The sequence below is a fragment of the Thermobia domestica genome, chromosome 4 (assembly GCF_964235325.1).
Source record: "Thermobia domestica chromosome 4, izTheDome1.hap1.1, whole genome shotgun sequence".
Lineage (NCBI taxonomy): Eukaryota > Metazoa > Arthropoda > Insecta > Zygentoma > Lepismatidae > Thermobia > Thermobia domestica.
Genome location: NC_137457.1, coordinates 102660670 through 102732758, shown reverse-complemented (window position 1 = coordinate 102732758; position 72089 = coordinate 102660670).

Here is a 72089-nt window from a genome sequence, read left to right as displayed (position 1 = left end):
GCAGCAATCGTATACAACAATTTAGCGAGGAAATATGTGAGCATTTATGTATTGTAGTATTAAAAATGTTTACAGATGGATATGGTTTTTCAGAAATCATTAGTCAGGTGAATAGAAATAAGGATATCTGGAGAAGTTATATTTATGTTTGTTTTATGAGTTGAATTCATAAAACGATAACTATATTTTCTCTTTATAATAAATATGGATAAAATAGAGTCATATGAATTACAATCTTTTAAACCTAATCAAAAGACAATCTAAAATTTAAATAAACCAGACAGATCTATTGAGTTTGATATAGATGTTGGGGGTGGGTTCGTTCATCCTTATTATGCCGATATTTATGTAACTTTCGAAATTAGAGGTAGAGATGCTAATCGAGAATATACTGCTGGTCAAAATATTAGACTTGTTAATAACTTCTTCCCACATCTGTTTTCTCAAATACAAGTTAGTAAACATGGACAAATATTGTACACCCTGGTTTAACTTCGACAGCTCTAAACACATGTACAATTTCAAAACCAGAAGCAAATCATTATTATAAATGTGGATGGGAAGGAATTACATGGCGAAAAACAGATGAAGAATTAGTATTTTTACTAAGACTTTTACCAGGAGTTTGTTCTGATTATAAAGATATTATGTGGAAAGGGGGATAGAAATATACATTTACAAGAAGTGGTTCTGATGATAATGCATTTGCTATTGGGAAAACTAAAAAGCAGGATGGAACGTATGAGAATGATCAATCATATCCAGGTAAAGTTAAGATTACAAATATGGAGTTGAGAATGCCTATTGCTAATTATGAACCTAATTATGCAACTTTGTTAAGAACTAACATGTTAAAAGAGGGTAAGATTCCTATTTCCTTTAACGCATATCAATGTTTACAAAAATCAGCTACAATTTGGAATTTGATCTAACCACAAAATTTAATTCAAGTGAATTTGATATGCCTAATTTTGTAATTGCATTTCTCCAAACTGATAGGAATGACAATCAGGAAAGAGATTCAAGCTATTTTGATCATTGTAAAGTACAGAATATCCATTTTCGTAATTCTAGAAATGAGTCTTTTCCTTTAGAATCTTTGAATATAAATTTTGAAAAGCATAAATATCCCAAAGCTTACGAAATGCATACGATATACAGGAGAGTTACAATTGGAAACACTGAGATCTTTTATTATCCTAAAAAGTTTTTAGAATATAGACCAATGTTTGTGATTAACACGAGCAAGCATAAATCAGTAACTGTAAATGATAGAACCAATTTCAAATTAACTGTTAATTTTGGAAGCGATGTGCCAGATAAAACGATTTGTTATGTTGTAATGATTCGCAAGAAAAACCTTGAATATGATGTTCAAAAAGAAAAAAATAATCGAGAAGATATAAATCAATTATGTTTAGTTTGTAAGTGTTTTTATGGTAACATCATAAAAACTTATATATAGAGCAAGAAGATAAACAGATTGTGATCCAAACCGTACAAACGGAGCGAAACGGTCCACTTGTGTTTAAGCTAAGATCAATTGTGTTTAATAGGACCGAAACGTTCCACTTGTGCTTAAGCTAATATGAATAGTGTTTATAGGACCGAAACGTTCCACTTTCTTTATTTAATGAAACCGATAATTAAAAAAATGATCATAAAAACTTATTTAATAAAATGATTATTCCAGATAACATTCCACGAGAGAATCTAATCGTATTAATTGAGGATACCATATTAACACTCGAAAACTTACTAGCAAAAAATAAGAGGAAATTTTAGAGTTTAAGATGTATTTATGTTGCTCTTATTGCATTTTCGATACTACTTTCTGCTTCAACGGGGTTTATCAATATATGTATTTCTGTTACAGTCTATTCAATTATTACAACAGCATTTGTATCAGCTTCTGCAGTTATCACTGGTTTATCAACACGATTTGATATAGCTTCGAAGAAAGAGTATTATAAAAATATGGTTATTCAAATTGCTATGTTTAAGGATGAGCTTAATGTTATTAAAGTAATGAATGGAGAATTAACAGACGAACATATAAAATACATTGTTGATAGAATTAACTATATATATAACGAGATAAGATCACTACAAAAATGAACAAATTTTTAAAAGTTTTATACAATAAATGAGAAATGGCCTCACAATTAAACATGAAAAACAATATTAATATTTTAAAGCTTGTTAAATTGCAAGATCTGGAAGAACGAAAATCATTCGAAATAACCTCATGGAAATTGATACAAACAAAATATATTGGGGAAAGGGTATTAGTACATCTAAATGAGAAATACCAAACCTTATTACCACAGAGATATGACGAAGATACTGATCAAGTTTTAAAAGATATGAAAACTAAGAAACTGTTTATGAGGTATGATGGAATGAAAGATTTTTCCAATGGCTACAAAATACATCAAGTGTTCTTTAAAAATGATTCTAACAAGTAACAAAAATGACTAAAAAAATTTTTTGTAAATTAAAAAAATGGAGTGGTTAGTTTGGATCCCCAAAAGAAGTTAATTCTTATTAATAGTTTCAATATAATTGTAAAAATGTGCAAACCGAAACGGAAGTTGTATTTCAAATTAACGGTTGTCTATTCAGCTTGAATCATGACCAGTGGAAAGAGTTTAAGAAACCATTGTTTCCCATAGCGAACGAGGTTAACAGAAGATACTATTGCCAATATCCAAACTTGTAATTTTAAATATGTTTTAAATTGTAGTTAATTGATTTTAAGAGTTTTATGGTTATGAAGCTATAAAACTAAGACATTAGACATACAGAACGCAATGTCATTTGCATTTTAAAGATACATGTATAAATAAGGGAGTTATTTGAGTTTTTGTAATAATATCCTTAGAGTTATGCAACCTACAAGATACTAAAAGGATAGTAAATTAATTTCTCTATTGATTGTCGTTTGAATTTTGAAAATTGATGAATATTTGGCAGTTATAACAAATTCATAAATTTGGGAATTTTTTACGGGTTCGTTTTTGAGTTTTCGGGAAAATGTTATTCTTTAAAAAAGTCTTAGAATTTTATTTAGATTATGCAAATATTTTTGTTTTTCAAATATCTGAATTTTATTTTCTGCAGTGTTGCAAACTCATATTTTTTTCTGAAATTTGCCAATTTTTTATTTGATGAGTTAGCATATTGTAACTATGGAGTGGTAAAACTATCCTCTTAAAATATTTGGAGCAAAAACTATAATATTTGATAAGTGGGTTGGCAACACTGACATTTTTTCTTTTTTGAAAATTAATCCTTAAGCTCAATATGGCGGCAAGGTGACCAAAATGAAGCAGATACTCACGCAATATATGGCGTTGCATATCATTTAGTTTATCACTTTGCTAATAGATGGCGTTGCTTGTTGAAATATTTGTTCACATATAAGGACAGATTTTAACTTGATTTCCTTGAGTACGTGTTAGCCGAGCGTGCTCGCTCATGGTCTGGCCAACTGTGAGTAGTTATCGCCGTAGTCGTCGCAGGTTCGAATCGCCTCCAAAACAGAAGGATTTTCACTCTCTCCTCTACAAGCCAAAGGGACTTGATCAGAGGGAGTTGACGTGAATGGAGACTAGCGCTAGTCGGGAAAGGAAAACGGAGGCACAACAGAAACAGCAACAGAAAGAGAAACAGACAGAAAAAGGAGCCTGAGAAGCAGCCAAAACAAAACCAAACAGACAAATTAGAGAAGGACGTAAGTCCTCGTGCACAGGTTTTAATGCTTTTTACTTTGAAAATTTATTTATGTTACAGAGTTTTTAAATGTAAGTTTTTATGATTTTAAATACTATAAAAGCCAACTCAATCTCACTTTGACATTGTGCTATCCTTCTGTGTAAAATAATATTTGTCAAAAGTACTGGGAGAGGGGGAATGTATACTTAAACGAACACCTGGAGGGAAAACGATAGGCACAAAGTGTGCGTAAACTAGATTTTTTAAAAAAAAATTGAGCTAATTCGTTGGTTAGGGGGTGTGCTAGAATGGGTATATACTCCACTACTGTTATTTTTAATAGTTTATATGCCTACATTCATCTTCCTTACTTCAGGGATTAGCAAGATAAACTATCCTATTTATGCCCCTAACGATACGTATTTCAAAAAACCCTTCCTTACCCCTTTGTTTTCGTCAAAAAAGTATACTTGCTAATTATAGTATTATATCTTGGTCGATAATGAATAACTTATTTATACTGTCTTATATACAGTATAGATTATTATTATTGCTGATGATTTTAGAATACTGCAACTAAAATTACAGAAACGGTCAAAGACATGCGCGAATGCAGTGGGCGTAAAGTATGTATGGTTTAAGAATGTGGGCGCTTGTTAGAAAGGTTGCAACCATTGCCTTAGAGGATCCCAAAACTGTAAATTAGAAAACGCACAGTCTTGTATCATTTCCTACTTTATAACAATACAACGAATAATCTATAAGAACATTTTACTTCTGCTAAATTACCTCGCTGAACAGTACTAAATGATTACCGAAGTCTAACATGAAATGGAGGCTCCACACAACTAGATCCGCTTCTTCATCGTTAACTAAATTATTAAGTATAATACCGAAGTACCATTATAGATTAAGTCAGACTGTAGAAAAAATGAACCTCTCCTCTAACAGTTAAAAGAATAACAGAACATGGATGCAATAATAATAATAATAATAATAATAATAATAATAATAATAATAATAATAATAATAATAATAATAATAATAATAATAATAATAATAATAATAATAATTCAATTTCTTAAAAATAGTATTCAAAAATAGATAGAGGAAATTGCAGTCTGGTAATAATTATAAGGAACCATATTAAAACGTATTAGCCACTTCTCAACCCACTGAAGAAGGGAAAAGTTGAAATTAGGAGAAGAAAAGTAAGAGAGGAATAGTAAGAAGAGAAATACAGTTGGTCGATGATTTGAAAAATGGAATCAAATATTGGGAATTAAAAGAGGATGCTGAAGATCGAGAAATGTGAAAAGAAGATTTTCCAGATCAGATCCTAAGAAAACACACGATCACACTCACATCTCCCAATAGTCCCAGTACTTAATAATAATAATAATAATAATAATAATAATAATAATAATAATAATAATAATAATAATAATAATAATAATACACCACGATAGCTGCTGTGACTAAGTTACTGCGCACGGTAGCCCTTGAGAGGAAGCAATTTTTTAATTTTTTTGCAAAGAATGGCTAGAGTAATTATTTCAGAGGAGCTAGTTAATTGAAATTATCCATAATCCGGAAGTGGTAGAAATCAACCATTTCTAAGTTTTAACGTTGACCACTATAAAACAAAACCGGTTTTCGGGAATCAATTAAGCCCCGAATACATTTCATCTCCTTTCGTTACTAACCAAAAGTGGAAGAAATAAACCATTTCCGCTTTTACGTTCAACACTATAGAGCAAAATCGATAAATAGGGCTTTCTGTAATGGCAAATCCTTTATATTGGATCTGGCAAGAGATTACCGAGAAATAAATTACCACACGCAAATCAAACCAAAAACTTGGCCAACCTCGGCCAGCAAATGTACAGATCTTAATTAGTTTGAGGGATGCCCACCGCCGAATTTTGTTAAGATGCGGTAAATACTTGCAAAGAAAATGCTGCTGGCTAATTAAGTAGTTATCGAGAAATAAGGTATGAAATGCAAACAGTGTCCACCCTTTTTTTGGTCGTGTTTGACCAGAAAATATACTAGTACTTATTCTTAAAGAAATGGGCTAGTGACTCAAAAAATTTAGTAAACATCCGGCTAGTATTTAACTTAAAAATAAACTCAAGTAAAAACCGTAAAGACCGGACGTAATATGTTCTCAATTAATACGGATACCGGAATTTGTATCATATTTCTTTCACTTCTGGTATTAATAGAGATATTACTGTCGAGAAGGAATACACTCTGGGAGTACTTAATGAATTACATAAAATCCTCCAATTTATAAAACTCCATTTATAACGGGAAGTGATTTATATCTTGCACTTCTGCTTTTAGTATAAAGGTTAGAGTTGAGATAGAACATATTCTTGGGACACTAAATGATTATAGAAAAAAGCTTCTTCTTATCTGTTATTTTTTCTAATCTATTGCGATCAACACTAAAACCGGAAGTAGTTGGGTTTTCCTACTTCTGGTTTGGAGTTTAAGATAGATAATAACTTACCTGTTCCCACAACGTTAAATTGATTCCATAAAACTTTTTCTAACTATAGTTTATGCGTTATGTAAATTTAATTGAAAAACAAAAATTATATATGTTATTTCTACACTTCCTTTTTACTAGGGTTTTAATTACGCTATCAATTACCGTTTTTGTTTTACAATGATCAACGTTAAAAATTGAAATAACTCATTTCTAACATTTTGTTTGTCGAATCATCCTCTAATAATGAACTCTCTCGAGAAAATCACACTATCTACTTATTGCAAAAAAAAAAATCGTATCATTTTCAATGTTATCATTCGTAGTAACGGACGGATGTATGTACGTATGTACTAACATTACGATATTACTAATTCCACTACGTGATCCTAATAATAATAAAATCTTAAAGAGGATCATAGTAGGAAAAAAGTGATCGATCTGGCTCAAGATTGGCCATATGAGGCCAACTCACAAGCCCCTGGGAAAATGACCACCGTGCACCGTGAGCCCACGGTCTTTTACGACCTCCATTTTAGGGGTGAATTTATTCCCTTTTATGAGCACTTTTAAGGAGTGTATTCGTTCTCTTTTACGAGCATATTTTAGGGGTGAACTCGTTCCCTTTTACGAGCATATTTTCCAACCCCTATTTGAACATAGCAGAATATGAACATACAACAGAACAGATTCGTTCCCATTTATGAACACTCTTTCAGGGGTGAACTCGTTCTCTTTTATGAGCACATTTTAAGGGGTGAACTCGTTCCCTTTTTCAACCCCTATTTTAACATAGCAGAAATTACATAGCACAGCTAATAAAAGAACATGGTTTATTTCAGAAATTACACTGAGACTACGTAACACACAATATCCTCCATTTTAAGGGAGTGTATTCATTCCCTTTTATGACCACTTTTTATGGGGTGTACTCGTTTTCAACCCCTACGAACACAGAGAAGAGAAGATAACACACAGCAGAACAGATAACAGATAAGAATATGAAACATAGAAGAGGTGTATTCGTTCTCTTTTATGAGCATATTTTCCAACCCCTATTTGAACATAGCAGAATATGAACATACAACAGAACAGATTCGTTTCCATTTATGAACACTCTTTCAGGGGTGAACTCGTTCTCTTTTATGAGCACATTTTAAGGGGTGAACTCGTTCCCTTTTTCAACCCCTATTTTAACATAGCAGAAATTACATAGCACAGCTAATAAAAGAACATGGTTTATTTCAGAAATTACACTGAGACTACGTAACACACAACATCCTCCATTTTAAGGGGGTGTATTCATTCCCTTTTATGACCACTTTTTAGGGGGTGTACTCGTTTTCAACCCCTACGAACACAGAGAAGAGAAGATAACACACAGCAGAACAGATAACAGATAAGAATATGAAACATAGAAGGGTGTACTCGTTTTCCAACCCTTATTTTAACATAGCAGAGAATAGAAGTGTACTCGTTTCCAACCCTTATTTTAATGTAAAATTATTTTCTTTTACGGGGGTAGCAACACCCCCAACCCTCCTCCTTTCTCGTCCAGGGCTTGGGACCGGCAATGGCGGAGTTTAAAAAAATAACATCATCATACTCTCATAAATGAATAAAGCATAATATCATTAGCATCAATAGTAGTGAGTGAGAATTTGTTTAAAAAATCCTGAATCGAATAACCAGATGCACGACATGCTAAATATAGGAAACAGTAATGTCTACAAAATTGAGATAAATCACCTTGAATACGTCTATTATTCCATGTATAATACAGACAGTTTCGTTTTAATAACCTTATATGATGTTGTATATATGGAGGTATACCATAGCTATCGAAATACTCTCCCACACACATATTAGATATATAAACAGCAACCCAATGTTCACCAGGCTTATCACTAGAATCAGTGTTTATAATTATGGCGGCTGGAAATGTATGAATAAACAAAGGTAACTCATCAGCAGCATATACAGCAATAAAATGATCTTTAGGCAAATTTTGTTGTAATGCTTCATAAAGCTCAATTGTATTTAACATTTTTTTTCTTTAATTAATATATATTTTTCTCTGGAAATCAATTTCTAATTCTGAAGAGAATTCACCATAAATAATTGTTGTTACAGGAGATGGCAGTGCTTCTTTAAAATGAACCTCTAAACGTACACTTCCTTGCCGTTGTCGACTAGTATGAAATGCAGCACTTGCGCTTGAATCAGGAGTTAAATCAAACACCAGTAGAGTATAACCATTAGGATATTCAGCGAGTGAAATATTATTACCTTGATTAGAATAATAAATACCTGAACCTGTAAATAACGTAGAATATGCTTGTACCAAATTTCACAGAAGTAAATCCCCACGCTGAGCGGGTTTGCATATCCAGGCTCCTAACTATGAAAATATTTACGATCACTCCAACCCCAATCATTTGACAGATTCAACCTGTTGTATAAAAGTTATTAGGACATAAAATATAATGTAATTTATACGAAAAACCCTTTTATGCATTGCAAGATCTGTAACGTCCAAATATTCACCACAAACTTATAGTTGTATCGACATAAACAAAACAAAAAAGTGTGGAGCAGGAAACCACTTTACAACACAAAAGTCAAAAGAGGTCACTGAAGACATACGAACTGGTCGAGTGGTTTGAGTGACTAGTCTGTCAATCAGAAGTTTATGTGTTCAAACCCTGTAGAAAATATTCGTTTTGTTTTTTTTTCTTAAAAGTGTGTTCCTATTTTCATCAGAGGACTGAGAACATTTCTTTGAATAAATCTTTGGAAATTACTTTTCTCTCAAATTCGATTAGAAGCGAACATTATATGAATTGCTAATCTAAAATCCACAGCTGAGAACAAAATATTAAGTATGTTCAATATGTCATTATTATCATTTGATTTGTAATTAAAAAGTAATTATAAGCATTGACGATTTCAGAAGATTCTCCCCGGTAATGGTCAAGATATGAATGAGAAAAAACTGATAAAACATTATTAGTCTACTTTGAGCATGATCGAAAATAACTTATGGCCACGAAGGGGAAATTTATGTCGACAGGGTCTCAAATTCTCCGACGGGTCATGACCTGAAATTATCATTGTTTGAAAGGTTTCCTTAACAAATAGAATATCATATTTATTTCTCCTTCTACGTTTTGAAATGGAAAAATCATAATTTTAAATAGAATTATAATACGATAAGCATAAAGATTTATACAACTAATGAAGTAAATATCCTTGTGTAAGTTATCGATTTCTATTCGGATTAAAACTCGAATATTCGTTTGCATCACACTTTAAAGTAAATCCTCTCTATATATAGTTCCTACTGGAAAGCATGTTTAACTCCAATTACTTAATCAATATTTTTAATAATATATTTTTATTGTAATACTCTTACTATTCAATGTTGTATGCACTTAATTTCCCAAAGCAAAACCTCACAAATGTATAATTGACTAGTAAATATTATCAAATAAATTATCATTTAGTTTACGTAAACATTGCATCGCCTGATTTGAAACTTCGTATTTTAAATAATAATAATAATAATAATAATAATAATAATAATAATAATAATAATAATAATAATAATAATAATAATAATAGTAATAGTAATAATAATAATAATAATAATAATAATAATAATAATAATAATAATAATAATAATAATAATAATAATAGTAGTAGTAGTAGTAATAAAATCATAGCCATATCTTTATCAGAATTTCAGGCTTAGTCAATAAATGAATTCAACATAGTCTCTATTCGAAGCTCTATTTAATCGAATCAGATAGAAATACGAAGAGGAACTTCGAGAACAGATAAAAGAAAAATGTTACTTTGGTGGGTTTGGATGTAACTTTTAAGAGTTAGTTTTTTTTTTTTTTTGCAAATTACAGACAAATGCCTTGGACACTTTTTTCTTTTCTTTAAGTTAACTGATTCACCGAACGTATCTGACATATGAGTAACTTGTCTCTATATTCTACTCGGTTATACACGTTTTACAATCTTTTCCATTAACCTTGAACGACAAGAACACGAACACAAAAACATCCACATAGGTATGACAGTTAAAATTCCTAACCTCCCCCACGGGGAATCGAACCCGGGACCACATACACCTGAGGCACACGTGTTAGCCACTAGACCAGCGGGAAGAACAAATAAAATGTATTTTGTAGTGTCTGAAGTTTATAGCTATTTCACCCTGTTGTAGTATGTTTATTGATTTTTTAATGTTTACCGTATTCGTTACTTTGAGGAATGATATATATTATTGATATAGGTTTTATTACATATTCGGCCATAAATATTATATAAATTATCAGAATTATTCATGATCTTCCATGGAAATTCACTGGTGCATGCGCAGTAGACAGACAGTGTAATTGGAAGATGAGTTCAACAGAGATTATAGGGCTATATTCCGCCGATTATATTTTATTTAATAACTATTTAGAAGAGATAACGAAAACGAGTCTACATAATGAAGATGGAATTTCCGTAGAAGATAGAATGGTGAGGTGTATACGGTTTGGGGTTGATATGGTTGTTGTTGTAGAATCTAAAAAGAAAATTAATAAGATGTAGAAAACTTGAGAAAGGCTTGTGAAGAATATGGGATGAAAATAAATGTTAGAAAGACAAAATCCATGGTGATTGAAACGAAGCGATCGGTGTGAAATATAGAAGTAGGAGCGGGAAAAAACAACAAGTGATTAGTTTTCGATATCTGAGTACTATTACTAGTGATGATTTGACATGCGAACGTGAAATAAAAGCAAGGATAGAAATGGCGAAAAGAGCCTTTAGGATGGAGGAAATAGTATTTTGAGGGGTATGGTGGCAGGGAAGAGAGGGAGAGGACGAATTAGACTATATAGAAACAGAATTAGGCTATTGGCGATATCAAAACAGAAAAATCGTATGTGAAGATGGAGAGGTTAACAGAAGATCGTGGAGCATGGCAGCTTCTCAGCTGCGGTAAGTGACCCGCTGGTAATGGCGGAATACTTCTGATATAATGATACTGATGATGCACAGTAGGAACAGAAATATCCACTTTACTGTCATTGCTAATACGAATCACAATGCAAATTTCTACAGGTTGTCAAAATACCTCGCTCTAAAAGCTGTAGAAAACTATCTGTTACTATGCGAGGGAAAATCATAGGTCGAGCAACAATTAGACAAATTGCCATTCAGATAGCTAGGGGTATGAGCTGTGACGAGAAAACAGTGAAGAAATTGATTTAGCGGTATGAAGAAGGTAGTGAATATTTCACATCTTGGCCAAGAAGTAGAAGACCAATAATAATAATAATAATAATAATAATAATAATAATAATAATAATAATAATAATAATAATAATAATCATCATCATCATCATCATCATCATCCCAGGAATTTATATTTATTTCCAGCAAAACTTTTGCATACCCTCCTAGTGCAATATGATGTTTTTGTAAAACGGCAATTATAAAATTGTCAAGCTGAATTTGAAAGTCATAATAAGTAGTGCTTTATTTACTTATTGCACAATTCTTTTATGCCAGTAGCTTTCGCCACCTTACTCGCTCTTCATGCTTACTCAGGAGGAAGCTGCAGGAACTACTGCTTTCCACCAAGGAATTCAGACAGCCTGTTAGAAATTTGCGTTCTGACCAACATCAGAAAATTGTGTTCTTCTGTTTCTACTGCGCATGCACCAGTGAATTTCCATGGAAGATCATGAATAATTCTGATAATTTATATAATATTTATGGCCGAATATGTAATAAAACCTATATCAATAATATATATCATTCCTCAAAGTAACGAATACGGTAAACATTAAAAAATCAATAGACATACTACAACAGGGTGAAATAGCTATAAACTTCAGACACTACAAAATACATTTTATTTGTTCTTCCCGCTGGTCTAGTGGCTAGCACGTGTGCCTCAGGTGTATGTGGTTCCGGGTTCGATTCCCCGTGGGGGAAGTTAGGAATTTTAACTGTCATACCTACGTGGATGTTTTTGTGTTCGTGTTCTTGTCGTTCAAGGTTAATGGAAAAGATTGTAAAACGTGTATAACCGAGTAGAAAATAGAGACAAGTTACTCATATGTCAGATACGTTCGGTGAATCAGTTAACTTAAAGAAAAGAAAATAGTGTCCAAGGCATTTGTCTGTAATTGTAAAAAAAAAAAAAAAAACTCTTAAAAGTTACTTTCAAACCCACCAAAGTAACATTTTTCTTTTACCTGTTCTCGAAGTTCCTCTTCGTATTTCTATCTGATTCGATTAAATAGAGCTTCGAATAGAGACTATGTTGAATTCATTTATTGACTAAGCCTGAAATTCTGATAAAGATATGGCTATGATTTTACTACTACTACTACTATTATTATTATTATTATTATTATTATTATTATTATTATTATTATTATTATTATTATTATTATTATTATTATTATTATTTAAAATACGAAGTTTCAAATCAGGCAATGCAATGTTTACGTAAACTAAATGATAATTTATTTGATAATATTTACTAGTCAATTATACATTTGTGAGGTTTTGCTTTGGGAAATTAAGTGCATACAACATTGAATAGTAAGAGTATTACAATAAAAATATATTATTAAAAATATTGATTAAGTAATTGGAGTTAAACATGCTTTCCAGTAGGAACTATATATAGAGAGAATTTACTTTAAAATGTGATGCAAACGAATATTCGAGTTTTAATCCGAATAGAAATCGATAACTTACACAAGGATATTTACTTCATTAGTTGTATAAATCTTTATGCTTATCGTATTATAATTCTATTTAAAATTATGATTTTTCCATTTCAAAACGTAGAAGGAGAAATAAATATAATATTCTATTTGTTAAGGATACCTTTCAAACAGTGAAGATTTCAGGGCATGACCTGTCGGAGAATTTGAGATCCTGTCGACATAAATTTCCCCTTCGTGGCCATAAGTTATCTTCGATCATGCTCAAATGGACTAATAATGTTTTATCAGTTTTTTCTCATTCATATCTTGACCATTACCGGGGGAGAATCTTCTGAAATTGTCAATGCTTATAATTAGTTTTTCACTACAAATCAAAGGATAATAATGACATATTGAACATACTTAATATTTTGTTCTCAGCTGTGGATGTTAGATTTGCAATTCATATAATGTTCGCTTCTAATCGAATTTGAAAGAAAAGTAGTTTCCAAAGATTTATTCAAAGAAATGTTCTCAGTCCTCTGATGAAAATAGGAACACACTTTTAAGAAAAAAAAAAACAAAACGAATATTTTCTACAGGGTTTGAACACATAAACTTCTGATTGACAGACTAGTCACCCAAACCGCTCGACCAATTTTTTTTTTTTTAAATCTTTATTAACAGTTCTATCACATGTACATTAGACAGTTATAAAAGCAATACAAGGGCTAGTTGATTAAAAAAAAGAAAACTGGTTATAAATCTGAAAAGTTTACAGAATTGTTATGGAGCTAAGACAACAAAATAATTTGCGAAGAGTTGTTTATACTGCACATTCATTTGCTGCAAATGGTACCTTAAATAAGACAAATACACATCGACATGATATGGTCGATGTGTGGTAAGCACATAAAGAAGCGTATATGCGGCGAGCCAGACTACGCTGTTATTTTTTGCTTTAGGAAAATAGTTAAAATCTGGATATATCAGAACATCAGTAGCAGTAATATGAGATGGTGAAGAATGACAAATCTTACTTATGAGTGTACTAAATTTGGTCCATATATGTTGAATCTCTGTACAGTATTGGAAGCGATGCTCAAGAGTATCTATATTATGACAGTAGTCGCACAGATTACAAGACACTATACCGAGCTGATATAGTCTGTCTCGCGTTTCGTATTTATTATTAACGATAAAATACCAAAGAGATCGTTGCTGGGTAGTTAAAAAGGGAGCATTAATATTTTGCCAAATATAATTCCAATGAAGTTGTGGTTCTTTCAATTGAATGTGGGGCGTGACGATATGTTGCGTTCTGAGATAATGTCGGTAGAGTGCTTTTACAGGCATTAACTCAATTTGTGCTCGTTCAATTAATGCATAAGCGATATCTAAGACGGGTTCACACAAGTGTGGGAATTTAATTCCCCAAGGAAAAATATGAATCGGAGCTTCAAGGTCGATGCAACCTAAACATGCGGAGAGAACAGATGACGACACACTGACCCTATCGTTCGTAAACAATTCAATGCTTCTTTTCAGCAGTAGTGATTTTGCCTGGAGGGCTATGTTGACATAAGCTACGCCACCCTGAGCTGGTAAAAGCTCAAGCTGATCACGTGCAATTCTCAACAGCTTGTGTTTCCACAGAAAGAACAAAGCGTGACTGTTGAGCAAGTTGTATGTTTTTGTGGGAAGAGGGAAAATCTGACAGAAATACCACAAAAGACTCAATGCTTTTTGTTTGAGAAATGAATTCCTACTGATCATGTTCATATTGCGAGGCTTATGCTGTATTAAAAGACCACGTATTTTGTTTGCAATTATGTCAGAATTGTAGTGAATTGTTTGTTTGGTGTTATTGAACCATTCAATACCTAGGATTTTAACTGAGTCAGCAATCGTATAGTGCGAACTGTATGTAGTCCGGTATTCGGGGTGTATACATAGTAGTTTTGTTTTGTCTTTATTTAAAATCGCTCCAGAAATTTGTTGATACCTGTGTAAAAGGCTCTGAATATCTTCTAAGGTAGAAATACTGTTAACATAGAAATGAACGTCATCAAGATAACTTGCGACAGAAATGGAAGCTTGATAAACTTGTATGCCAGTGAGTCTGGTTTGTGCCGCGTATATGAGAGGTGCAACCGAGAAACTGAATAAAAGGCTCGACATGCTATCACCTTGAAGAATACCATTGCAGAAAGGAATGACACAACTGAGACTACCATTGAGTTTTAATTTAGTTGTCCTGTTATGATATACTCCTTGGAGCATGGACAAAAAGGCGCCATTGAAACCAAATTTTTGTAGAACTTTAAAAAGATACTCGTGTGATACCCTATCAAAAGCTTGCGAGAAATCGGTAGATAAAATAGCAACGGACGTAGGAGAGGCAGTCTCATGATAGGCTAGAAAATCTCTTATGTTAGCTAAGGCTTCATGAATTAAAGCTTGTTGCCCATGTCCATATTGACAGGAACTTAATAACTCTCCCACATATTGTTTCATACGAAGCGCGAGACATCGTGTTAAAATTTTTAAGTCTGCACTTAAAAGGCTGATAGGACGATAATTGTCTATGAAGTTAGAGTTAGGCAGTTTAGGGATTAATACAGTAATACCCGTGGATAGAGATTCCCCTAAGATACAGGTATCTCGATATTCATTGAAGAGATCCGTAAGAAACGGGGCAAGAATATCAATGAAAGTAATATAAAATTCTAATGGTAAAGAGTCAATACCAGTAGATTTACCACGTTTCCCTAATTGAATTGATCTCTTGACTTCATCAAGTGTGAAGGGACTGTTGAGATACTCTTGAGCATTTACATCTAAGTTTAGAGGAATAAAGTCCAAAAGAGATTCATCTTCATTATGTACATTAGGTTTTGTATACAATTGTTTATAATACTGAACAAATTGGGGAAGAACCTGCGAACCTTCATAAAGTTGGCCATCCTTGCCCTTAATAGAAGAAATTAGCTTTTGTTTGCCTCTGAGTCGTTCTTTGTGAATTTGCACGATGTTAGCTTGTTCCGTGTCATCGGCCTGGACAAGTTTGCTTCTAACAAAAAAACCGCGCATGCGTTGTTTATGCAACGACAATAAATGCGCTTTGATTTCTTGAATTTGAGGCCTGACCGGACGGCCTCGTAATTGTTCTTGCATGTATTCTTTAAGAAGACTAGAGTAATAGTTGTATTGAGTATTGTATGCCTGGGTCCGTTGAATACAATATTGTTTACTTATGGATCGAAATCTAGGTTTAATTCTCTTGTCCCAAAAATACATAAGTTTGCCCTGATAGCGTGATATTAACGGAAACAAGATCCGCCATTCCTCTCGAATTAAATGCTGATACTCAGGGTCCATAAGGATAGAGGTGTTAAAATACCAAAGGGGACTACTTCTCAAAAATTTGGATACTGGTAGGGTTATTCTCATAATTAGAGCATAGTGATCACTGAAACAAACAGGTTCGAGCTTAATATTGCGCACTTGTGCAACAAGTGAGCGGCTTATGTAAAAACGGTCCAAGCGACTAGATGATTGTGAAGTATGAAATGAGTGACCCGGGTCAGCGGGTCGAAAATGACGCCACACATCCACTAAATCATACGTATTTACTATGCGCTGGAGTTCGGGAGAAAAGTTAAAGTTCGGAGTCTGGTCAATGGGTTGTAAAACGGAATTAAAATCTCCACCTAATATACAAGGGTGAGTACCATTAAATAGAGCCTGAGCAAGGTCAGTATTGAAGAAATCTTGGCGCTCTCTCTTGTTATGAGAACCAGAGGGGACATAAATATTGCATAATTTGATGCTTTCAAGCATACCAAGGGAGATTCGTTCATTTGGGTAATCATTAATTGTCTTAAAAGCTAAATCACTACGATAGATAATTGCTGTACCTAGCCCATTCTCTGTAAAACGAGAATAGCATGTATGATTGGAAAGAGAACCATATTCTGGAAGGGCCACTTCTTGAGCGAACAACACATCAATATCTGCTTTGTAAATAAAATCTCTTAACGCTTCTTGTTTAACAGGAGAAGTAAATCCATTTAGGTTAATGGTGGCAAAACTAAAACTATACATAAACAAAAATAAAGTGAAACGAAGTGGTAAACACTGCATAAAGGGCTGAAAATGATACCACAATAATACAAAGAAAATAATTATAAATCTTCCCCAACAGGGGTACCAGCTTTCAACTTTTTCAAGGTGGCCCGTGTTCGTGCACCTGAAACAGGTGTAACATCTGAAGAACGACCTCCTTTAGAAGTTTTTGAAACTCCAGTAACAGTTGCCTTTAATTTGGAAAGTTTACGTTTTTCATATACAGGGGCACTAAGATCGGATTCACTGGCGGAATCACTTGTGAGTGATTGCACATTCCGGTCACGGGTGGTATTCGATTCGGCTACCAATGGCACAACAGACTGATTATCGTGGTCCAAGGGAGCACTAGAATCCATTTGTAAGTCCTTTACTGACTGTTGGTCACCTACCTGAGCTAGTTGTCCTTCCTTGAGAATTTCTTGGGCCTTACATTCAGGAGTAGACTGAGGTACTGCAGTAGATTCCAGAGGGGCAATAACTTCCGGGTCAGTAGTACGATCTTCTTCCATTTGTAGGTCGGGGCGAATGACGGGATCGTGGGATGTTTCAGGTGCTGGAACGTCAGGACTTGAAGAAATACCAGGGTGAGCAGAAGTGAGCAGAGGAAATTCCGTATAGTTATCAGTATGCAGAGACACCTTTTCATGTGGGAGATTATAAGGGGTACGAAGCGGTGGCAGTGGAGAGCTGCGAACTGGAGGGTGAACTTTGAAGGGCGGACCTTTTTTTCGGGGGCACTCTTGAACAAAATGGTCCTGTGAATTGCACAACGCGCAAGTTTGGATTTGACCGGAATAACTACAGAAGAGGCGCAAACCACACACAGTAATAAATGAAGGAATATTTTGTTTAACCTTCATTTTAATTAATTTACGTCCAGTACGGGTGACATAGACATGATCCGCAGAATACTGTTCGTCTAGGATTGACTGTATTTCACCATACTGAGAAAACACTCGTGTTAACTGTTGATTACTAAGTTCCATGGGGCACAAAGACACCTTAACGACGGTAATACTGTTGTCAGCGAGATCAATAGGAAGTAAATATTCCTTGTCACTATCGGTAAATTTGACTTCACCATGAGTAGAAGATAGAATTCGTTCACACAGAACCTTGGTGACTAACTTAATATACAGTTGTTTCTTGATATAGTCCAGTTCAATGCTGTGGATTTGATCTATGGTTAATTTAAACGTGTTTCGGATCCATTCATGGACAAAAATTGTAGAAGGCTTTTGACTTACTTGACCAAAATTTATGCGTAAGGTATTTTCACGTAAACAACTCATGTCGAAATTTCGTCGTAGAACGACCACAAAATCACTCGAAGAAATAAAGATATGAAGAGCTAGAAGACACTTATAAATTCAATATCCCACTAAGATAATCGCACAGTACACAAACTTAAATCGACTCGTCGTGTGTTACAACACTAACAGCGAGCGAGAGACGATGTGAATAGCACGAAGTCTCACGAACGTATAACATTTTTAATGTTTACCGTATTCGTTACTTTGAGGAATGATATATATTATTGATATAGGTTTTATTACATATTCGGCCATAAATATTATATAAATTATCAGAATTATTCATGATCTTCCATGGAAATTCACTGGTGCATGCGCAGTAGACAGACAGTGTAATTGGAAGATGAGTTCAACAGAGATTATAGGGCTATATTCCGCCGATTATATTTTATTTAATAACTATTTAGAAGAGATAACGAAAACGAGTCTACATAATGAAGATGGAATTTCCGTAGAAGATAGAATGGTGAGGTGTATATGGTTTGGGGTTGATATGGTTGTTGTTGTAGAATCTAAAAAGAAAATTAATAAGATGTAGAAAACTTGAGAAAGGCTTGTGAAGAATATGGGATGAAAATAAATGTTAGAAAGACAAAATCCATGGTGATTGAAACGAAGCGATCGGTGTGAAATATAGAAGTAGGAGCGGGAAAAAACAACAAGTGATTAGTTTTCGATATCTGAGTACTATTACTAGTGATGATTTGACATGCGAACGTGAAATAAAAGCAAGGATAGAAATGGCGAAAAGAGCCTTTAGGATGGAGAAAATAGTATTTTGAGGGGTATGGTGGCAGGGAAGAGAGAGAGAGGACGAATTAGACTATATAGAAACAGAATTAGGCTATTGGCGATATCAAAACAGAAAAATCGTATGTGAAGATGGAGAGGTTAACAGAAGATCGTGGAGCATGGCAGCTTCTCAGCTGCGGTAAGTGACCCGCTGGTAATGGCGGAATACTTCTGATATAATGATACTGATGATGCACAGTAGGAACAGAAATATCCACTTTACTGTCATTGCTAATACGAATCACAATGCAAATTTCTACAGGTTGTCAAAATACCTCGCTCTAAAAGCTGTAGAAAACTATCTGTTACTATGCGAGGGAAAATCATAGGTCGAGCAACAATTAGACAAATTGCCATTCAGATAGCTAGGGGTATGAGCTGTGACGAGAAAACAGTGAAGAAATTGATTTAGCGGTATGAAGAAGGTAGTGAATATTTCACATCTTGGCCAAGAAGTAGAAGACCAATAATAATAATAATAATAATAATAATAATAATAATAATAATAATAATAATAATAATAATAATAATAATAATAATAATAATCATCATCATCATCATCATCATCATCATCATCCCAGGAATTTATATTTATTTCCAGCAAAACTTTTGCATACCCTCCTAGTGCAATATGATGTTTTTGTAAAACGGCAATTATAAAATTGTCAAGCTGAATTTGAAAGTCATAATAAGTAGTGCTTTATTTACTTATTGCACAATTCTTTTATGCCAGTAGCTTTCGCCACCTTACTCGCTCTTCATGCTTACTCAGGAGGAAGCTGCAGGAACTACTGCTTTCCACCAAGGAATTCAGACAGCCTGTTAGAAATTTGCGTTCTGACCAACATCAGAAAATTGTGTTCTTCTGTTTCTACTGCGCATGCACCAGTGAATTTCCATGGAAGATCATGAATAATTCTGATAATTTATATAATATTTATGGCCGAATATGTAATAAAACCTATATCAATAATATATATCATTCCTCAAAGTAACGAATACGGTAAACATTAAAAAATCAATAGACATACTACAACAGGGTGAAATAGCTATAAACTTCAGACACTACAAAATACATTTTATTTGTTCTTCCCGCTGGTCTAGTGGCTAGCACGTGTGCCTCAGGTGTATGTGGTTCCGGGTTCGATTCCCCGTGGGGGAAGTTAGGAATTTTAACTGTCATACCTACGTGGATGTTTTTGTGTTCGTGTTCTTGTCGTTCAAGGTTAATGGAAAAGATTGTAAAACGTGTATAACCGAGTAGAAAATAGAGACAAGTTACTCATATGTCACATACGTTCGGTGAATCAGTTAACTTAAAGAAAAGAAAATAGTGTCCAAGGCATTTGTCTGTAATTGTAAAAAAAAAAAACTCTTAAAAGTTACTTTCAAACCCACCAAAGTAACATTTTTCTTTTACCTGTTCTCGAAGTTCCTCTTCGTATTTCTATCTGATTCGATTAAATAGAGCTTCGAATAGAGACTATGTTGAATTCATTTATTGACTAAGCCTGAAATTCTGATAAAGATATGGCTATGATTTTACTACTACTACTACTACTATTATTATTATTATTATTATTATTATTATTATTATTATTATTATTATTATTATTTAAAATACGAAGTTTCAAATCAGGCGATGCAATGTTTACGTAAACTAAATGATAATTTATTTGATAATATTTACTAGTCAATTATACATTTGTGAGGTTTTGCTTTGGGAAATTAAGTGCATACAACATTGAATAGTAAGAGTATTACAATAAAAATATATTATTAAAAATATTGATTAAGTAATTGGAGTTAAACATGCTTTCCAGTAGGAACTATATATAGAGAGGATTTACTTTAAAATGTGATGCAAACGAATATTCGAGTTTTAATCCGAATAGAAATCGATAACTTACACAAGGATATTTACTTCATTAGTTGTATAAATCTTTATGCTTATCGTATTATAATTCTATTTAAAATTATGATTTTTCCATTTCAAAACGTAGAAGGAGAAATAAATATAATATTCTATTTGTTAAGGATACCTTTCAAACAGTGAAGATTTCAGGGCATGACCTATCGGAGAATTTGAGATCCTGTCGACATAAATTTCCCCTTCGTGGCCATAAGTTATCTTCGATCATGCTCAAATGGACTAATAATGTTTTATCAGTTTTTTCTCATTCATATCTTGACCATTACCGGGGGAGAATCTTCTGAAATTGTCAATGCTTATAATTAGTTTTTCACTACAAATCAAAGGATAATAATGACATATTGAACATACTTAATATTTTGTTCTCAGCTGTGGATGTTAGATTTGCAATTCATATAATGTTCGCTTCTAATCGAATTTGAAAGAAAAGTAGTTTCCAAAGATTTATTCAAAGAAATGTTCTCAGTCCTCTGATGAAAATAGGAACACACTTTTAAGAAAAAAAAACAAAACGAATATTTTCTACAGGGTTTGAACACATAAACTTCTGATTGACAGACTAGTCACCCAAACCGCTCGACCAATTCGTATGCCTTCAATAACCTCTTTTGACTTTTGTGTAAAGTGGTTTCCTGCTCCACACTTTTTTTTATTTTGTTTGTTTGTTTATGTCGATACAACTATAAGTTTGTGGTGAATATTTGGACGTTACAGGTCTTGCAATGCATTAAAGGGTTTTTCGTATAAATTACATTCAATTTTATGTCCTAATAACTTATATACAACAGGTTGAATCTGTGAAATGATTGGGGTTGGAGTGATCGTAAATATTTTCATAGTTAGGAGCCTGGATATGCAAACCCGCTTAGCGTGGGGATTTACTTATGTGAAATTTGGTACATATAGCTTATTATCAAAATCTGGTTGTAAAGGTTTGAAGGGCATTGGATTTCCATCAACATACAATGTAAAAAATGACATACTAAAATGTTGAAAATTGAATGGATTTGTTTGATAAGTACCATTGAAAGCAGCATTAGTAACAAAACCAATAATAATACGTTTAGGCACTATGCCTGAAAACAGATCTGGAAGTGTACTATCCATAATTCCTTGTGGCAGAGTTTCTGTCTTCACCTGCACTTTTGTTATAGGATATTTTATTCTAAATTTAGGATTTTGTAATACTTTATTTTGTGCTATTTTAACTGCTGGTGATACATCAACCTTTTTCACAAGCAATGTTGCATCTGTAATTACAACTTTTCCATCAGCATCTTCGTCACCCATTAGACAAAATGTAGGTTTAGCTGGAATTAGTTTAATACGCAATTGTACACCATTCAGTAAAAATTTCTCCTGATTGAAAATATCAGCATGAATATAACCCAATAATTCAAATGACTGACTTAAAGCAGTGAGAAGAAAACGTTGTTTAAATCCTACATTAGCGTCGGCCACACTGTCCATATGCCCTGCAGTATCTTTAAACCACATTGATGTTTGAAGATGCGTTGTTTTAGCTTCAGCATTATAATTTAGTAGTTTTTCAATATACGATCGATATTGATATGTATGTGAAGAGTAGGAAATAATTTGATTATTTAAATATAATTGCACTTCACTGAACATTGCATTGAGAAAATCATTTACAGGGCCGATTTCCTTATCGGCAGAAGTTAAATTAGAACCATCTGATTTAGTAATTTTACCTTTAACATATAACATTGTGTGCGGTAAGTCAATATAGTCATCCCCATGACCGGGGACTACAAATTCTATTGGTGCATTATCAGCTATTGAAGCTACAGGTTTATATGGAACTATTTTATTACCTATAATACTGGTTTGAGTGGGTAAACCAGCAAATAAATCTAATTCTGATTTCATACACTCACACTGCATTTTCGTTTCATACTATTAATATTCACACCTGGTAAAATTTACAATACCATATTACGTCTACGAAAATGTAATTTTACACATACACTGCCATATTGGAAAGGAAGTAGATTACCTGTACTATCTCTTAAATCAATAATAATTTGATCAAATTGTTTACGTTGCACAGTGACATAATGAGGATTATCAAAAACATGTACATTATTAATACCATGCTCTGTAATATTTGTATTTATAATACGTAACAATATCACTGTAAATATACATAAGTGTAGGTAGCGCTTTTTGTAAATCAGGTGGATAACGAGCATGATGCACAACTGCAATATCTTCTTGTTGAATATGATCAAAGCCTAGTATTCTGGCTAGTTCAGGAGATAGGCGTACTTCTATATGCTCCTCTTGATCTTTTATTACTCTATTAACCTCAATTCGTTTCACTGATGCTTTGACTTTTAATTGTAAATTTAATATATCACTTTTATGATTAATTTGAGATAGAATATCATCAACATCATAATAGTGGCCTGGTAAGATTTGAGTTATTTTGCAGTTTTTTGTATTCATGAGACGATAATAAATATTATTTGTATATTTGGAAACATTCTGAAATGAACTTGTATAATGCACTTCAACAACAGCTGTTTCCCACACTCCCTTCTCCAGTACAATAGGTTGATATAGTACAACAAGCAAGAGTATTTTGAGGAAAATATTCCATAGAACTATTGCTAGGAAGTATGAGATAAAAACTATCACTTTGCCCCTTAATTAATTAATCAAAAATATCTTTGGATCTTTTTATCCGTTTTACACCAGCACCACTAAAATGAACTTTCTTTTTCTTCTTCCAGATCCTTCCAACACTTGATTTAATTTATTTTGAGCTTTATTTTTTAAATTTGTTTTAGCTTCTTGCCATCGATCATGCAAAGACTCTTCAATAGGTCTATTATTATCTAGTACATCTCCTGCTACATTAATTCCTGTACGTATCAATTCTTTACCAACAGTTTTTGCACCTTGTTTTAATAAAGGAAATACAGTACAAAATAAACCTCCTAGAAAACTACTAATGCCATAACCTTCTTGATATGCTGTACCTCTATACACGTTATAATTACCTCCTGCTTGATATATGTAATAATTAAGGTAGGGCTCATTCATCTTTCTTTCTATATACTTAAAAATATCAATAGATTACAATAGAATATTATTATTATTGCTTATAAGTACACCATTTGCGTTTACGGGGTGGAGGACCATCCTCTTCGTCTTCTTCGTCTTCTGTTAGTTTTCTAATATAATCTATTCGTTGAGGATTACCAATGTACTCTAAGGGTATATTGGCTTTTGCTAATAATGTAGCAAAAGGTTTCCAGCCGCAACTGAAATATTTTTCTTACGACATCTAACAAAATCGGATATCAAATCCACTATATTTGCACCTGGAATTAATTTATTTTTAATATTCACATTTCCATTATCGTCCCATTGAATATTTGGATTTTGTTTCAATTTACGTAATAAAGGTCTTGCTTTACGTTTACAAATTTCAGGGAGAGTAGATATTATTTCATCCTCCTCCTCCTCCTCCTCCTCGTCCTCTTGTTCTTCTTCCTCCGTAGTAGTTGTTGCTGTTGTTGTAACTGCTGCCGGTTTTTGAATTATATTTAAATATTTTTGTAAGACTTCTCTATATTTTGTCCATTTTTCTTCTGCATTTAAACTTTTATTATTTAAAATTTCTTTCATTTCATCATCAAGATTAGATATCGTTTGATAATGATGTAATTTTTCTGGTGCGATTAAAATAAGTTTTTGTGCGTTTTGCATAATTATTTAATTAAACTAGATAGTAAACCTCCAATAATAGGTGCAAGCAAAGCAGTAAGAAAACCACCTTTTTGTATAATTATTCGTTTTTTTCTTTTCTTTTAATCACGGACCTTTTTTCAGCAAATATCTCAGTTCCTTTTTATATTTTTTTAGCATATTTATCTCTGTTTCATTTAATGGATCATTTCCCTGTAATACGTTATAGGGACATTCACAAATAGAACGAATTAAATCAGGATCTGCATTTTGTAAAATTGCCTTACGTGCTTTCGGTTTTGACTTTGCTAAAAGTTTTAACATATGTGCATTTTCCTTACTAATCATTTTTACGGCTATTAAAGCACAAATAGTTGTTAGAATATAAACCATATTACAATTATTATTTTTTACAGGTACATAAACATAATTAAAAGAATCTGTTGGAAAGATATTTGTTCGAACTCGCTGCTCATCAGGAGTATTTTGTTTTAAATCAAAGAGTAAATAACCATGTGCAATTCGAGTTGTATCTTGATATGCTTCTTGAATAAATTTTGTATTACCTGGATGCAATTGTCGTGCGAGATAATTAATTTGAACTTGGTCTCTAGGATTTTTAAAACAAACAATATAATGACAATTTAACGAAATATCCCGCATTCCTTTTTGTTGATGGAAAATATTCTGTGTGATAAATATTACACTTATATTTCTATGATGGCTACCCTTAGTAAATATATCTACAATCCGATGGTCACACTCACGCATTAAATCATCAATAATGACAAGATGTGGACCCTCATGTGCTTGAAATTCATTATTTTGAGGTAAACCTTCTTTAAACGTACAGTTTGAAAGAGTATCATACAACGGTTGCCATTCACCATAACACCATACAATATTTTTAAATAACTTACTATAATGGTCAAGAAATGTTTTAACAAAATATGATTTTCCACAACCTGTAGGACCTGCTACCATACATGTAAAAGGAATTTTCCATTCCATTGCTAGAATTTAAAATACTTGGGACTACATGCTTCACCTATAAATTCTTGACTTCTCTTTTTTTACAATATAGTATGTTTTAAGTCAATCCAAGAATTTTCACTTTTTGAAAGACCTAGCCATTTCACATAGGCCTTATTATTTTACTTTCGCAAAACTTTTTCAATTAAATATGTTTTTGGAAATTTCGTTAATTGTAATTCGTGTACGTAAAATCTTCCTTCAATAGGTTTATTATTTGAGTCTACTAAGTGATATGTCGGAGGATTAGTGAAGAAAACTAGCAATTCGAAAAATTTCTGTACTCCAATTGCGTGTAAAACCTCTATCAAAACCAGGACGCTTAAGTTTACTAATTCTTACATATTCACCTATCTTAAATTTACTTTTTCTTTTTATCACAGAAAACTTTTTGCAATAGATGTTTGTCAATAGATGTTTTTCATTTTCTTTTTTAATAGCGTCGATAGGTTTCATTTTAATAGTGGAATGAATAGTATTATTATAATTATGTAGTAATTCCGGTAGAATGCCAATCCATTTATAATTTCCCTGCAGTGTAAATTTTTTCCACATTAAATTACGTAATGATCTATTAAATCTTTCAATAATACTTGCTTTCACATCGATGTACGTGGAATAATGTTTAATGCTATTTTGGTTCATCGCCTTCTGAAACTCTGAGTTATAAAATTCTCGACCCCTGTCAGTTTGTAAAAATTTAGGGCTTTTGTTTGCTTTTCTCAGTACTGTTATAAATGCTTGTGTAATTTCTTTCCCAGTTTTATTTTTCACAGGAATAGCCCAAGCATATTTAGAGAATGTATCTATCACAGTTAATAAATAATTAAAATTTCGATTAATTTTTGCTAGACCTTTCAATTTTCCACTATTCATTTCAACTAAATCAGCTTGCGTTAAATCATGAATCCCTTTCGTTATAACGGGTATTCGAGGATAGTTTCGTCTTGCACTTTTATGTAATTCAGCAACTATTTGTTCTCGAACTGATTGTGACATATTTTTTAATACTAATATATCCAAAAAAATTATATCGTATTTACAATATACAAATCGTACATTTTACATTTTTATTATAATACCCCCAAGGAACACTGTGTATATTACAATTTAAAATTTTTCTTTTGTCATCATACGGATCTAACGCTAATTTTGTCACCTGATTTGTTGTTAAATTATGGTATTTACTTTTAATTTCAAATTGTGTTTTATAGATCGTTTCGTTTTTAAATATACATGATTTGTAATCGTTAAACGTAATTTGTTCTTTAACTATATTTTTCTTGATCCCTTTACATTTTTTCAATTCTTTATTTTCACCAGTTTTTATTGCATAATTTTTTGCTCGTAACCCAACATATTCAATCATAGGAACTCCACCTAATTCGTCTTTCATTTTACCCAAAACGTGTTTATTTTGTGTGCTATATAAAGAATTATTTTCAGGATAATTTGAGGTGTCAAAATACTCAATCATATCTTTTATATCGTTATAAATATTGTTAGTTTTAATTTGGTAAATGAAAGAGTCAGTATCCATATATGCAATTCTAATTTTATCTCCATATCGCGGTTTCATTATATTATAATGGAAGTTATATATAGCTAATTTTGATAATTCTAAAACTGTCGCTCCTACGTAAATTGGTTTATTAAGGGTTACCAATTTTTTTACCATATGAAACAATGCCAAATTATCAGCCAATTTTACCAAATTTTGAAACTGATTTTGCGCTACTAATTTTTTACACTTTTTTCATTGTTAATTAATTTTATATCAATTCGTTTTCGTACATTCTCCATTGTCTTTCCGTATACAGAATTATTTAATAACTTATAGAAATCTTTTTCAAATTCAATTGTAGCATTTGCACGGCGTTGAGTATTTTCTTGAATATAAGATGCAAGCCATTTAGATTGACGAAACCATAATATTTTATGTACTTTTACCAATATTAAACCTTGTTTTAGATAAAATTGTAATACTCTATAATGCAAGATATAATTCGATTTCGATTTAAGTGTCAATAGTAATTTTGAATATTTACCATTCGGTGGAACTTCATTAGTTGGAGCACACGGAAAATCAGAATGGTATTCGTGTAAATAAGTTGGATACTCTAAGTCCACTTCTAGAAAAAATCCCCATTCACTATCCGTGGGCCAATTGATAATTTTATGTTTGTCTTGCCAATTGTCAATTTTATCCTCCCACCGAAAACCACCATATGGTAAATAGTCAATCATTGATAGTCCGTACAGATTGTTCATGTCGATATACAGTAAATAAGATTTTTCTTTTTCTGCATCAAAATCATGTACGTAAGGATTATTAGCTTTGGCATATCTTAACACAGCTTGAGTAATACCTCCGCGAATCGATTTTTCTACAAACATATACATATTGGTATCTGATAAAAGTTCAAGTTCAATTTTTGTTGTATATAACATGGCTTGCCATACCAACCCAGGTGCAGTAAAACAATTAATCGATCAATACAAAAAGCATTTAAACATGTCTTTCTAAAATTCTCCAACACATCTGCTGTGAGAAGTACATCACATTTTAAATATAGATCGTGGTAGTCCCCTAAATTTTCACATTTAAACACACGCCAAATCAGTTTTGCATATTGATAATCAGTCTCGGAAATTTGTGTTCCATTCAATTTGCTACTAAACGCCTCTCTTCCAGGAAATTCAGTTTCTTTAAATGTATCTAAATTTGTTATGTATTCATAAAAATAAATTCCCTTACGGAGAATTAAAGGAAACTTTTCATCAGAAAAATATTGCTTCGTATAGACAAATTGCTCAGGTTTTAATTTTGACACCAAATTTTCGAGACTATACGGTAGGAATTTAAATAAATCTACAAAACGTAACTCGATAGGTCTACCATTAAAATTAAAGTGCTTAGAGAATGTTATGTATTTCTCAGTGCTTTCAGCAATTACAAAAATATTTCCAGGGGTGCAAACTAATTCTTTCACAAATAAATGTGCATCATACCCAGACAAATTATGGAAGAAGACAGGGACAAAATTACTTTGACGATTAATTTGTAAATTACACTTGTTGCACACCGTGGCAATAAATTGACCAGTTAAATGGTTATGATATTTAACTTTTCTATTGTTACTCGTATATTTACTATCACAAACTGAGCATTCAGTGGATAGGTTAAACTCCTGTAACTGAGAACTATTTAATGGTATTAATGGTTTTTCTTGATCTAATATGTTTATGATTTTTCTTAATTCATTCTCCATAGCAGACATAAACTTCATCGATACATTTTCTCCCCGATAAACAACTAAATCTGATTTCATATAGTTGTTACTCCAACATACAATATAACCAAAACTGCATAGTATATGTTGGTGAATTTGTATTGTATGAGACCCACTTTGTTTATTTATAGGTTTTAATAAACTTTCCATATCTGCAATTATTATCACATCATTCTGTAATAACAATTTCAATTTTCGAAATTTTAAAACTTCTCCTTGTTTCGGCATGTTAATTTTGGTTGGAGTGTGTTCTTTACATAATTTGTCATGTTCATCTAATTTTGATTTGTTATAAAAAGATATTAAACATCGTCTACAAATAAATGTTTGATGACTACCTAACTGATGTCTGACTAAACCATTTAAATTTGTAAATAAACAATAATGAGAGTTTAAATATAATAAATCAATATGTTTACCTACAGCTGTGTTTTCGCTTATACGTAACGGGAAAATAGTTTCATGATCATAGTTAATGCCATATATATTAGTGGAAATTTGTTCCTTAGGAAATACGGAATTATACATATGTTCAAATTTGCTTATGTGTTCTATTTCAAAGGGAAATTGTATATTGTTTTTTTTTCAAATAATGGTAATAAAGTATTAATATATTGTATGTAATTATTCACACGATATGGATTATCTTTTGTGGGATGCAACGCAGCTAGAATACTATACATAAAACTTCTATTATCGTTATTTTGAATATTTAAAACACATTTTGTGGATAAAATCCATTGAGGCAATTTTACATAAGTTTTCTCTTTATGACTCTTCAATAACGCATTGAGATTTTTTATAAGACAATAATGACTGTTGCAATTTTCTTCACAATACAGTAAATCTATACGTTTACCTACAGCTGTGTTTTCGCTTATACGTAACGGGAAAATAGTTTCATGATCATAGTTAATGCCATATATATTAATGGAAATTTGTTCCTTAGGAAATACGGAATTATACATATGTTCAAATTTGCTTATGTGTTCTATTTCAACGGGAAACTTTATATTGTTTTTTTCAAATAACGGTAATAAAGTATTAATTTATTGTATGTAATTATTCACACGATGTGAATGTTCTTTTGCGGGATGCAACGCAGCTAGAATACTATACATGAAAAATCTATTATCATTATTTTGAATATTTAAAACAAATTTCTTTTTGGATAAAATCCATTAGGTAATTTTATAAAAGAAGAAGCGGAAAGAGGATCATATTTACTTATTTTAATTTCTAAGTGATGGTTTGGTTCAGAACATAAAGACCACCCTGATTTCTTAATTGCTCTATTTTCTTGTTCAACTAAAATTTTATTAAATAGTTTTTCTATTATAGAATTCACATCTGTACTCGGCAAAATAATTTCGTTACCACTATTTACAAAGAATCGACATGTTTCTAAATCTACTGGTTTTACAAAAGTTGTAGCCAAAGAAAAATTTACTTTAAATGCTGAATTATCTTGTTCCTGTTTTAATATATCTAAACAGTCTTTTCTTTTATTCTTTAAAAAACATCCACTATCCTCATTTAAATCAGTATCACATTTTGAACTCAGTTTTTATAATATAATATTAATATTATTATTATAAAATGTCTTACTTACAAAAGAAAACAAAACCACACTATTAATAAACCACACTAATAATATAAACGCACACACACAAAAAATATCTGAACTTTACGCTTCACACGGTAAACATGAAGTGATTACAAAAAAAAAAACATGTCGGTCAGTCTTTTATACCTGTCTGACTGCATTGCGTAATATTGCGCAATAGTATGAGTCATCCTCGGGAATTCCCCTCTTTTTTTATACCTTTGTGATTGATTACATTACGTTCAGGGATTCCTATCGTTGAATGACAAGTTATTGTCTGTTAAAGAGAAAACTAGGTCAATGATTTTTTAAAATCCGGATGAATGACGTAATGAGAATTATCTACATATGGCGGAAGTTATTATGTAACTGATAACAAAACACGGAAGTTTCGCATTCTTTAAATAATCATCTCTGCTATGTTCAAATATAGGTTAGAACAAGTTCACTCCTTAAAAGAATCTTTGCTATAGAGTTCGAATGTATTATCTGTTATGTTCAAATAATGGTTGAAAAATGAGAACGAGTACACCCTCCCTCCGTAGTCTTATGTTTGGAAAATAGGCCCACCTTTTAAAATGGACTATGTTTAATCTTCCATGGAACGAATACAACCTCATTATTGTCTTAGTTTTATGTAATTTCTAAGTTCACCCTCTAAAATGGAGGTCGTAAAAGACCATGGGTTGGAAAATATACCATACTCTAAATAAGGGTGGAACAAGTCTTATGTATCTGCTGTGTGTTCACCTCTGCTATGTTTCGTAGTCTCTGTCTGATGTGATATGTTAAAATAGGGGTTGGAAAAGGGAACGAGTTCACCCTTGAAATGTTACGTAGTCTTATGTATTATCTGATCTTCTGTGTGTTCGTAATTTCTGCTATGTGTTCGTAAGGGTTGGAGAATGAATACACCCCTTAAAATAGAGGTTGTAGTTTTATGTGCTCTTCTATCTGTTCGTAATTAACATACATAGGGGTTGGAATGAATACACCCTTGCTATGTTACGTATTCTTATGTATTATCTGTTCATAGTCTCAGTGTACTTTCTGCTATGTTAAAATAAGGGTTGGAAAATATGCTCATAAAAGAGAAAGAATACACCCCTTCTATGTTTCATATTCTTATCTTTTATCTGTTCTGCTGTGTGTTATCTTCTCTTCTCTGTGTTCGTAGAGGTTGAAAACGAGTACACCCCCTAAAAAGTGGTCATAAAAGGGAATAAATACACCCCCTTAAAATGGAGGATGTTGTGTGTTACGTAGTCTCAGTGTAATTTCTGAAATAAACCATGTTCTTTTATTAGCTGTGCTATGTAATTTCTGCTATGTTAAAATAGGGGTTGAAAAAGGGAACGAGTTCACCCCTTAAAATGTGCTCATAAAAGAGAACGAGTTCACCCCTGAAAGAGTGTTCATAAATGGGAACGAATCTGTTCTGTTGTATGTTCATATTCTGCTATGTTCAAATAGGGGTTGGAACATATGCTCATAAAAGAGAACGAATACACCCCTTCTATGTTTCATATTCTTATCTGTTATCTGTTCTGCTGTGTGTTATCTTCTCTTCTCTGTGTTCGTAGGGGTTGAAAACGAGTACACCCCATAAAAAGTGGTCATAAAAGGGAATGAATACACCCCCTTAAAATGGAGGATGTTGTGTGTTGCGTAGTCTCAGTGTAATTTCTGAAATAAACCATGTTCTTTTATTAGCTGTGCTATGTAATTTCTGCTATGTTAAAATAGGGGTTGAAAAAGGGAACGAGTTCACCCCTTAAAATGTGCTCATAAAAGAGAACGAGTTCACCCCTGAAAGAGTGTTCATAAATGGGAACGAATCTGTTCTGTTGTATGTTCATATTCTGCTATGTTCAAATAGGGGTTGGAAAATATGCTCGTAAAAGGGAACGAGTTCACCCCTAAAATATGCTCGTAAAAGAGAACGAATACACCCCTTAAAAGTGCTCATAAAAGGGAATAAATTCACCCCTAAAATGGAGGTCGTAAAAGACCGTGGGCTCACGGTGCACGGTGGTCATTTTCCCAGGGGCTTGTGAGTTGGCCTCATATGGCCAATCTTGAGCCAGATCGATCACTTTTTTCCTACTGATCATGTTATATTTTCTGTAGTGGTTTGGGAAACAGAAGTTCTAGTATATTTATTTCACTTCAGATTTGAGTAGAGGGATTACTGCCGAGATGGAATATACTATTGGAGCACTTAATGAATTATCTAAAAAAAGCCTTCTTGCTATCCTTTCTATAACGCTCATTGTTATAACCGGAAATGATTGATTTCTACCACTTCAAGTTCTAGTAGAATGATCAGAGACAAAATAGAACATATTTCAGAAAAACTCATATGATTTCAGAACATATGATTTCAGAAAAACTCTTTTTGCTATTTAGTATCGTTTTAATCTGTTTAATCAACACTGTTGAATCAACACTAGTACTTTAGTTTTGCTACTTCCGACTTGATTAGAAGTTTAAGAGGGAAGACCATATTTATTCCCACTACGCTATATTCATTCTTAAAAGAGCTTCTTCCTATCTCACTATGTAGATTAATTTGAGACCAGAAGTCATACTTAGATTAATTTCTATCACTTCCGGTTTTACCAATATCTTAAGGATGAAGCTGAAAGTTATCCTTGATACCCTTTATCGATCGCCAAAAACTGCTTCTTACTATTTATTACCATTTCAGCTCTATAGTGATCAACGTTAGAATAGAAGTAGTTGGCGAATCACCTCCATTAACGAACTTCCTCGAGAGAAATCACTCTACTTATTTATTGCAATAAGCAGAATTTAAAAAATTCGCATTCGTCCAAAGTTATCGTGCGAAGTAACGGCCGCACGTATGTGGGTACTAACATCGATAATTTCCACTACGAGATCTCAATTAATACTTCATCCACACACACACACACTACGAGACCCCCGCCACACACACACACACTAGCATATGTATACACGGACAGTGGTAGTATCCACACGCTTACGCCGGAAACTAGAAACACACACACACACACACCCCTGTTTGTCTGCCCTACAAAAGGCGTATGCAAGCTGGGCCATAGGAAAACCGAGTATGCACTCATATCTGCTTTATTAATGGAGCTATTTTCCTTATACGCTCCCAAAAGTTGCGTCATCGATAAAGCTACGTTTCCAGAGCCACCAGAATGCAGTATCTCGACCATGACTGGGTACGTACAAGTGAGCACCCAAACCAACAGGGCATTTGCAAAACGAGTAAATGTAACAAACGAAGACACTAACAAACAAACAAAGATATTGTGTGTAAATTGTGTAAAATGCGAGTTCAGTGAGTAAATGTGAGCAATGCTTTAAACACTAGTTAACTATGTAACAAATGAAACACATGGATTAATGCTGTTGACTTTTTTGGCTCTTCCAATTTCCTTCCACATTTCCCTTCCACTAATTATTTCATAATCATTCACTCTCATTAATCACACGTGTATTATAAGCTATAGGGTATAACCACGGGATGTAAAACTAGAAACTTCATTTCATTTCGAATGCAATAGCGCATTGATTCAATCACCTGAAGAAGTTAGTTTGTGGGGGGCAAGAACCTTTCCATGTTTTTTTCGGAGTTTTCTCATTTCCTTCCACATTCTCATTCCACTAATCCTTCCATCATTCACTTGCCTTAATCATCATCATCCCTAAATGAAATGGCGAGACAAAAGTAGGGCTATATCTGTTTGTTTTTTTTATGAAGGTTAGTGTTTCTTTTCAGCACCGAGGCTGTATGAAACGGAGACCTATAGTTTAAGGTGGTATCCGAAACACTATAATATTTCAGATTTTATAATTGCTCCCATGAGACAATGTGACCAAAGGGGCACGTGCCAGCTACAAAGCCAGCGGGAGAACAATATTATATGCCTACAAGAAACACCGAAACCAGATATATTATTCATACCAGGTGGGAGACCCGGATTCCTGGCGGGAGCTCATGTGATTTGGATTCCATTTTAATCAGTAGGTCCCGTCTCAAATAGCCTCGCTGTTGAAAGGGACGTTAAACAAAAATCAACTTAACTAATCGTAACATCGAATTTAATGGTAGAGCGTTCACCTCTGGTGCTTGGGGTCCCTCCTGCTCCGTCATTACATACTTCAATATCATCACCACAACTAGAGAAAGAAGATCGGAAGTTTAACCTCAACGTCGTAGAATCTGCACATCATCAGAAAATTCCTGTTTAAAACTATTTTTCTTCCCTGACCAATAAGATGCCAGAGCCCTATTAAATAGTTGCACAAACCAGTTTGCATAACCAAACTAGAAAGAGGAATTAAGGGAATAAGCGAAGAAACAAAAAAAACTATTAGAACGGGGTTAAGTATAGAGGAAAACATGGGACACCACAAAACCTCCAACAGAATCCACAACAGAAGAACAAATACTGGACTTTGCAATATGCAGAAAGCGTAGATACTGTTCTTTGACCTATTTTAAACATCCAAAAAGCGAATAGGGCTGACCCTTGTTCACGAGTCAAAGATCAAGCAATTCTAATGACAGAACAAAGCCTATAAATAGTAACTAAATTACGCAGACGAACAGTGCTACTGGAAACCGGATCCCGCATTTCCATCTGGCCTTTCGAATATTTATGTCTAATTAATACCACATAAAGGGATATGAAATAAAATTATTACTTTGAAATATGTAGCAATGGTATCATTCAAATTTGGGAAATGACATTCTCCCATTACTTTCGTATGAGGAAGAAATCATGTATTCCAGTTATTGTTCGTTTAGACTTACTTATACGTTTATGTTACAATCGAAATAACAAAGAATCTTATATCTCTATTTAAAAATCATAAGAAGCCAACATTACCAGAAAAGAATCAGGAAAACATTTTATCACAACAAACAACTCATTTACTTAGACAAAGACAAGCTTGCTCCTTTATCGACAAACGCATTACGTTAGTTAAACTTTTCTACGCATTTATTCCTGGTGATAGCAAAGATAGATTGAAGATTCTACATGTTTCTTCGTATCGTTTCTCTACGACTTCGTTAACAAGGTAAACAACATGACGAAATTTCCAATCCAAATAATTACGGAAAAATACGCCAGTGGTGGACCTTGTGGCATGCCAGGATTAATCTTTCCCAGCAATGAAAGCGTACAAAATAGAAGAAAATAAAAAAATGTACAGGAAAAGAGGAGGTTGTCATTTCTTTTATAACAATTTTTCAAAATTGATGTATTTGATATTAATCCTAATTTAGACCAGTCGCAGAAACAGGCCATCATGAGTTATTATACAAATATAAAAATGTTTCTATACACTCTGGACGGAATTGGACATTATAGGGGCTACAACCACAAAATAATAATCCATAAATTAGCAGTGTTCTAAAAATCTTGCTCCATCCGAGAAACCGTTGATACATGATCTTCAAGGTCAATCAAACAAGAAAATCTTACAAAATTCTCATATGCGTAATGGGTCATAAAACTACCACGCAAGCTCTCTTAATTGCAACTAGGATGATTTTACATTGATTAACGAATAAAATCTTTGGCGATGACACCGTGCTGGGAGGCTACAGTTTTCAAAAATAGCTATCGGAATTTTATTTTAAAAATTAAAAAAGTTTTGTGCTTCACCTAAGACAAATTTATTTTACTGAGAGCTGAATGCTTTCGGATATTTAGTATCAGGCAATTCTATTAAAATCTCTGCAAGAAAGCCAACAAAAACAGAATTCAAGATTCCACCAAAAGTGAATTCTGCAAAGGTTTACGGGCTTATGTTCCTACTTACTGGCACGTATCAAGGATTTTTCCATGAAAAGAAAACCTTTTTAACAAGTGTTTCCACAACAATATTTGTACTTTTCAAATAATCTTGTGGATTATTTTCCTGGTGTGGAGGCTGTAAGGTTCCGTACCTCAGGTGTAAGCAACTACTATAAAGCATGCTTCATTAACGAACACGTGTTTTCTATTCCAAACATAATCACCAACAGACAGTGGAAGGAGGATACCAGAAAGATGCAACGTTGGTTCCGAAGGAAATCGAAGATGGCCAACCCTCTCCTCACGAACTTTCTTTTCAGAGGACAGCCATAAAAAGACCTCAAGTGGACAGAAGAATAAGTTCCAGTGCTGATCGCTAACATTCCTAAACTATTTCTGAAATCCTTGTGTTAAGGAGGTTTCCTTAAATCCAACTTCTGAAGCCGTAATAGGCAAAGGAATATTTCTATAACTACTTGCTCCGGTGCACGTATAAGCAGAGAGATACAACTATACTATCTTCTAAAACTACGATAAGTAAGAAAGATATCCTTTAAATCACCACCCTAGGCCGCTGTAGGATAGAAGATTTTACCCTTTAATCTTGAGCTACTTATCACCATCGACTTCGGTAGAGGCAAAAGCATTACAGCTAAGCCACATGGTGTTGCTACTGCCGTTGCAAACATAACGCCGATCTGAAAATAAGCTAGCAATTATTTATTTCAAACTGCATAAAATCAATTGATTTCGTTCTGAAACATTCACAGGAAAATGTGGATTTTATCAATATGGTTGTTTAGCATGCGGAAAACATTTTGGATATCAATGTTCAGCCAGGAGCGCACAATGTTGGAATTGCAACAAATATAATCATTTTGCACACTATTGTCCAAAAGGTATACAAATAGGTACATAAGAAGAATCAATGAGTTGCCTGATGAAGATATTCAGAAGGAAGACAAGATCTTCATCGTTACTGAATTACAGAAGAATTAAATGACAGAAGCAAATACGAATGTACAAGATGAACGAAATTCGAGTTCAGTGGAGATTTTACGTTAAGCTCCATTCAGATAGCCAATACAGAGAAGAAAATATGTTCACTAGTAATTAATCGAATTTAATTGGTAAAACGAAATTCAGAGGTTAAACACAAAAATCTTGAACCAGAAAATCGATAACAGAGGAATCAGGTCTGTAGGCACACTGACACCTCGACAAACAGGTAGTAGAAACGGAATACCTTAGTATGAGTCAGGGAATATATACAAGGTCAACAATAATAGAAGGAAAGAATACAAATAATAGAAGTCTAAAACAAATATGGTAAACAGGTGAGAGTAGAAAATAAAGTTACGAAAGAAAGAAACAGAAAAAAACAATACAGAAATGAAGATAGTGGAATAATAAGGATGTGTAAAAATAAAAGAAAAGGCGAAGATATACAGGAATTAGTCAAGAAAAGGATGTAGAGGATAAGTTAAAAGAAGTGATATAAAAAGATGATGGATGGAAGTCTCAAGAATTAAAGCAAACCGCTGAGACACAGGTGAAGAAGAGAGTCAGAAAGAAAAGGAATGTGTAGAAGTTTACTTTTGGCGCACCACTAGAAACAATTGTTAAAACTTATAATTCTTTCACTAATTTCCTTTTTATTGTCCCCTAAAAAGTTTCCCTTTGCGACATGAAAATATCTCACTTGGCATAGATAAACTACAGGGATGAATAATTAATTATTATAGTGCAAAAACTCAAACCAACCTCTGTTAGATGGTTATTAAAACACGAATGCTATCCACTCGGGTCAGGGAAGAATAAAGCTGGTGGGCCCGTACGCTAGCGCGGGCGTGCGGCAGAAGGAACAAATCTGTCAGCAGTCGGGGATATGTGAGCAAGCCAAGATGGAGAGGAATAGGTTTTGTCAATGGTATGAATTTCAATAGCACTTGTAATGGTTTATTTTCTAGTAACGTTGCACTTGGACTCATAAAGTACAGATTTTTTACATTGTGCAAAAATAAGGCTGCCAGTGGAAAATAACATCTAATAGTGCCATCTTTCATATACACTCACTTATTATATCCGGCGTAAATCACTTGTAATCATTTTAGACGAAGAACACTACAGTTGTAAACATATAATACAGAGTATTACTTTGTAGTTCATTCTGTTGCCTGCAGATATTTGTTCGTTATAAACATGCCTATCCATGCAAAAAATTGAATTTTACATGTAAATAGTTCAAAGTGTCGTGCGCCAAAGCTACACCAGCAAAAAAGAAATTTTTGTATGATGGTTATTAGTAGCGAAAAATACATTAATGAAGTGCCATCTGACAAAGTAGAAGAAGGAAAGAAAACGGGAAAAAGTTCTGATATAAAATAGTTGAATATTTGTTGTTTGTAGTTGAAAGATAAAGTGTTGAATGTTTGTTGATTACGACTCCTATTTCCTATTATTTCGTGTGCTTGATGGAAACCAAACGATGTTTTCGAATATCGTAGCTTTTGATATGTTAATAGTATTGAGTGAAGTCGGCAGAATTATCGCGAGGCTGTTGGCTATATGGTCAGCGGCTTCCCAATCGTGCTGGGCAGTCGAGGAAAACATTTGCACTTGGTGTGCAGAGAACTGGGCATGTCCCTCCTCAACACAAAAGACGTCAGCAGATCAGACGCCGTGTTAAGGATAAACGGTCTCCCGGCATCCTTGCTATAATCCATGTGGTTCCCAAAATCTCGAAAACACGATTCGCCAGGGATGCTGCGATAAGCAACATGACGGTTTGGAGGATTCTGCTCAACAACGTGCTCCATCTTGACAATGTTCATCTGAATCAGGAACTCCGAGAACAAGATTTACATATCCGTCTAGAGTTTTGTCAGTGGATGAATGCCAGGAAACCCATGTTTCCACCGGGACATTCTGTGGACGGATGAAGTGACCTTCACGAGTAATGGAGATGTCAGCATACACAACGCACACTACTGCTCCAGTTGGAATCCTTTTTTGAAGTGTCTATGTGAACTACGAACAGAGAAAAATGCCTGTGCCGAGTGTACTGATATTAGCAATTCAACTTCAAAAACAGACGTAGATCCCAAAAACGCAGAATTTAACGATAAGTGTTTCCCGTAAAATATAATTCTTTTTCAATATTACTTCTAAAGAATCGAAATTGCCATCATTTTCCATTAAAAATTTTGTAGTTGACCCCATTGGTATATTCCCGCTACGCCACTGGATATGGAAGTATCACCATTTAATTCTTCATGTACCATTTGGTCATTCACTTTTTGTTTCCAGCGTCTACGTTCACTAGAAGCTGAGAAAAATGCCTAAGACTGGTGGTCGGATACACTCTCTCCTCCTCTCTACATTGCACCGTCAAACTAAAATGATAAAAGTCATCCCAGGTCCGAACTTTATCCATGTTAAAAATGTAAATAATATCGGTTTAGTGGTTCCAAAGTTATGAAGTTTTACTAGTATATACCCACTTCTCTGGGTGAAATGAAAATTTAAATGCACAATTCCGTATCTCATGTGTTTTGTACCTGTGAAATATACTGTTTTCGTTTTTAATGGCTTCGATAATTTTTATATATCTCCCCCTCCTCTTCATTCATGTTGTGCGGCACAGCATTGGATGTATCACCGGTTATCTCAGTCACCCCGGAAACTATGCATTCGACACTAATATGGGTTATTTTTTATTTCCCCTCTCCCCCTCACTCAAGACGCGCGGCTGAATTTGGAATTAAGGCCATAAGAAGTGTCATTGTTCATCTCGGGGATCCCTGAAACCATAAATTCAACACAAATTTCGAATCATTAAATCCACCTGCCCCATGTTGCGGTCCATGTCATCGGAAGTGTCATCGTCCATCTCAGCGACCACAAAAATTAGGATTCAACTGTAATATCTGTCATTTTCGACCATTTTTAAAAATTTTACTCCCCCTCAACCAAATTGAAGGTTTGAATCTGAATTTAAACGGGATCGAAAGTATCATTGTTCATCTAAGCGACCCAGAAAACTATAAATTCTACTGATAGTGGACATATTCGACCATTTTTAATCTCTTTCTGCCCCTCCTTTAACTTGTGGAGCTGATTTTGGATTTAAAACGGATCGGAAATGTCACTGTTCATCTAAGTGATCCCGAAAACTATGGATTAGACACTAATATTGGTCATTTTCAATCACTATTATATACAGCTCCTCCTCCCCCTCAACCGTGCTGCGGCGCACGGCTCAAAATTGTCACTGTTAATCTCAGCAAACCCTAAAACTATGGATTCGACAGTAATATTGGTTATTTCCGATCATTTTTAATGTTTATTACCCTTCCCTACGTTGTAACGTTCCCCTCCCCAACTATCAGGGTTGAACTTGGATTGTTACAGCATCAGAAGTGTCACTGTTTCTCTCATCAACCCGAAAACTATGGAATCACCACTAATATAGGTCATTTTGATCATTTTTATATTTCTCCTCCTTCCCCCTACCCTACGTTGCATTGTCAAAGTGAGTAGCCTAAAGTAACCCCTGCCCGAAAACCCATGTATGTTGAAAATTTGATTGAGATCGGTCGAACGGTTCAAGAGTGAAGTCGCAAAGGCAGTCATTTTTATTCTTTATATATATATCCCCCTCTCCTATAGTGGCTCCTCATAATGAAACGATAAAAAGCACCCAAGGCCCAACCCCCATACATGTTGAAAATTTGATCAATATTGGTTATGTGGTTCAAAAGTTATTAGTTTTATTAGTTTTTATTCATGTCCCCCTCCCACCCCCTTCCCTAGGATCTACCGTTAAAGTGAAATTACAAAAATTTTTTCCAAATTCGAATCTCATGTATGTTGAAACTTTGAATGAGGTCGGTCGGATAGTTCAAAATTTATTAAGTTACAAAAATAGTCACTTCCAGTCTTATATAAATTGATTTTTTATACCTTCCCCTTCTTCTCCTCCCATACGTTCCTCAGTCAATTTTAAATCAGAGAAACAATCCCAGGCCTAAACCTTATGTATGTTGAAAATTTGATCAAGATCGGTTGAGTGGTTCGGGAGTTATTAAGTTTTATTTATTTGTATACCCATTCCCCCTCCTCCCTCACTTTTACCATCCAAGTGGATAGCCTAAAACCAACCCGGCCTTGAATCTCATCCATGTTACAAATTTTATCGAGATCGATCAGGCGGTTCGGCAGATTTAAAGTCACAAACATATTGATTTTCAATTTTATATATATATATATATATATATATTTATTTTTATATACACACCTCTGCCTCCCCTCTCCCTCTCCTCAGTTCTAATAAAATACATTTTAGACATAGGGTTATTTTTACGTAATATTCATATCCGAGTTCTTACTGTGAATGATTCATTGCTAGAGCTGCTAATTTTCTTTAACGTTTGAACAAATACTTGACTGGCAACAATGGTAAACGCAGCTGCAGGGAGTTTGAATTGCTCTAGTTCCTGCTCGGAATACACACGTAGATGGCACTGCGTCGGAATACACACCGATCGAGAAACGAAATTTTTCAGTCTGAACACACACTTTACACACATAAACCGGCTGTATCCGTATAAACGAGCGGAGTCAAAAGAACTCGCGAGGGGCCCCTATAAGGGTCCTGAAACCGTTAAAAGTAAAAAAAACATTTCGAGCAACCACTAAAAAATGCTCGCTTTGCAAAAATTGCTCACAGTACTGCTGTGTAGACCGATCGACCTACAAAGATTGGCGGGTTCACCAACACACACACATAGAGAGAGAGAGAGAGAGAGAGAGAGAGTGAAAATATTCTTGTACCTTTATACTGAATGCACCATTACTCAGAAAATCAATTAAAAAAGAAAAAGGGAAAATCTCTAAATGAAACTTTCAAAAATTGGTACGATTGCTGCCTGTAACACATGAAATTTTTCCATAATGACTGATTGGTAATATGATGTTTCTTAATGGTAGTATAACAAAATGCCTTCAAATTGACCACAAAATAAATAGTGAAGTTTATTTCTGAAATTTTGTAAAATCGAAGTCGGTGGGCGTTATGGAAATAGTCTACAGTATCAATATATGCAAATAAATATACTTCACGTTTTCCAGTGGATGCAAGAAAGCTTCGAATGATGTTTGGTTTCATAATCATTAAGGGATATAAACGAAAATCTAACTAAACACAGTGTCTGAGCAATGGAAAATAAAAGTTTATTTGGCTATAAGTTTATAAGTAAGTAAAGGTTTATGATATAACATGAAGCACGAAACGCAACTGACGTATTCTGGGAAATATTACTTTTACTTTCCCTGATATTCTTTTTTAGCTGAGGATTTTACTTTCCCTGATAAATATTTTTTTAGCCGAGGTTGTTGAGAAAATAAACGAAACTAGACAGAAATTTCTGTTCTGCCTAAATATAAGATAAAAACAGTACTCTGAAATCTGTATAGTTAGGAAAGAAAACACGAAGGAATTGTAACTTTTAAGCAGGGTCATATATATCAAACAAGACAACGCACCAAGCTTTATTACTAACAAAAAACCGTGGGATAACCACTAAACTTTTCGTGTTCCATGTCTTCAAATATTATGTTTTGCCTACCTTAGAAGCATATTTTAAACTTACCATGTCTGACAATTCTTTTGAGATTACCTGTAGGAATTATGCCCTGTGCGCAAATCCTTCCACATTGTGTACGAGATCATTATTTTTGGAGCGCGAAGTACGTCTTCTCTTAAGTTAATATTAGCAAATGTATTACCACTGCACGTTTCCCGAATTTGAAACGGAGAGTATTGAAATTTTACTTTTGAAAAATTATGTAGAAGAAAAGGAAATCTTTGAGTTTTACGTTCTACGTTTATGCCGGCTAAACAATTATGGAAAGTACTGGCTTTGAAAATGGATACTATTCTCCACGTTTTTATATTAGTTTCTTCTCTTATTTCAAAGTAGGTAAACACATAGTACAGTATGTAATTATAAATAATTTAACATAGCAATATATAACGCTTTCACTTTATTTATTTCCAGATTCTAACAGTGGTAAGTACAATATTTCATTTCATATATAGGGCTTTCATGAAAATAGGGATCTACAAAAATGCAAGTATAAAAATATAACTACTCGTGATAAAGCACTAATTTTCTTAGGTAGAGTACAAAATATATTACTATTGTGCATAATATACACACACAACTGAAGCAGAAATGTTACTAGCACCTTCACGAAATGCCACATAGAACTTCCTAGAAACCATGTGATTCAACATTCAATCAATCAGACTTTACTAAGGGGATGAAAGCATTCCAAACGATATATGGGCACAAGAGTAACTTGATTTGTGTAATTTCTGCAGAGGTGCGTGAAAAGCTCAGATCAGATTTTAATTTCCATCACAATTATGTCCTATTCTACAATGAACGTTACAGCTTGCGCGCAACTGAAATTCGAAGTTAGTGCATCATTAGCTACTTCCTCGAAAATTATTCCACCATTAATTATTTTCTAAGTAATTATAGCGTCATTAGTCAGTAGATGAATAATTATTTCGTCATTAGTTATTATCTCAAAATTTATTGCGTCATTAGTCATTATCTCAATAATTATAGCGTCGTTAGTTATTGACCCAATAATTATTGCGTCATTAGTTATTCTCTTAAGAATTATTCTGTCATTATTTACTCATAGGATGATTCTTATGATATTAGTTCCTTATTCAATACCTACTGGGCCATTAGTTGTTGTCTCAATAATTATTACATCATTAGCTATTGATTCAATATTTTTTTTGTCATTATTCATTGACTTGAGCGCCCTTAGTTACTGACTCATAAATATTGAGACATCAGTTATTGTCTCAATAAATATTGCGTTAAAATAGATAAAAAATTTTCTAGGACTTAGTGGTTCAATATGAATCCATAAGTATTTGTTAAATACTAAATTAAATACTATTTCCCGTAAACAATATTCTGATTATAATTTTAAGCCAAAGATTGATTCATTTGTAATTAGTGAATTGTCACATTATACTTTATTAGCAAGTAATAGTTTTAATTCATATAATCTTAATTGAAATTTTAATTATTTCAGTATAGACTTAAATTAAAAGAGGTATTTTTATCAACTTTTTCTTTCACGTATTTGGAAATTTTTATTTTCAAAATTACTTATTCTTTGTACATTTTTTGAAGTTATATATGTTACTATTAATTTACAGATATATGGAAATAATGACCTATAAAAACAAAGAAGATAATTGTCAGGAAAGAAGAAGAGGCTGATAGAAAATTGTTAGCCTATAAAGAAAAGCAGATGATGAAGAAAGTGAACGAAAAAGCGAATGGCAGATGAAAGAATGCATGAAAAACATTTTTCATAAAGGAAAAGCAGATGAAGAAGCACAAGAACGTTAATCGGGATGTAAAAAGTAATGAAAGCTAAACAATGAATTAAAGAAAAAAGCAATTTAGTTGTAAATATTACTAAATTTGAAGAATCGAAATTAAGAGGGCCAACAATTTTTTTTATGTTATTGCTGCTTGTAGTTGAAATTCAATTAAGTAATAAAAATATTCAGATTATTAGCAAATTTAATAAACACAAATAAGTCCCAAAATAAGTTTCAAGTATTTTTCAAAAGAGATTAACAACAACGGTAGCAAACGCCCACAATTCGGAAAAAAGATGTGATTTAAGTATACTTAAATTAAGAATTCTACGATTAGTTACTTTCTATGGTTTCGTTCCCCTTAATGCTTTAAATACCTTAAGGATTTACAAAAACGTAAAGTTTGTGCAAGCATTAGATTCGAAACAACCGTATCGCGCCGTTGAATTCAAAGGACGTTTAGCGGATCTTGAGAAAAGAACAAAAAAACTCTGGTTATTTATTGAGGTCAGATCAAATTATAACAAAAAACCACCAAACGATGTACTTAATCATAGTCAATATGCTTCTGTTAAATCAAATAAAGAATGGTTCAAGATATATCCTCAAACGTTCTCTCAATTAAATGAAACTCAAACTTCTAACGAAGGATCACTATACGTCAATATTGATTATGAAAATGAAGAACAAGAAGTTCTCGTGTGTTTGGATATATTACAAGAACATATGATTTTAAAGGTCCATAGCTAGCCAGTCCAGGTGAAGGCAATCGACACTTAATATAATCACCGGTATCAATTCGGAACCAATGTGTTTCCCAAAATTGCTTTCTGGGCAGGAATGCCATTAATAAGAACAAAAGGAAAGATCGCTGTCGCAGATTTTTCCAAATCTGAACTTAGTCGGTGTGACAGAATATGTGATGAAAAAATTCCATATTAATTTTTACTGTTCAAAAGGAACAATATATTTGAACCCCACAGTGTAGGTAATAAACATTTATATATATAAACGTAAAATTAAAGGACCAAAAATTGGACTGTCAAATACGTTTGAGATAGTAAATTAAATGAAGCAAAGACATCGCCAAAAAGGCAATTGTCTTCAAGCTAGAAATGAACGTCGCCATAGGTTTCCAATGCAACAAAAGGTTAAAACAAAAGAGTTGTTTCCATTCATTGAAAATTTGCCAAATATCGATTAAATTAAACATAAAATCAATTACCAATCGATCCAAAACAAACTGCACGAACTGCCTTTAAAAACTGCGAAAACACACGGAGTTGTTCTGACGTTTAACGAATTTATTCTATCAGTCAATCTGACCTTTGAGGACTAATAAATGTCATGCGATCATCAAAAAAGTGAAGGAATTTTTCTCGAACGACAAGCGGATGCAATTAATAGAATGCATACAGCAAAATCTGTCTAAATACATGGCGAACCAATATTAATATACAATTATTCCTCCAGTTTACAGTGTGTGTGTTTAGATATATATGCACGTGTGTTAGATAGTCCTGCGTGGAGTATCGCTATTACTTAAAGAAGTAAATGAATAAGGAAAAACAGCCAATAAGACAATTGAAGAACAGGTTAGACATTTGGCAAATACTTGTAAATAGAACAGGAGTATCAGTACCATAAGGTGTATATGGATGAATGGAGTATCAGTGTGGATTTGCCACGAATGTTATTGGAAAATTTTTTAAACAATGGTCCTCCGCAAGAACATTTCAAATATTCTAGTCCAAAAAGTATTCCAAGAATAGCCTAAAATTGCGTAAAGATATAACATTCAAGGGTCTTCGGAACAAATATGAAAATCGGCACTATTTACCGACGATTGTTAGTAAATTACGACTTACCGAGTTACCCGTTTCAAATGCTTATCGTCAAAAGCTTACTGCCAAAGAATTGGAAAGTCTAAATTGTTCTCTAAACAAATCCAAAGACATTTTAGATCAAACGTGGATATTGGACCGGAAAATTCAGAAATCACTACATAATTGGAAAGCAAGGTTTATATATCTTTACAAGAACATATGAATGCTATAAGATATAAGAATATAATTACGAGATTGATCCACAAAATTATTATCGAGCTGTGATAATGCTCGTTTGTCTTTGCAGAAATGAGAACACAAGAAATATAAAAATATGTGGCTGAAGCAAAATACGAAATTCAAAATTATGAAGATCTTGACAATGTAAATGATAATGAACTTATTGAATCAAATTTCAAATATTGGCGAATAGAATTATATACCTCTAAAGTCGGAAACACACTTAATTGTTTGCATACTTCCACAAAACATACAAACCCAAATTTTGCACACTTGTTCGTCATGGGATGTGAGTAATCGGAAAATTCCGATATCACGAAAAAGGCGACATTTTCCATGTAAATGAAGTGTCGAAATTTTTCGTCGTTTCGAAATGCTGGTTTTTAGAGTAGTTCCGCACACCATAGAAACGTCATATTTTGTCAGGCAGTGAAGCTAGGAACATAGTTTATGATAGAAAAAAAAGCATAAAAATTCTTTTTGGTTTGGCGGCCAAAATCGAAAGAATGTGAAATTTATAATGGCTGTGTCTAGGACGTTGAAATTCCGAGGTGGTGTTTATTCTGATGCGTAGTTTACGAATCAGCCCTTAAACTTGAAAAAAATAGTCATTTTCGGTGTAAGAAAGTGCTAGGAATGTAATAAGGGGGCGTCTAATTCTAGCCAACTTGTAGATATGATGGAATCACGAAATTTCGTTCAAGTGGGTAGATTTAATCGTAAGTGAGGGGAAAAATCGGACATGTTGGAAAAGTCGCCATCTTCGATTCAAGATGGAGGTTCAAAAGTTTGTAACTAAGAAAATTATAAGTTGTTCTCACGGTAGGACAGTCATGTTTTGCTATACTCTTAAGCATGAAGTGCAGTTTCAATGAAGAAATAAATAATTGGAGAAGTCGCCATCTTGAATGCAAAGATGCCATGTTGTTGAATTTGCTTGATCTGCCTTGTTATGAGCTATGCTAATCATAATAGAACAAACTACTATCAACATACGAGCTTAGCTCAGCGGTAACGTTGGGGCTTTCTAAGTAAGAGGTCTGGGTTCTATTCCCGGCTAAACGGTTTTGTATTTTTTCTTATCTCCATTTCTTCGTTTTAGCAAACTACTTTCTGTTCGTATTGCGGGAACGAAATATTTTCATTATTACATACGTAGAGGGAAAAGGTATATTTATACAGCAACTTTTGAGATGGTCCCGAAACGAGGCACTATGTTCCAGGGGCAGATCCAGGACGGACTTCCAGGGGATCCAGGCTCCCCCCAATCGCCTCCCCCTGGATACGCGACTTGTATGTTCGTGTGTAGTTTCGAGTCGATACTGAAGTATTTAAATTCAAACATATGTAGCTTTGGAAGTGGTGCATCACCAGTGTGTCTTTCGAAAGCAATGTTCCGCGGAGAGGGGGATAATTACTTGGATGGGTGCACTGCTGGCAATATTGTATTTGTTATTGTATTATAAACGTGTTATTTTGATCTCGCCAGGGCGCTCTGAGGAGGCAGTGTCCCCGAAAAAGAGTCTAAAAGAAACATTGTGCATCATTATCACGATATAGTGTGCATACAAGACAACAATACAATTTGTCTCGCGACAACAGTTTCTGCTTCAAACCGGAAATGATTGCAAACTATCTTTCTCCCCTTTTATGTCCCTCGTTAAGATACATGCGTATACCAAATTTGAAGTTAATACCACAAGTGGAAAGTATAAAATATTAATTTTAAGTAAATACACACACACAGGGACGTACGCAGGGGGTGGGTCCTGTGGTCCGGACCTGCCCCAAAATTCCAAATTTTGTGTAAATTTAGCCTAATTTTAGGGACAAGTTTAGGAATTTCAATATAAAATACCCTGATATTGAGGTTGGACCCCTCCCGAAATAAATTCTTGCGTACGCAACTGCACACACACGCTCATACACACACACACACACACACACACACACAAATGAGCACCGCTTGAAAATTGTCTCGTCGGCAGCGTACATAGTTATAATATATAAGATACGTGGAAAAGTGCCCCTTTCGATTTAATAGTTTTAGTTGCGGGTCCGGTTGCAATGAAATGTCGTGTATAATAGAGTGAAGCTTATTTTCAATCACCTATGCTATAAAAATAAACTTTCAAAGAAAGAAAAAAGTGATAGAATAACTTGTTGGAAATCAAAACCAGGTCTCCTGCCCAGTAGGCTCACATCGTTTCCCTACACTACTCAATTCCTTAGATTTTGCACTTCCTAGTTACTGCTCATATAGTACTGGTACGTAGCGGGCCCACGTCTGTGGAATTACAGCTCTAAAATCGGAATAGTAATCGTGTTATATATGCGTTTTTTTAGGATGATTAAGGAAATGATGTCTTGTTACGTGATTGTAATAAGAAATGAGAAAGACACAATTCTAATACACTGTTCTACTGCAATGCAGAGAGTGGTGATGTTTAAGATGCTATAAACAAATTTTTAAAAGCCTCCAACAATATTCTTACTCTAAATTACCTAGTAAATATTCGTCTTCATTGAAAATATAAAAGTAAAGATACAGGAAGACTGTATGTAATTGTCCAGTATAAATAAACATTTCTACAAGTGTTGCTGCGCAATGATTACTTTTGTACCAAAGGACAGCATTATAATACAGTGTACTACGTTACTGTGCAAAAACTGGTGTTCAATCAAATGTTATGAACTAATGTTTAAAAAGCCTGAACAAAATTCATATTTGTAAATTACCAACAAATTCAGTTTTCATTAAAAATACAAGACGAGAGATACAGTTAGACTGCAAGAAATGGTCCAGTAAATATGAAATATTTCAAAAAGTCTTGCTGCAGCTAATAGGTACTAGTATGCCGAAGGATTCCATTATAAGGGACAATTCTATATTACAGTGCAAAAGTAGTGTTCTCTCAAATGTTACCAACAAATGTTTAGAAAGCCTCCAACAATATTCATATTTGTAAATCACCTACAAATTGTAGTCTTCATTGAAAATACGAGAATTAAAATACAGGGAGACTGCAAGAATTTGTGCAGTATATATGAAACATTTCAAGAAGTCTTGCTGAGGTAATATGTACAACTATGCCCAGGGTTTCCATTATAATCCACTGTACTACATTATAGTACAAAAGTAGTGTTTACTCAAATGCTATGAAAAAAATTTAAACAATCTCCAACAATATTCATATTTCTAAATTATCTAGTAAATTGTAGTCTTCATTGTAAATACAAGAATAAATGTGTAGGAAGCCTGGAATATTTTCCCACCCGTATATCACAGATATGAATTACTTCTCCTGCAGGTAATATGTACAATTAACTACGACGACACTATTATAATACATTGTACTAAATTACACTTTAAAACATAATATTAAAAACATCTAAGAATAAATATTTAAAAGGCTGCAAAAATCACATTTGTAAACAGTGAGTGTTTTCGCAAAATGCAAGGTTTAATAGGTAGGCTATTGGAAGACAGTATCCGCTGTTTATGTTTCAGAAAATAAATTCTGTTATTGTCTCTAACATGTATAGATGTGCGCAAAGTGTACATAATAAGCCATGTACATGTTTGCCAGAGTATAAGTAGTAATAGAGTTCTTTCTAATAAATTGTGTGTTTGCTTTTCAAAGTTACACGGAAGGAATAACACCGGTTGAATTTAAGTATGTGTTGGTAACGGGTGTCTGCTGTAAAGGGAAGTGAGTTCCTCAAGGAATAGTATTCTAGAACTTGACACCTCATGGCAAAGACATGACCGGGGGTCTGGGGGCGGAGCCCCCAGTGAGCTTTAGCGAGTATATTTATAAAAGTAATGGAAGCAAATCTGAAAAACAAGCCCCAATAAAAAAAGATTTCAATACCAAAGTTTATAGCCGATAGTGACTATAGATATTTGATGATATCTCTCAACATCCAACAACGTACCATAACAATGAATGTATTACAAGGGTCGTTCAAGATTGACCGGGATTTTCGTACGTAAGTAATCGATGAATAGCAGGATCATAATGAAAGTTGAGGGTGACATAATGTATTACTTCTTGAGTAACTAGCGCCTGGCATGGCGTATTCAGTGCACGCGCTGCAGTTGTAGCGAACATGATGGCAAGCAGTGTCTGTTGCTGTGGAACAGCGGTGTGCAATCACATTTCTTGTGAAGAAGAAACTTAAACCAGTTGAGATTTTCAGAAGCCTGCAAGCACAGTATGGTGAACAAACGATGTGACGGACAAGATTGTACGAATGGTGTAAACAGTTTTGCGAAGTACGGGAACTGATGACAAATGAAGAGCATAGACACATTCGTCCGAATGCAATCACACCTGTGAATATCGCGCGTGTTGAGCAAATGATTCTTGAGACCCTGCGAGTAACAGTTAGAGATATTGTTGATGAGGTGAATATCACTATCAAGGGTATTGAGACAATTTTTCACGTCCACTTACGCTTCCGCAAAATCTTCCCAAGGTGGGTTCCCCGCCAGATGGCATTCCATCAGAAGTGGACACTCATGACGGTTTTAAAGACCACGCTGCCCCATTCCCTCTGCAGTCCAGATTTAGCCCCCACTGAGTATCATTTGTTTGCATCCTTTAAAGACCATCTGGGAGGGAAGGAATCCACCGCAGATGAAGCACTGCGGTACGATGACATCCAGTGGCTACGACAACAACCAAGTTCTTTCTACGCCAAAAGAATCAGGGAGCTGCCACAACAATGACAACGGTGCCTCGACCCGCACGGAGAATACCTTGAAAAGCTTACACAGTTTGGTGCTTCTTGTGCTATCTCTTTTCTCTCAAGAAATAAAAGTTCCGGGCAGCCTTGAATGTCCCTTGTATATAGAATAAAATAAAATAATTTACCGTTTAATACAATATTTGTGAGATCCGCGGTGTAGGCAAAAGTCATGTCTGAAAATGTATTTATCAATCAATATGATTTTTTCTGAACTCATAACGTGGTTCTGAGCAATAAATTATAAAGGTTGGAGTAACGGCATACACACGAAACGATAATTTTGGGGAAAGTCAGTTACGACCTGTACTCAAACTGAATTTGTAGATAATCGCAATAATAAAGTTGCCTTAATTAATGCCTTGGTAGCTTGTTGTTTGAAATCTAATCTAAAAATTTGTCAAACAGATGATATTTCAATCGTTAATGTATCGTTGGAAAAAATGTCAAGCACCTGTTTTTGTTGCCGGTCAGGACACCGATCTTTTGATTCTGCTAGGAGCATTAGGAAGGGAAAAGTGTGATTTATGGTTTGCAAGGCCTATCTCCATTACTAAAACCAGAAAACTATATTTATCAACAACAGTTATTATATGTGGAAGAAGTATGTGATTTGCTGTTTTTTTTACATGCAATAACTGGGGAGATAACCTCGGCTATTATGGAGAGGGTAAACTTCAAGGAATGTGCCTTCTCCAGAAAGATAAAGATTTGAGGACATAAATTTTAGTGTTCAGTGATCTGCCAAAGAAACCTTAGCCGAGCTGGTCAAAGATTTATCCTTCAACACAATGGTGAAAAAAGCCATGATGAGTACCGTTATTATGGGTACAATTTTCTCATCGGTAAGAAAACATTAAGTTCCAGATTTGATCTCGCAGTGCTCCCCCAACAAGTGCAGCCACAAAGCAACATTTTATCCGTGTAAATCATAAAGTAAAACATCAATGGAAGGGAAATTCAATACAGCCTACAAATTGCTAATGAACACAATTTAACTACAAATTAGTGCCGGTTTACTGAGACCTGAAATCAGCTTCTTCTGGGTTATTGCATACAATATATTGTATATGTAAGGATAATTGTAACAATAATTGTCTTTGTTTCAACGCTGGGATACCATGTGCGCTCATGTGCGGTTATTGCCAGAGTGTTTGGTGTGATGATACCTAGATGCTCCTACCTCGTAAGAAATTAAGGATGAATTAAACTTGATATATAAATTATACAGAAAAAAGAACCAACTTCAGATCATATTTTGATAAGAATTTTCAATATAAACTCTTGTGTTCCAATGAATTGTAGCATTCTTATATGTAAAAATGTAGTGACACATTTGAAAATAATATAAACACTGCAGAAATAAAATAGAAATTTCTAGAACAAAATAAGCTATGCTCAATACATGTTTAAGTCTAGTACAAAGTAAGTACATTTATTGTAATCTATATGGATCGAAAATGCTGTTACTGTGTTATTTATAAACTACTGGTAAAGATACATAAACCTATTATACACCGAAATCTGTATTTTTATCCTCTTCATATCAATGAACAATTTGAGTAAGTATGCTATCTGTATCAATCGAATTTTGCCACAGAAACCGTATTATCTGCACAAAGTAAAGAAAAGTTACCATAATTTAAATCTTCATATCTCCTGAATGAATAAAGGTAAAAAGATGTGTTTTACACCAAAATCGTGAGCGCTGAACATTTTCTGAGTATGTTCAAATCCGGAGTTTCGGTATGACTTTTGGTATTTTTAATTACATTAAGACAATCCTAAGAAATTTAATACATTTCGGGCCCCACCGTACCCTCTCCTTCGGGCGCCCATGAACAAAATGCGTGTTTTGTGTTCTCTACATATAATCTCTGTGTATAGTTTGCGCTATTTCTGTTCATTTTAGAATTCATTTTAGAAAAGCTGAAAATCGGCAGCCATCTTGCAATATGGCGCCTTAATCTCAAGGAAAATTTTAAGGACTTTTAGTATGTTTAAGTAAAGTACGATGAGGAATACAAGTACTACAACTGTGTTAAGTTCTTTGGTTGTATTAATCTTTTTATAGACCCCTAATTTTGACCTAACATTCCTGCACTAGACCGCCAACATGTTGTGTATCTAAATCCTTGAAAATGCTAATTTAACTAGTGATGATATTGAAATGCTACTCTTTGGGGATCCTATGGTACAATTTGTACCATGCGCGTTTTTCATGGTACATTGCGTTATTTCTCTTCTATTTGAGCTTCCTTGTCCGGTTTTTTTTTTGTGTGTGTGTGTTTTAAGTCCAGAGGCATGGTAAAAGACATTACGTATGGCTTCAGACCGTCCTGCGTCTAGACATAGGAGGTAACGACGTCAAAATTTTGAAATATATATTTTCTCTTGTGAAGTCTATGTCCATTATTTTTTGGCTGGCTTATTTTTTCACGTAGAAGATTGAAATTTAGCACAAACATTCAGTCCACCGAGTAGTAATTACCAGATTTTTTCCGATTTCTGTGATAAAACAGGGGGAGAACCAGAGGTGCAAAGGGTTGAAAAAAGGGATATTTTTACCGAAAAAAATCCCGTTTTCAGGCTTTTCCCGCCTCGCATACATGATGGGGACACGTGAGTCATACCGTCTGAAAGGTAGTTTTATTCTGAAAAGAAGGACAGTCGAATTGTTATCCTAGGGTAATTAGGGATGTCTCAGAGAATTTTTAAAAATATACTTCTATATAGAGAAAAATGGGACATGGTTGCTATTTTTTTTTTTGCCGAGCTTACTTTTGCACCTAGAAGATTGAAATTGTGGATAAACATTTAGTCCATCGAGTAGTATTTGCCAGATTTTTTTCCGATTTCTGCGTAAAAACAGGGGGTAGAGTGGAGGAAAAGGTTAAAAAAGGGAATTTTAGACCAAAAATCCTTTTCTTCGGGATTTTCCCGCCTTACATATATGATGGAGACACGGGAGTCATACCGTCTGAAAGGCAGTTCTATTCTGAAGAGAATGATGGGAAAAACATGACCCTTGGGTAATTACGGATGTCTCAGGAATTTTTTTTTCCTGAGATCATTATTTTGCGGTAATTTGGGGCATTGTGGGGATTCTTGATAAAATTTCTCCTGTCCTTACTATTCAAGATAGAAACTTGAAATTTAGTACACACATTTAATACTCCAAGTACTATTTATCAGATTTTTTTTAGATCTCTACGTTCACACAGGGGGGGGTAGAGGCAGGGGTGTCCATCCCCCCCAAAGCTGATGGCGCACTCCCTTCCCCCCAAAACTAATAATCTCTTCCCTCCTCAAAACTCAAGTCCTCTAAAAACAATTGCCCAGTGTAGCAGTAGTTTTTATAGTACTAGTAATTGTTATTTTTGTTGTTGTTTTTATTTCCTGTAGTAGTATTATAGAATGGTTGTAGTAGTAGTAGGGGCAGTAGTAATTATAAAAATGGCATTACTTTTATTAGTAGTCTTGGTAGTGTACAATACTAAATATGTTCTATAAGGATATTGAAGGGCATGAAAACTTCTACACACTGTGTATGGCACAGGTATTCTTTTTTTTTTTTTTTACAATTAGTAGTATTATTTTTTTCTTTACAAAATATTGATATAATTCCCTTGTACATGAAAAGTAAGACGCAAGTTACAAGTTATTGAGTTTGATACAAAAAGAAAATGTTATCCTCGAAATTTGCCTACAAAAAGAAGTGATATCCAACAAAAAACATTCCTGTAAAAGAGCCAGGTACGAGTGGCCTTAAAAAGAATTGAAATCACAAAAATAGGCGCCAAGTTCTGGTGGACAACAGTTACAAACACTCACTGGCTTATTTCAAATTTAGATTTGAAACTTGGCTGTTGTCTGTATGGTTGCCACTAGCTCAAAATTATGTCAAACTACTTTATAATTTTCAACAGACAACATAGACAAGTTTCAAATCTAAATTTGAAAGTGATTCCTTGAGTGTTTGTAACTGTTGTTCACCAGAACTTGGCGCTCATTTTTGTGATTTCAATTCTTGGCGCTATTTTAACCGATCTATTGTACGGTTACGTTTACATTTATTTATTTATTTATTTATTGTGGGCGACATATAATACTAAAAATATTCTGTTACTACTTGATGTATGATGAATGATCATATTTTCTATAGTTTTCTATGTGTGTGAATGTGTGATTACATTTTCCAGGATCTGCGAAAAACGAACAACTGCCTAGCTGGCTTCACTCTGTACAATACATGGAGCTGAATATATAGAATACTACTGGAGCGACCTCTCACGGAAAGTCTCTATTGTACAAAGTGATGCCACTTTTGAGCTGGTTTTCAGTTTACCGCAGGCCCTGGAAAATGTAATCGCACAAACAGAAAACTATACAAAATATTATCATTAATTCATTTATTATACAACATGTAGCAATTGAACAGCATTACTTATGAAGTGTCGTACATGGTATAAATAAATGCTCCTAGCAGGAAATGGGTAAATTACCTACACAAAGCGATAAACCGACCAGCCCATCCTTTCATATAGCAACTTGCGCGGTACTTCATTCATAGAGTTTCTAAGCAGGGGGTAGGGAGATTGATTCTCGAGATTTAAAAAAAAAAAATCGCATCGTGTTCCAATGTTATTTTGACGACAGAAAATTACTTATTCGACATTAGAGTAAAATTCTTCCCCAATTTTTTTCTCGATGGCACAACTTGCGCCATTCATCCCTCCTGTGGGTGGCCCTTTTCTCTTAAAACGAACCAATCTTTCCTTTCATACGGCTACTTGTGCGGTACTTCATTCATCGAGTATCGAAGCAGGGGGTACGGGGGTTCACCCCGGAAAATTTTTGAAAATTAGCTTCTCAAAATCGTGTTTTAATGCTATTCCGACAGTAAAATTGCTAGTTCGAAAGTAGAGTAAAATCCCCCCCAAAATTTTTCTCAATGGCGCAGCTTGCGCCATAAATCCCCCCTGTGGGCGGCCCTGGGTAGAGGGGCCCAAATTTTGACAAACATTCTTTCTAAAGTTTCCCTTCGACATCAATTTTCCCTCTAATGGTATGGGCATGCAAGTGATACCATTTGCAAGCAAGCTCTATTCTGAATAGAATGAGGTATGAACCATAATCCTAGGATAAATTGTGACGATGCAGTAGCTGCTTTACTGAAAATCTAAAAAATAGCCCAAAAAGCCAGGATCCGGTTAACCCTTAGAATTATAGATTTTTTGGTTAAAATTGGGTAGTTTTGCTTAAAGAAGTGTAACATGGTAAATGATGGAACCAATGTAATGATTATTTCCTCGTTGGATTTCTCAAAGACCATGCGTTCATATTCCGTAAGACAGGGACAGATATTAGGTCCATCGGAAAAGCACCTATCGTTAGGACAAAACATGAATAAAACAAATTTCTGATAACACTGTGATTGCTTATTTCACAGCTTGGTAACACTGAAAATAGAAAATAAACATCACTCTATCTAAAAATTATTTAAGAAACATGTAAAAAAACAAATGGCTTGCAATACTGTTTTCATGATGGAGAAAAATACTGGAAAATGTGCGCTTTACTATTGCCAATACATCCTGCAAGTACGGCACACTTAATAGTGAGCAAGTACTAAGAAAAAATAATACTTGTAACCCCGATATTATAGGGTTATTTTCGCACACAAATTAGGTTGCAATAAATGATTATGTGTAACTCGAGATATTGTAGCAGGATAACAGTTGAATTTGCCAGAAACCATTCTTTCATATTTCGTAACATTCAGACACATATGAGGTCTCTGAGGAAAGCAGTGTTGTCAAAAGTAGTGAAAAACACCTATCGTTAGGACAAAACATGAATAAAACAAATTTCTGACAAAACTGCGATTGCTTATTTCACAGCTTGGTAACACTTTAAATAGAAAATAAACATCACTCTATCGTATAACGAGTGGTAGCCAACTGAAAGTCCTCATGTGCTTATTCTGCTTTGGTTTGCGTAAAAGCCTGTGTGTAAGAAATGAGTTCTAAACCTAATTATGAGTTTACTTTTATCTAAACAACATTGATCTTTTTGGCCTGGTGAACCTCAAATTCAGATGGAGAAGGGGGAGGCGACGAGGAAGTGTTTGGGTTCAAGGGTGATAATGTTTTCATGCCCGTGAAAACGAACAAAGAAGGTATCTTTCCTTCCTTACTTGTTTGTTTTCCTTTCACCAGTGAGAAGGGAGAAAAATAAATTATTTACACTTTTTTTTTGTAAAACATTCCTTCGAGAGATGAGGTAATAGAAGAACTATAATTGGTTTCTTCTCATTTGTAGATGAAAGCCAACCACAGGACTTCACGAAAAAATACACATAATACGAATCTGAACGTTAATGAATTCAACCTTTGTTGTGAAAAATATCACTACAATTACTTTTTGGATAAATTCCTATAGTGGCAACTCTGTGCACAATACTCAACCAGAAGTGGCAAAAAAGAAATCTTTACGTTGCCAGAAACGTATTTGATAAGATGAAACCAACGAAATGTTCGTCGAAATATTAATTCTAAGGGTTAAAAAGCACAGATCAAGTCTGGATCAAATTAAGCTTTCTGTGTTTTTTTATTCCAATAGTGACGTCGAAGCGTTTAGTCGTAAATCCATATATGAAAGGCCTGTCAAAATATTCAAACATCTGCCAATTGACAAACTTCAATATAACGAGGTAGAAATTAAAGTACATAATAAAGTACAATCAATGCCATATCAAGATTTCAATTGTTTACGTCAAGAAGTTGAATTAACATCAGTACAAAAATGTATGTTGACAAGTAATATCGATCTTACTGATGACTTATTTAACGGATTAGGTAAAATATATTGAATTCGAAAGAAATTCCCATAAAAGTTAAACGAATATCGATGAAATTCACGAAAAACTTTGGGTTATAATTAAAAAAATATAAATAAATCATGGAGCAACATCACATTGTATCAGATTTGAGTTCAATGACACATACAGAAGACATTTCAAACAAGTTATTAAAGCAACAATTTTGACCTGTGTGCTGTGACTAATTGCTAATTCATAAAAGTCATGGTGATACTTTTGAAAAAGTAAATTGTCCACTTAACATTTTTTTTACCATGGATGTCATTTATCCCTCATGCTCTCGTGTGACATCAATAAAAGTCTTATATTTAGAAGGCTATTTTTGTTTTATACAAAATCCATAATCAAAGCAAAGTGATAAGAAGTCTCCAACGAAATAAAGCGTTGCAAACGGGCGATAAATTTAAATTAATTATAAATCCGCTAACTCTATCATCTGCGGACGCTAAAAAATATTGTACAACATATTTCAATGTATTATCTGTCAGGAAAGTAAATGAACACCGATTCTTCGAGTCTGGCATTCCTGCGCTCCATTCATGGACAGTTTGAGAATTAAATCAATCAAATGTTTACTCAGGAGCAAGAATAAAAGTCTAATCTGAATAGCACATTGCAGGAATACGAATAGTGCATAGTGTAAATAAAGGACGAGGCGAGTCTTTACTTTGAATCAAACGGTGACTGCAACCGATTAATCTGAGTCGGTTCCCGGAGCAGTTTAGGACTCATTCCTAAACTGCTCCGGGAACCGGGTAAGATGAATCAGTTGCAGTCACTCTCCGAGTCAAAGTAATGTACACTATAAGTACAAGGGTCAAAATGTTACTAAACACCATTCCTCCTATAAATAATTCACTATTTTCAAATCAAGCTGATGTGCCCCTTGCACTTAAGATTATAGTATAATTGTTAACATTATGCATACTGTTCTATACAAAGGAAAATCTTGCCAAATAGTCAAATGAAAAAAAAATCAAGAATAAAAATAATATCAATTAAAAAATGAAAACACTCACCGCTAATGATAGACAGACCCGGCATGGCGTAAAATTTGAAAATATCGCTCTCCAAGTGACAAACTATCAGCAAATTTACGCCGTCATACATGCCAGTAAAAATACATAATTGCTGATTCCACACACGAAAAAGTAAGATAGCAAACACAGTTGCGCAATACTCAACTTCACTCTACTGAAACATATTCATTTCCCCACAGACGTCGATTTATTAAAGCAAGAACACTTTCTATTATTACAAACAAGAAAAAAAAATAAATGCCCACTTTTACCATACTTCAGAAATACCTTCAGCCGTCGACCACGTGCTTCCATACACTTCCTACAAGGACACAGGAAATTTTACATCCTACTACCAAACTCTCATATGATTGTACGGAGACACCTAGTGGGAAAGATATGATTTACTGTCAATCTCAACTAAGAACCTCACACGGAAGGAACGAAGAGTTCCAACAAGTGACTCAGGCAGTAACTGAACCTATAAGAACCGATTAAAATCACTGTTTGAGTCAAAGTAAAGACTTGCCAAGGGCGACACCGAAAGAGAAAACCAGAAACAGCTGCTAAACAGAGAAAAAAGTGTAAAAATTTTCGATTTGGGAACATAAAACACAAATAGAAGAAATACACCGACAGCTCAACGATCACCAAACCATGATCTCGGTGTAGTGTTTAAGGTGCTGGCCTACAAATGCAAAGGACGCCATTTGAAATCCCCGGCAAGGACATTTTTAATTGTTTTGTTAATAATGCATACAGCTCATGAGAGATGGTAAAAGGGGTTATATTTAGTCTTTCGTAGCAATTATTATTGGTAATATTTAGTACTGATAATACTTTTTGTCTTTGCGTATTGCTTTTATTCTTGCCTTCATTTCGAAGGAGAACAATATCGTGTGGTATTCTAGGCTTATAACCACCATCACAGTTTAACCAGTCCTGAACGTTTCTGAATATTTAACGACAGGAATTCAACTTTTTGTTTAAAAAACAAACTATGAAATACATTTAAGGGGAGTGGAAAGAATCAATCACTGTTTCAATTCACAAGAAAGGCGACAAAACTTGTTGTAATAATTAGCGATTCATTTCTCTTAAGATTGTATTAACAAGATTGATTGCATACGCAGATGAAATTATTGGAGATTACCAATACACCCTCCAATACATGAGATATGGCTTGTACTAAAGCTTTTTCTGACAATTTAGCAACTTCCGCAGCTAATGCTAACTTGCGCAGATATGTATTTGGTCTAGGAATTAATTCGTGCGGTTGGTACGCACACATTGAAGCTGTAGTACAAACACAAAATACATAAATACCTTAAGAAAAATATTGTCCATCTCTAGCCACCACTTTCGCCCATCTGTCAGGCAATGTACGGATTCCTTGGCGAAAGAAGTCCTCATCCTTGGAAGCGATCCAGTCAGAGACCCATGTTTCGATATCTTCTGAAGAAGTAAACCGCTGTCCAATCAAATCGTTGTTCGTGCAATCGAACAAGTAGTAGTCCGAAGGAGCAACGTCTGAATACGGCGGGTGGGGTGAAACTTCCCATCCGACATTTTCTAAATAGGTTTTGACCGGTTTTGCGACATGTGTTCGAGCGTTATCATGTTGAACAATAAGTTTATCATGTCTGTTCTCCCATTCTGGTCGTGTTCTGGCCAGAGCTTGCTTCAAACGCATTAATTGTCGTCGATAACGTTCTCCATTCATAGTTTCACCCGGTTGCAGCAGCTCATAGTACACCACACCTTTCATATCCCATCATATGCACAGCATAACCTGTGCACAGTGAATATCTCGTTTTGGTTGTGATGGACCTGGTTCACCTGGTTTCACCCAGGCCTTTTTTCGTTTAGGGTTCTCGTAATGGATCCACTTCTCATCACCCGTAATAATTCGATGCAGAAACCCCTTTCTGTTCTGTCGTTGAAGCAGCAATTCGCAAATGGTTTTTCGTCTTTCAACGTCTCTGTCTTTCAATTCATGTGGAACCCAATGTGACATCTTTTGAATCATTCCCATGGCTTTCAAGCGTTTGGAGACTGTTGTTTGATCAACGCCTAATGCTGCTGCAAGTTGTTCCTGCGTTTGACACGAATCCTGCTCGAGCAATGCTGTCAATTCTTCGTCTTGAAATTGTTTTGGCTGTCCAGCTCGCTCTTGGTCTGCCAAGCCGAAATCACTACTTCTAGACCGTGCAAACTACTTCTGACACGTTCGCTCAGCTAGAGCATGGTCACCATACACTTCCACCAAAATACGATGACTTTCAGTCGCACTTTTCTGCATGTTAAAGTAATGCAGCAGGACACCCCGCAAAAACACTTTATCAGGCACAAATTGCGCCATGTTCACTTAACTACAAACTGGTGTTGTTGACGGTTTAATCCACTGCCCTATACTACGAACGATACGCGATGACAGGGGTTTGCAACACATGTGTGGATACACGGAACTGTGGGACGCTCCGTTCGTTGCGCCATCTCTTGTCCACCCGCACGAATTAATTCCTAGACCAAATATGTACTGACTCAGTAGCAGGATCACCTTTGAACTTAGGTAAATACGCAATAATTTTCGGTGAAAGATAGTCTTTTAATTTAGCTGTTCCCACATTTCTATGTCTAGTTTCTCGATTTTACGTCTAAAATTTCTATTGGCAATATCCTTAACATGAGTTTCGTCACTACTGCTAACTTCACTATGCTCAGTATAAGCTGAGTCACTGTTAGATTGGTATCCAGTTCTAACGTGAATGTCACTATCAGTATTGGGTTCCGATTCCCGTGATTTGTTTTCGATTTCTGCTTTTTGGTATACTAACGCCAAATCGCGCCTAATTTCTCCTATTTCCCGCTGTGCTACTTTAATTTCAGCGTTGTTCTCGAAAGCCTGTTCCTGCCTATCTATTTTTTCTTCCTGTTTATCTAATATCTCTCTTACTTCTGCAAAATTTTCCTTGTTTTCTTTCTGTGCCTGTTTTCTTCTATCTAGTTTTTCTTCGGTTTTCTGAAAATGTTCTCTATTTCCTGCTTGCATTTGTTCAAGTTTTAAGTGAGTTAACTTGTTGGTGAGCCATAGTGAAAATACAATTACTAGTCACAAATAATAAATGTAAATAAAATTCAAATAAAATACATATACTACAGAACACTGTATGAGTACGAAAATACTAAGTTTTACTATTATTGTTTGTATTGGGACAACCTGTAAAAAGAAAAATATGATTAATAAAATTTTCTATTCCAATGTTAGTAGTACTTATTCACATATAACTACTGTCTCCATTAACAAATCACTGACGGTCTTGGCTCGTGTTGCTTGTTCGGATGCCATTAAAATTGCTACCTACCGTTTACCTCGGATGCTGGTTTCCGAAGAATTCCTAAGAAAATAGCTGATAACAATTCTGGTCCAGCTCATGTTCTGTTCAGGCGCAGAGTGATGATGGTGAGATACAACAAGTGATTTGACATGAGCAACGTTGGTGCTTTTGAGACTCAGGTTGGATTATACATACTTTTGCGTATGCATACGTATACATATGCGTGACTGGCAAGCCGACTGCTTCCAGGGATTCATACACACATGATGAAGACGATAGTATTTCCTTAGATGTATTCTTATTTATTAAATAGGCATATATGTGGATACGGAGTAGAATGAGAAATATTAAAACACACAAAACTCACTTTACAGAGCTTGAATGCTCACACAGAAGAAGTTACACTCACGCAATTAAATAAACGAAATAATGAAAAATAAGACACTTAATATTGCATAATAAACGTAGATATGCACATGCTATATAAAAACACTCGAAACATAGCCTTTCTATTCGATACCACTTGCACTATATACTTATTATTCACACTGATATGAGCCTTTCACTGCGTAATTAGGACAAGGGGGATGGGGAGATACAGAAAACACTAATCCATGATGAGATTTCTTGATTCCGAAGAAATGCTGTACTCCAAAAGATGGTTGTTCACTTTTTCGATGAACACCAAAATGAGAATCGTATCACATACTTAATTATTCGTCGTACTCATCTTATATTAATATAGAAGCAAAACGTTCTTGAAAACCTTACGTTCCTTCTTACTCTGAAGACCTAGGATGACTCCTCGCTTCTACCAAGGCTTGGGAACATTTTACTATACTTAGGGTTGGTAGTGCGTTGTCCAAAATAATAAAGAAGTGTCAAAGTTTTCGGCATTCATACACAACACAAATATGACGACGGTATAATTGAGAGCACTGGCAACACATGTTTCGGTCCTGTGGGAACGAAACTTGAAACGATAGTCAGACAAGTGTTGCAGGCTGAGCTGGCAGATTCCTTTCATGAATGTTAGATTTTTTACACTACGATTATACATAAAACAGTTCAGTGGAAAGGACCGAACGTTGGTAATTGTGTGAATGAGCCATTTCACCTACGACTCCTACAAGCTATGAACACTGTTCCCACGGTAGGAAGGATGATGCAATATGAGTGCATGAGAAGACAACAGACGACAAGAATTCGTTCACACACAATATCAACTTCATGTCCAAGAATATTCCCAACCTTAATAAATGTCGTTATGAAGAAAGTATATATGAAACAGTCATAGTGACGAAAACCGTAAGTTGGTAACCGTATTTTTAGGGAGTTTGCTAGTACAACGCACTTTGTCCAGACGATAAGCGTTGTATTGAAAACAACAAGTTCTTTGTTCCGCCATGAGAAACGATAAAAGCAACTGAGGAACACCTGCAGACAAAGAAAGAGTTGAGTTTCTCACCAAAAAGAAAAATAGCTCTTCTTTTCTATGAGTAAAATAATGATTTCGTTGCATGAATAAAAGTTAAAAAAGAAATACACTGTTCGTCACAAAACGTAATCTTGTGGTCAGGCTGACGGTCACAAACTAGTATCAAAACATCAAATAGTAACTAACACAATTACAATGCGCAATGAGAAATAGTTTGATATGTTTTAAAAACTGCATTTTCTTGAATATTCATAACAAGTAAAAAATATGATGAGAAAGATACTTAAGTTCTAAAATATACATGATAGAAAAACATAAACTATGAAATATCACTTTATACTATCATTACCAAGTGATGAAGAACTTATCGTTAATACAGCGTGTTCGGATGACAATGGAAAATATTTAGGGGTGATTCCTGCCATTGAATGAAAAAATGTTTTCTCAACTTTTCACCCCACGTAGTGTCGCAGATATTACGTGCTGAAAGCTTGACAAAAACAAATCAGAGGCCGTAAAAAGAGCACAACTAAACACTTGTTACCTAAGACATATTTTATTTTCTCTATGAATGTCAAGTAATATACAAAGCTCAACAAAAAGCGGTCACATAAAGAAAGAACACTAGACAATTGTTACAAACTACATTAGCAGTGAAATTATGAATGTGTAATTTGCTTTTTATACTACGCTCATTATCTTTCTTCTTTCTCTACATACAGATCTGAAGAAAAAGCGGTCTCGTACCACAAAAGAACATAACTACACTCTCCTTACACAAATCTTCTTTACTTTTTTCTAAGAACGTATTCTCAGAAGAAGCAGTCACGTACCTTACTAATATTTCTAAATAGACAAAGATGAATCTTCAAATGAACTTGATTTACCATGGGGAGTCTTCAAATATTTATTGTTTCCGTCCATCTTCGGCATGACGTCCTTGATACCACGAGCAATTTCGTCAACTGTCGCTAATTCACACGATAGATGTAAGCTTGCTGTATCTAAAAAAAAAAAAAAAAACTACAATTATCGGGTTTCGCTTCTTTCATGTGCTTTATAAATCTATAGCTACTCTTTGTGCGGTATATCAAGATATGAAGATAAAAACAATAAACGTGAAATATGTGAAAGGTGAAAATCGCGCACAATGTTACGACTTAAACGCCACCTTGAGATATGTGTCAGTCATGAACGATTGTTTCAAAGTGAATGACATTAGATTCAGCCCGAACTCGGGTGTTCCAATCTTAAACCCATTTATTCCCATTTAGTCGTTTTCGACTCATCTATACATATCCTCCTACGGGGTCGAAAGCGACTCAGAGTATTAGCCACCATATTCCCAGGGAGTCGATTTCAACTTACCGCCACACAGATGCCTTCATTAGAAATATGAAGTTATTTTCACCATTTTAGCAATTATTGACAATAACTAATTAATATTTGTAATTATCACCGAAATCCGTGACGGAAAATGATTCGGGAATATGTGTGTTATTCCATGCTTTACTTAATGTTATGGACTTTAGGAAACAACATATATAGTGTGAGAAAAATAAAAAAACTTATCTCTCTCTCTTTCACACACATACACAGAAGAATCAGGTGAGTTTAAAAAGTCTCCACTATATAATCTCGAAATGAACACTCTTAAGCCTACTTATAGAACATGAAATGAAGTATGTAAAATAAAAGTTTCCCGTTGCCATTGATGTGGTAAGGCAGAATATTCCATCCTGGCATTTGCCTAAAGGGACTGAGGAAATATAGGGAAAACGTGTCCGAATAGCCAGCTAGAGTACAGTGTGTATCCACCCTCTAACTAATCCTATCAATGCCGCGTGAGCATTGTATATACAATGTGATGTTCATTGTACAAATTATAAGAACTATATAAATATTTTTCCATCTCGAAAACAAAGGGCCAGAAGTAGGCATTTAAATTGCTCAAGTTTTTTTTAAAAAAAGAAAAAGAAACAGCCCTTGTCAAAGACATACGTTTGTCGAGACAATAAAGAAAATTTCCCGAATACACACTACGATACTTTCTGGAAAGCTGTCACTTTGTGGGTGTTCTAGAATATATCATAATTATATTTATCTGTTCAAAATTTTACATTTCGGACAGCAAGAAAGCAAAAACTATTCACAAAATACAAAGTACACAATTTCCTGACGGATTGATAAGGGCTGTTTTACATGAAGCCATTCAATTCCTTTTTCCTTTCCATTTATACGGTTTCTTCTTCTGTTAATTTTAATACCATTCAGGGGGCGCAGTGACTCAGTGGTAGAGCGTTCACCTCCGGTACTTGGGGTCCCTGGTTCGATCCCAGCTCGCGCCGTGTGGACTTTGTGTGGACAAGCACCGTGCTCGTGGGTTTTCTCGGGGTTCTCCCACTTTCTTCATTTCTTATCATCACCGTCTCCTTTAGCTTAAGCGGCATAAACGTGGGACGTAAAACTTAAAGATTTCATTTCATTTTCATTTTTAGCATTCATATTTGCAACATTGATGCTTCCATAATGCTCAAACAGAACAATTTGTATAGTGTGTTGAGTGAGTGAAGAGTAAGAAACGAAAGTGAACGAGTGGAGTTCAGTAGATTTTGAGTTTCACGTTCCTTTCAGCAGCGAGTCTATATGAGACGTGGACTTACTGATTAACGTGGAATCCGAACCACATGAGCTCCCGCCGGGATTCGAACCCGAATCTCCCACGCCAAACGCGCGTACGCTAACCGCTTGGTCACGAAGAAGCTCTACGAAAGTGAAATAGAGTCACACTGATGGACACTCAAAAAAACTATGGCTAAGACGATTCATCTTTATTGAAAAGTAGCAGCGATTTCCAGCTTTGCTGCGTTAAGATAAAAATTTTAAATGCACAACTCATCACGTGTTTTATGCCCGTGAAATATACTTCTTTAGCGACAGGGATTTTAACGGAATTCGAAGTATTAGTATTCGTCTCAGCGACCCGAAAATTATGGATTCGACACTAATATCGTCACTTTCGATGATTTTTAAATGTCTCTCCCCCGCTAAGCTGCACGGTCAAAGTGGTATGATAAAAAACATCCGAACCTCCGTTCAGAATTTGATCTAGTGATCCATGAGTGATGAAGTCATGAAGTCACAGTCACTTTCATTCATCAATAGACTTTTTTTATATCTCTCCCCGCTTCTCCTCCCTAAGTTCTATCGTCAAAATAAATAGATAAAAGCCATCCTAGGTTCAAACGTCATTCACGTTGAAAATGTAATTGAGATAGGTCTGGTGGTTCAAACATGTCTTTTCACCCCAAATACTGACTTTTGCGCGTAAAGCTCCCAAAATGTGGTTGCGCAAAACTATACTAGCACCATCTGGTATCGTTTAAGTTGGGTTTCTGGCCCCCTGCGGGAGCACTCCTCGTTAGCTCCCCTGCTGTGCTACAGCCCTAATTCGGTTAGATAACATTTGTGCTCTTTAGAGAATACCTAACAGAGATTGATTCGTGTTTTATGCATATTGTAGTCCACATGGTTCAAACTACAATAAAAGAAACTTATATCAAAATTCAAACTTCAGAGGCCGTTAATTACCCACATTACACACATTATCCAATAATATAAAATTCATCAATGACTACATTACAGTTACAAATAACGAACCATACTCACTACAAACTGAGCCAAAGCTACAGCAAAGTGATTTGAGAAAGAACCTAAATAATACCCAACCTTTATTTTACATTACGAAAAAAAACTCAAAATCAAAGTTGGACTATCATATAGTAAAACACGAAGGAAGTTTATTCACCAGTGATCGCGGTAATGGCAATAGTAGTTACTGCACGGTGAAAACAGAAAGACTGTTTTATAGTACAGAGTTCTTAAATCTAATATACAGGTATTTACCTTCATGTATGTGATGCACAAATCATGACTAGTGAATAAGTTTCATAATTATGGCACCCTTCCTCGTCTTATGAATATTAAGGGTTCACTCGAGCAGAAGGTTCTACCAAATAGAAACTTACAGGTAAGACTAAACTGCCGCTAATAGCAGAGCCGGATAAAACCCACATGAATCTGTTTTCAACGTTGTATTACAATTTATCTATCTTACTTTTATATATTTTCTTACATTTACCCCTGTTTCATTTCTGGCCTCCGTTATTCACTCTTAATAACAAACATTTATTTTCATACTTATTTTGCTCTTTACTACATCCTACTTTCTTACTGCGCAAAATTAGTACCGGGGAACTGTTAAATGTTGCAAACTACACACTACTTATTAATGACTAGGCAAGAATTAAGCCATGGTGGTTATGGTGGTTATGCTTCTACGGCAAGAGTCGGAACCACCATAATTTCTAACCGATTCGACTTGTAAAGAACTGGTTCCTTGAACGATTCAATTGAATGAAATAGCCTAAGTAAACTCTTGCCAATGACTAAAACAATGCGACCAATTAAATACCATATCTTCCGAAAGGATGAGGTTAAATTTACATTGCAGCTGCCCCACACGAGAATGGCATAATGTCACGTGATATTTAGTCCACTTTTCACACGCGATTTTATTGGAAAAAAGGGATTTACTTAACAAAAGGGATTAGCTGCCAAACAGAGGGTTGCTTTTGTTCCACCTTGATTCCCATATGATAATACAGAGGCATACATATCCTAAGTTACTTAACACAGTGTGTTTGAAACACTGCTAGATTGTGCTTTATTGCCACCTCACCTCATAGCGCATCAATCCGCGAACACATACAGTCCACAATTTCAACTTACGTTTTCTTCCTTACTAATCATCTTACAGTGATGACCTTTCTGTTACTACAGTGATGTTTGTTACTCTCATTATCACATTACTCTGACTTTTCATTTGTCCGTACATCTTGTAATTCGGGGCCGCCACCTGCGGCAGTTAACCCAGGTAGCATACGATGTGAAATACTTTTCGCAAAGAATTATAGTGTAAATAACAGTAATCACTGGCAGTGCCAAGCATATTGAAATGAGTTTTGAGTGATAGTGAAGGTATTATATGTGTAAGTGTGTTTCTCCACTTTGCTCCTTTAAGTGGGCACCCCCCGTCATTAACGCGCTTGCTCCGTACGGATGCATTCCCTCACTGACCACTCGGACCTTCTTACTGTTCTCCTGCCCTGACTCGGTTACATAGCATTCGTGCTTTTCTGTAGCTATCCAGTACAAGTTAGTTCGTGTTTTATACACTATATTGTATGCCATACGTCTACACTATATTTATACGTAGCCCTCCTGAAGTCAATCTACAAGTAGTAAAGCAGCTATTCATTTAGTACTTTGTCTGCTAAAACAAATACAGGGCTCTAACCTGACCTGAATATATTGGAATATCAAAATTTGGTAGAACCATCTGCTGTAGTAATGCCTATTTTTAAAAAAAATACACGTCTAGTACAAACAAGGACACAAATAACAGATTCACTTACTACATTCATGATACACGGCGCTAACGAACTCCAGTGCTACGTTGAAACATTTTCACATCTGCCACATAAAGTGCTTAGTTTGTAATGATTATGAGGCAAATTCTTCATCCAATTTGCAAAATAACACAAGCTTCTTCATTGTTCGTTAACCATAAGATAGCAAGAACATTCAGCTCACACAGTGTTTCACAAACTTTTTTTGGGCCCTTCTAATCACACGAAGAAATGTTTCTCAATATATTCTATAGGGACACACAAAAATCTAGTAACCACAACACATCATGTTGATCCGGAAACAAATGCCAACTGAACGGTATTGTATGCACGAACTAGTTGCCATGCGCGTCACCTAGTGAATGCGTTACGGATAATCGAGGAAACGGCTAACACCGATTTTAAATATATATGTAGAGGTTACATGTGATAATTCTTCATATCTGTAAATTACAACTATTTACCTAATAATATATTTACGGTGTTGTGTGGGTTCGCTTTTGAATTGTGATCACTGATTGGCTGAGGAAGTCATCTTTTGGTGTCGCCCTTTATTTAGACTATGCACTATTCGTATTCACAGCTTGTGCCACTCTGCAGTGTCATATTCAGATTACACTTTTCTTCTTGTCTCTCAGTAAAATTTGATTGATTTAATTCTCATACTCTCCATGGATGGAGCGCAGGAATGCCAGACTCAAGAAACAGGTGTAGGCCTACATTTACTTTCCTGACAGATAATACAATCAGTCAAAGATATAACAATGACTTAAAATAAGATCAAAATAACATAGCCTCGGAAGTCTTGGTCTTGATTTAAACTCGAACAAAACGTTAATTATTACTAAATATTTCAGAAACTATCACCTCTATGCAACAGTATTTGTTAGGGAGGAGTTCTCATTTACTCAAAAGACATTTCAGTAACCACAACAACTACAGAAACTTCTAAACATAATTTATGAAAAGGGTGGCATTCTGAAGTTGTTAGTTGACAACATAATACTATATTTATTGTGTCCATATATCTTTGTTTTGGAGTGTCTGTTCAAGGGACAACTTCGGCTATGGGGACCTCTACCAATTTTGAAATTTTTAACGTCATTCGATAGGGTTCCACTCCCAAATCAAGAAACTGAAAGAATTTCTTGTCGGAACCTCCCCCTTCCCCTCCATAACCGACTTAGAATAACCGACAAGGGTTATGGGGACCTCTATCAATTTTGAAATTTTTAACGTCATTCGATAGGGTTCCACTCCATAATCAAGAAACTGAAAGAATTTCTTGTCGGAACCTCCCCCTTTCCCTCCATAACCGACTTAGAATAACCGACAAGGGTTATGCGGACCTCTACCAATTTTGAAATTTTTAACGTCATTCGATAGGGTTCCACCCCCTAATCAAGAAACTGAAAGAATTTCTTGTAGAAACCCCCCTTTCCCCTCCATAACCAACTTAGAATAACCGACAAGGGTTATGGGGACCTATACCAATTTTGAAATGTTTAACGTCATTCGATAGGGTTCCACTACCTAATCAAGAAACTGAAAGAATTTCTTCTCGGAACCTCCCCCTTACCCTCCATAACCAACTTAGAATAAGCGAAAAGGGTTATGGGGACCTCTACCAATTTTGAAATTTTTAACGTCATTCGATAGGGTTCCACTCCCTAATCAAGAAATTGAAAGAATTTCTTCTCCGAACCTCCCCCTTCCCCTCCATAACCGACTTAGAATAACCGACAAGTGTTATGGGGACCTCTACCAATTTTGAAAATTTTCACGTCATTCGATAGGGTTCCACTCCCTAATCAAGAAACTGAAAGAATTTCTTGGAACCTCCCCCTTCCCCTCCATAACCGACTTAGAATAACCGAAAAGGGTTATGGGGACCTCTACCAATTTTGAAATTTTTCACGTCATTCGATAGGGTTCCACTCCCTAATCAAGAAACTGAAAGAATTTCTTGTCGGAACCTCCCCCTTCCCCTCCATAACCAACTTAAAATAACCGACAAGTGTTATGGGGACCTCTACCAATTTTGAAATTTTTCACGTCATTCGATAGGGTTCCACTCCTTAATCATGAAACTGAAAGAATTTCTTGTCGGAACCTCCCCCTTCCCCTCCATAAC